The sequence below is a fragment of the Lolium perenne genome, chromosome 4 (assembly GCF_019359855.2).
Source record: "Lolium perenne isolate Kyuss_39 chromosome 4, Kyuss_2.0, whole genome shotgun sequence".
Taxonomy (NCBI): Eukaryota; Viridiplantae; Streptophyta; class Magnoliopsida; order Poales; family Poaceae; genus Lolium; species Lolium perenne.
Window position 1 is genome coordinate 362,137,412 of NC_067247.2, and position 72,089 is coordinate 362,209,500.

General features: G+C 44.8%; 1 protein-coding gene across 1 annotated transcript; it reads right to left on the reverse strand.

Moving 5' to 3' along the window:
- Positions 1–28,997: 28,997 nt before the first annotated feature.
- Positions 28,998–34,742, reverse strand: LOC127296778 (cell number regulator 13). The gene is made up of 8 exons (XM_051326991.2): positions 34,504–34,742; positions 33,754–34,393; positions 32,236–32,675; positions 30,960–31,066; positions 30,466–30,537; positions 30,032–30,138; positions 29,632–29,725; positions 28,998–29,298 (listed from the first exon to the last, which is right to left on the reverse strand). Exons 2-8 carry the CDS (start codon positions 34,150–34,152, stop codon positions 29,249–29,251), a joined length of 1,269 nt encoding a protein of 422 aa, XP_051182951.1. The 5' UTR covers positions 34,153–34,393; positions 34,504–34,742; the 3' UTR covers positions 28,998–29,248.
- Positions 34,743–72,089: the final 37,347 nt, after the last annotated feature.

Consider the following 72,089-nt stretch of genomic DNA (forward strand, 5'->3'; position numbering starts at 1 on the left):
CCGACATTGATCCAACTCCGGCCTCTGTAGCCGGAGCTGCATCTCCGCCAAACGCCGCCGCTCGTAGACTTCATCCTGATGCTGCTCCTCCTCCCGCATCAACCGCCGCAGTGCAAGCTGCTCCCACCCCTGCTGTTGGCGCACCTCCCACCGGCGCTGCCGCTCCGCCTCCCGCTGCCGCCGCTCCGTCTCCTGGTCCTGCCGCTCGTCCGCGATGAAGGCATCTACGGTCGCCTCTAGCGCTGCCTCCTCCCACGAATCGAACATTGTGGTATTTTTTAGGGTTTAGAATTTTGCACCAATAAGGCGGGGGGGATAATATAGACCGGCGGCGAGGCGGGAAACCTCCCGCGCGGCGTCGTGGCGGGAGAGTTTCCCGCCTCACCGTGGCGGGAGAGTTTCTAGCCCGGCGTCGTGGCGTAAAATCTCCCACGCGGCGTCATGGGGTCACTGACAGGTGATACGTCTCCAACGTATCTATAATTTCTTATGTTCCATGCTAGTTTTATGACAATACCTACATGTTTTACTCATACTTTATAATGTTTTTATGTATTTTTTGGTACTAACCTATTAGCAAGATGCCACAGTGTCAGTTCCTGTTTTCTGCTGTTTTTTATTTCAGAAAAGCTAGTTTACAAATATTCTCGAAATTGGACGAAACAAAAGCCCACGGCCCTATTTTCCACGGAGTGTTCCAGAAGACCGAAGAAGAGTCGAGGAAGGCCAGCAGGGGGCCCACACCATATGGCGGCGTGGCAGTGGGGCCCCCTGCACCGACCTATGGGGAGGGAGCCCTTGGCTCCCCTGACGCTGCCCCTTCGCCTATTTATTCCTTCGTCCCCGAAAACCCTAGTACCGAGAGCCAAAATACGAGAACAGTTCCAGAGACGCCGCCGCCGTCAACCCTATCTCGGGGGGTTCAGAAGATCTCCTCCGGCAACCTACCGGAGAGGGGAATCATCGCCGGAGGGCTCTACATCACCATGCCCGCCTCCAGACTGATGCGTGAGTAGTTCATCCTTGGACTATGGATCCATAGCAGTAGCTAGATGGTTGTCTTCTCCTCTTGTGCCATCATGTTTAGATCTTGTGAGCTGCCTATCATGATCAAGATCATCTATTTGTAATGCTACATGTTGTGTTTGTTGGGATCCGATGAATATGGAATACTATGTCAAGTTGATTATTGATCTATCATATATGTGTTATTTATGATCTTGCATGCCCTCCGTTGCTAGTAGAGGCTCTGGCCAAGTTGATACTTGTAACTCCAAGAGGGGGTATTTGTGCTAGATAGTGGGTTCATGTCTCCATTGAATCTGGGGGAGTTGTGGATGTGCTGTTGCCACTAGGGATAAAACATCAATGCTTTGTTTAAGGATATTTGTATTGTTTACATTACGCACAGTACTTAATGCAATTGTCTGTTGTTTGCAATTTAATACTAAAAGGGGTGCGGATGCTAACCTGAAGGTGGACTTTTTAGGCATAGATGCATGCTGACGGTCTATGTTCTTTGTCGTAATGCCCTAAGTAAATCTCATAGTAGTCATCATGATATGTATGTGCATTGTTATGCCCTCTCTATTTGTCAATTGCCCAGCTGTAATTTGTTTACCCAACATGTTATTTATCTTATTGGAGAGACACCACTAGTGAACTATGGACCCCGGTCCATTCTTTTACATCTAAAATACAACCTACTGCAATCATTGTTCTCTTTTGTTTTCTGCAAGCAAACATCATTTTCCACACCATACGTTTAATCCTTTGTTTTCAGCAAGCCGGTGAGATTGACAACCTCACTGTTAAGTTGGGGCAAAGTAGTTTGATTGTGTTGTGCAGGTTCCACATTGGCGCCGGAATCCCTGGTGTTGCGCCGCACTACACTCCTTCACCAACAACCTTCACGTGATCTTCATCTCCTACTGGTTCGATAACCTTGGTTTCTTACTGAGGGAAAACTCGCTGATGTACTCATCATACCTTCCTCTTGGGGTTGCCAACGGACGTGTGCTTTACCGTCACAAGCAGCTACTTTTCTGGCGCCGTTGCCGGGGAGATCAAGACACACTGCAAGGGGAGTCTCTCACACCCAATCTCTTTACTTTGTTTATTGTCTTGCTTTATTTTATTTTCTGTCTTGTTTGCTTTCTTTATATCAAAAAACACAAAAAATTAGTTACCCGCATTTACTTTATTTATCGGTTTACCCTTGTTTATTTCATCATGCTTCTCCCTAAGTTCACTTTGAAAGATATATCGGTAGGGAGTGGGTCTATCATTGGAAGAGATAATATAGAAGAATTTTTCAATCATGTTAGTAAGGTTAAAGATTTTGAAGATAGATCCTTGGTGGAACTTGCTCCTAATTATGAAATTGCTACTGCCTCTTTAGTGCACATGTTGGAAGCTAGATTTGCTAATCTTAATCCTATAATGCAACATATGTTTCTTACACTCCGTGATATGGAAGAAGGAGAGAAGAAAGATTTTGTTCTAGAAACCCTTCTTAAAGAATTTGGTGATGTAGCTAGGGAAGCTAGGAAAGTCTTTATTCAACATAAGATGCTTGGCTTTTATATCAATGTTGCAAATACCCTTGAATGGATGGAAAAAAGTAGGCTAAAGTACACTAATGAAGCCAATTGTGAGGGGGAGACTAAAATACCAATACCTTATAAGCTCATAGGAATGCATGAGGCACTAGAAAAGAATTTTGATTGGATTGTTCCTGAAAATTTATTTGAGGAGGATAGTGAGCCTAAAAGTAATGAAAGAGGAGCTTCTGAAACTTACATAGATAAGATACAATGCATCGTTGAGAAAATTCCCAACTCCTCTGTTGATGCTTCTTCTCTTGATGTTACTTGATTTACACTTTCTGCGCCTAGCTGAAAGGCGTTAAAGAAAAGCGCTTATGGGGGACAACCCATTATTTTATTTCTGCAATTTTTGTTTTATATTTGAGTCAATGTGCTTGTTACTACTGTAGCAATAACTTTGTATCTTTATTTTCTTGCATTATTGTGCCAAGTAAAGTCTTTGATAGAAAGTTGAAACTAGATTTGGATTTCTGCGCAAAAACAGATTTTTAGCTGTCACGAATTTGAGTTTTTCTCTCTGTAAAAAACTCGTAAAATCCTGAAAAAAATCATGAGTAATCCTCAGATATGTACGCAACTTTCGTTCAACTGGAGCTTTTCCATCTGAATATGTTAAGTGCCTCGAAAAAATTCGTCTTTACGGACTGTTCTGTTTTGACAGATTCTGCCTTTTATTTCGCATTGCCTCTTTTTCTGTGTTTGAGTGGATTTCTTTGCTCCATTAAATTTCAGTAGCCTTGGGTAATGTCCAGAAGTGTTGGAAATAATTGTGTCCTTGCTGAACATGTGAATTTTTGATTATGCACTAACCCTCTAATGAGATTGCTTTGAGTTTGGTGTGAAGGAAGTTTTCAAGGATCAAGAGAGGAGGATGATATGATATGATCAAGAAGAGTGGAAAGTCTAAGCTTGGGGATGCCCCCGTGGTTCATCCCTGCATATTTCAAGAAGACTCAAGCGTCTAAGCTTGGGGATGCCCAAGGCATCCCCTTCTTCATCGACAACTTATCAGGTCACCTCTAGTGAAACTATATTTTAATTCTGTCACATCTTATGTGCTTTACTTGGAGCGTCTGTGTGCTTTTATTTTCATTTTGTTATTTTCATTCTCTGAATAAATCGGATCCCAACATGCTTGTGTGGGAGAGAGACACGCTACGCTCTTTCATTTGAACACTTGTGTTCTTCGTTTTATTTTTCATGTTCATGGCGAAAGCTGAAAGCCGCAGCACTTATTGTTATTTGGTTGGAAACAGAAAATGCTTCATGTGGTAATTGGTATATTGTCTTGAATAATTTAATACTTGGCAATTGTTTTGAGCTCTCAAGTAGATCTTGTTTAAGCTCTTGCATCATGTAGTTTAAACCTATTAGTGGAGAACTACCGTAGAGCTTGTTGAAATTTGGTTTGCATGATTGGTCTCTCTAAGGTCTAGATATTTTCTGGTAAAAGTGTTTGAGCAACAAGGAAGACAGTGTAGAGTCTTATAATGCTTGCAATATGTTCTTATGTAAGTTTTGCTGTACCGGTTTATACTTGTGTTTGCTTCAAACAACCTTGCTAGCCAAAGCCTTGTACTGAGAGGGAATGCTTCTCGTGCATCCAAAACCTTGAGCCAAAACCTATGCCATTTGTGTCCACCATAACTGCCTACTATGTGGTATTTTTCTGCCATTCCAAATAAATACTTCATGTGCTACCTTTAAACAATTCAAAACTTTATTACTCCTTATTTGTGTCAATGTTTATAGCTCATGAGGAAGTATGTGGTATTTTATCTTTCAATCTTGTTGGGAAGACTTTCACCAATAGACTAGTGGCATATACATCCGTTTATCCAATAATTTTGCAAAAAGAGCTGGCAACGGGGTGCCCAGCCCCAATTAATTAACTTTCATTAATAATTCTCTTCACATGTTTTGCCCTGATTTATCAGTAAGCAACTTAATTTTGCAATAGACACTCCTCCATGGTATGTGAAATGTTGGAAGGCACCCGAGAATTCGGTTAACCATGGATTGTGAAAGCAAAAGGTTGAGAGGAGTGTCATCTATAAATAAAACTAAAATACATGTGTAAACAAAAGAGAAGAGGGATGATCTACCTTGCTGGTAGAGATAACGTCATTCATGGGAGCCGCTCTTTGAAAGGTTGTTTGACAAGGGGGTTAGAGTGCCCACTACCATTCGTTGACAACAACAAACACCTCTCAAAACTTTATTTTTATGCTCTCTATATGATTTCAAAACTTGAAAAGCTCTAGCACATGATTTAATCCCTGCTTCCCTCTGCGAAGGGCCTTTCTTTTACTTTATGTTGAGTCAGTTTACCTACTTCTTTCTATCTTAGAAGCAAACACTTGTGTCAACTGTGTGCACTGATTCTTACATGTTTACTTATTGCACTTATTATATTACTTTGTGTTGACAATTATCAATGAGATATGCATGTTGAAAGTTGAAAGCAATTGCTGAAACTTAAATCTTCCTTTGTGTTGCTTCAAAACCTCTTATTAAGAATCTATTGCTTTATGCGTTAACTCTTATGCAAAACTTTTTGATGCTTGTCTTGAAAGTACTATTCATGAAAATTTTTTGCTATATGATTCAGTTGTTTAGTCATTATCTTTTTGTTAGCAAACTATAGACCATTGCTTTGAGTCACTTCATTCATCTCATATGCTTTACAATAGTATTGATCAAGATTATGTTGGTAGCATGTTGTAATATCCCAGGTTTAGAGGCAATAAAATGAGAGAACACCAAAGTGTGCATTGCATTTATGCATAGAAAATCCGGGGAATTTTCGCGCTTTCAAATAAAACTTACCACAGTAACAGAAGTTTCACTTGACTTGCTGGAATTGAAGTAGATCATCAAGTCAAGCGCTATAAACTTCACTGTGATCTTTGTTAAAACCTTGTTTTGGGTAGAGATGATTTGATCTATGGATTAGATCAAATGGAATTATATTTACAACAACACATTCTTTAAGAATCAAACCCTAACTTATTAACACTTAAAAGTTAGCAACTACATGTGTGTGTAATTTAATTCGCTTCTAAACTTATTACAAAATAAGGTAAACCAAAGGGTCTAAAGTGTAGAAAAGCCACACATTATTATTTAAATCATAACTTAATAAGTACATGGAATATCATAAAACTAAATCCGTTTACATTACGAATTATAGTTCAAACTATTTGAATAAAACTAACTATGGGTATTTTGAAACTCATATGATCATGCCTTGGTGAAATCAAACACCAACTATCCAAAATTTGAGGAATAACCTTCAACCTTGATCTTTTGATCAATATTATAATATAAATCCAATCCAATATGATATAGTGACTCATCCACAATAATAAAACCATCCACAAGATATTTAGTAACAAATTCCACTTGGCTATCCAAAAATAAATCATATGAGAGGATAATGATCTTGCCACATAGGATGAAAATATCTACATGACTTGCTTTCCAAGCTATGCCACCTCATGCTCAAAGGATTGCTATGGATGAGGGCATGACACCCAAGCACCTTACTCATCAAACCAACACAAGAGTCACCACCTATGTGTTATGATACTAGAGCTTGCCCAAGCCTATAAATAGAGCCACACCCTTCATCAATTTGGACATCTTGTACCATGCTACAAGGAAACCAAACACTTGAGACCTTCCATGTGAATTAGCTAGGATCAAGATGAAGAAGCTAGGAGGTGGAGGCATACCACAAGATGCAGGTTTATCAGATTTCCTGAAGAACAAGCTACAAAATATTGCAAGGTAGAATCCCTAGGCAAACCATATATTTAGAGGATCATATCATCATATCTTGAGTAGGACCTTAGGCTATTACAAGACATTTAGAAGTGATAGAGATTATAGATGCTAACCATAGCCATGTCTATCCTAGAGAATTTTAGAGTAGTATTACATCTTACTTGTTTAAACCAACCTTTAATCTTGTAGATGAGAGCCATGTTCCATTAGTGAAACATAACCAAAGCTTATGCTCATATTCTAATCCTAGTTGTGTATCACATTGGTGATCACCACTTAAACCCTAAACTACATTTGAATTCCAACCCATGGATTAACTTGGATTATAATTAGAACCCTGCCATACCTCATGCCTATTTATACTTAAATTTAGTGAAGATTATGCAAAACTCTAAACCCTTTCATACAGGATCCACCCCATATAAAATATTGTTTCCTAACTTGTGTATCATGTATCACAAGTATAAACCAAGCCATATATACCCAAGCTTAAGTGCTACTTAAGTAAGAAAAGTAAAACCAATATCCAATTCTATTTGGTATCCCAAGTACTTGTTTAGTTAACCAAATAGAAAAATGTATCCTAGTTTGAACCATCACCTTAACAAATGAATTAACCATAATGAGCTTAGGATCTATGTTAAATAATTCAAGTCAGTAATTTGCTAAGCAAGATTAGTAATTACAGAGTTTGTTCAACCATCTTCTTAAACCTTTGGAAACAATTCTTCACATAAAATCATGAACCAATCCATTCCCATTGCCATTTATTTTAAACTCTAGCTATAATTATTAATATGTGCACAATCCATATTATGATGTACAAGTCAAACTTAACAAAGTGTTCACCAAGCACATGTTATAATTTTCAACCATTCAAACAGAGTGGTTCCTAAATAAAAGGAATAGAGATAAACATTTAAAACCATGTTCATTTTCAATTTAAAATGCATTTCACAAGAACACCAATCAATTATGAAATGGTTGTTTATAAACAAAACAATACAACAGGTAGCATTATCAAATTGTTCTGATATTAAAATATTTTAGAATCTGCAAAACAACACATAATTCAAATCAAGTTAAAACTAGTAAATAAAAACAGAAAAAGAAAACAGAAATTTGAAAAATAAAATGGAGGGAAACTTACCTGGCAGGCCGAACAGCACCGCAGCAGCCCATCACCACCACGTCCACCAAGCCCAGTATCAGCCCAGCCCACAAAAGAAAACGGTCCATATACCGTTTCACGTTTAATAGAAGGCCATCGCCTTCGTCTTCCTTCCCGGCGTCGACAGCGCAGAGGGGAGCTTCGGCCACGTCCTCGACGGGGATAAGAACGCCGCCGGACGCCAGAGACCATCTCAGAGCCTCGCCAAATCTTCTCGCGTCCGTCTCATCCACTTCTCATCAAGATTCGTGCTCAGGACAAGCTTCGACCTCGCTGTGCATCCCGGCCATCTCCGATGTCAAGTCGGCGTTGCCGACCACCAATTGCCCTATAAATATGCACAGAGCTTCGCCAGGAAACCCTAATGCTTCGCCGCCAACTCTCTGGCTTTCTCCATCTCTCAATCTCTCGATATCATCCACAGTACATCGCCGGAGTCGAGCACGAAGACGGCGGAGGAGGCCACCCCAAGCTTGATTAGTTAGTCCAGAAGAAGCACATGGACTCAGGGATCCTCGGGGTGGAGCCAATCGTTCAAGGGGAGCTCGGAATCGAGCTAATTTTAAACTTCCCTTTCGGTGTACTGCGGAGGTCTGGGCGAGCTGGAGCTCGTTTCCGTGCACCATCTTCACCGGCGAGCATCTCCACGCGTCGAGGGTGAGCTTGCGCATCTCTGGAGCCCCTATTTGTGTCGTTTCATCCACCGTAGCTTGAGTTAGCCGTTTGGCCGGAATGCGTCGCCGCAGGACATGGTGGCCGGTGATGCTCCGGTGAGTATTTCAGTAAACCGCCACCACCATCGTACTCAGTAGGTCGAGAGGGTCCAGAAACATGTAGTAGATCATCCCGGGGAGCCCAAAATCGGCGTCGCCGTCGCGTTCTGACCCGCCGGCGTCAAGCCGCCGGTGGTGTCGACGTGGAGGTGGACCCGCTGGTCGTGTTGACTGGTCTTTGCCCGCGTGGCAAGTGACCTAGTCAACGGCCCCACCAGTCAGTCTCTCAGACTAGAAACGAACCGGTATGTTTAGTAATTTAGTTTAATTTCAAATTCCAGTAAATTCCTGAAACTTTGCAAAATCATAGAAATTTCATTTCAACTCAGAAAAATATAAATAATATATCAAAATGCTCACAAAAATAAAATCTATTCAAATAAAATATAAAACAAAAATGTGTGTCAAATCAAAATTCATTTATTTCTAACCATATTAACTATGCCATTTCATTTATTTAAAATACCATTTGAATTCAACAAATTGTTAAGTGTAAAAATTAAATTTTAACTATTCACTAACTAAGTAAAATGTTAAGATTAATTTTATTTATCATATTTGTATTAACTTAATTATTAGTGGTAATTCATAAACCCTAATTTGCAAATTACCATTTACCATTATCTTTAAATAATAATAACTCAAGAAAATATTATAAGCCAATATTATTTTGGTAATTCAAAACTTATTTACTTAAACATCTTTAGTTAACAAGTTAAATATTCTAAAACCTAATAACAATTATTAAACCCTGATTCTTGATTAAACCTAAATAAGAATTACTAAAATTATTAAATCTTGTAAAAAATAATAAAATGTTAAACCATTACTCATTTTGATTCAAAGTAATTAGTAACCACAACTCTATTTATCAATTACTATTTTAGGAGTTGTACCATAACTTAGAAACCCTAGTTTTAATTTAAGTAAGACATTGATCTCATTATTTCATGTATTCATCCATAGTAGTTGCAAACCTAAAACCCTAAGGATTTAACCCATGTGATCATTACACTTTAGTAGTAAATCTAAAACCCTAGTTGCTTATCACATGTGATCATGTGAATTTCAACTTTACTTGTAGAACCTTGATAATCATGATCCATCAACATAAAACCAATTCAGATGAGCTTGTCATTTCATGTACCTATTCTTAATTAAAAACTTATATGATTCCCTGAGTGCCACCTAGATATAAACCCTAACTTGTTAATTGAATTAGTACTATTGATCCCTATTACTATATACCATACCATTAGGATCAACCTCAACCATCATAATTTAGTAGCACCATCATAATAAACCCTAATACCAACCTTGTGTAGCAAATCACATCACATGCTCCTATCCAACTAAACCCTACTTAGGAAATGATAAACCACTTAGCTGGGCAACCATTAGAGATTACTTAGTTAAGTAGTTGTGAAACCATAGTAAACCCTAATAGCTAATTTATAGAACCACCTTGACCATCATTCTTTGATATGATACCCATAATCAACCTTAGTAATAAACCTGCTAATACTTGCTACATATAGACCAATTCTATTTAAGAACCCAACTCATTCCTATTAGTGAAACTAATTGAATCCAATAGTAAACCATAGAAAGCAATAGCTCCTATATATAGTAGTTCATATTCTTATTTAACCTGTTCTTCAAAAGTTATTCTTTTAAAGTACAAATGTCAATCAAACCTTAGAAGCCCTAATCCTTCTTTGAAATACTCATTATTTCTTAATTAACATGTTCTTCAAAAGTTATTCTTTTGAAGTATAGCATAAGTAATCATCAACCCTGATCTGTAGAACTTAAAATTGACAACTGTTCTTTATATATTGTTCCACCACTATTCTTTATGTGTATGATTGTTATGATGTCTTATATCACTTGGTTATGATTGTAATATAACCAAACCCTAATAAGAACCTTGTTTGAGAACCATTCTAAAAGTGCAACCAACCCTAAAGAAATCTTTACAACTCATACATCTTAAACCATCGAGGTTAGGATACGCTCGGGATGATTGCATCTCATACTATGCATTATAGCATCTTTGCCAGTTCTTTAAACATTGTCCTTACCGGACGATGATGGTATTTCAGCATTTGGAGTTATCACGTATCGAAGCTTTTGCCTGCACAATCTTGCAGTCAAAAAAGGCAAGTTCATCGCTTGCTCATGTCATTTGATTATTTGTATCAAATTATATGCAAAGTACTATACTTATCACTCATGCATTGAAAAGCAAAGTATTATTTTACAATTATGAATATGACTATGTGGTGGGCAATGGAACCATGGTATGTGTTGATATGGTGGAGGTTCCATTGCAATGGGTTATATCACCCTAGGATTAATTACCAATGCCGTCCAGTGATTCTAGCGCCGTACATATCGCGTTATCCATAAGATCTATAATGGCTCTGGGGAAGTCAGCTGTATCTTTTCCCTTCTGCACGCCAACGGATCGGAGAGCCGGTGGGGTGTTGAGGCTGCCGCAATAGGTTGGGAAATCCTTTTAAATCCCCATCCATTAGTGATGATAAGCTCTACGATCTATGATGGATTGTCCGGAGTACACCATGAGTAAAGCCGTATTATCGGGGGAAGTCTACTGGAGGTGTACGGTTGGACAAAAGGGTGGGTTTGCAGGGTCGCGGAGAAGGCAGTGATTGGCTTGGATCTTATACTGGGCCTCACACCAAAGGAAGTGTGGACGAGCTGAGGACATACTCTCGGCCGGCAACATGGTTAAGATCTCTTGTGGGGTAAAGTAACGCACCTCTGCAGAGGGTATCAAGAATTGTGACTGTCACTCCCTGTTCCGGGAAGGGAGGCGAACGCGTAGAAAGGAACTCCACGAAGTTCTAGTCAACCTGTGAAGACTGACGGGCATAGTTCTCAGAATAAAATAAACCTTTTGAAGAAATGTTTATGAAAACTTGCATTTGCCTATGACTTTCTGGTCTATGGCTGTAGCTAGTGCATGATACACATATTTCCTAATATGAACTTGCTGAGTACGCTCGTACTCATTCTATCCCATTTGAACCCCCTTCTTAGATCAAGGCACCGAAGGAGAAACTACCGTGGAACTCAAAGACAAAGGAGTCAACTGCAATAAGATGAAGAATCCAATCAAAGAAGTCAATGGAGTCAACTTCCGCATCAGCTATAATGAAAACCTAGACTAGTAATAGAAGGGAACCTTTCCCTAATCATAGCTCCCAAGTAGCTAGAGTTCTATAGCAAGCCAAGTAGCTCTTAAACTTGAGTTAGCAATAAGATAGACTACGAATCGTTCTTCTGGAGCTTTATTTGAAGTTTCACCTCACTGTAAAGTAGGAGGTTGTGTTGATCTTATGTAAACAGCTCATGTGTACTTCTATAGACATACCTTGGACTCGCATATGTTTCTATTGTACCACTCTGAGAGATGTAATATGAGTGGAACGGTGTTTCACTTGTGTTATGTCAACGACTTGTGTACTACACCATGCAGTGGTACGCTGGGTCATCACAGCTGGTATCAGAGCAAATGCTTTGACCCTAGGATTAAAACCCTTTAAAGGAGGCCTATAGGTTTGGTAGTGTCTATAGGAAGTTGTCTTAGCCAAACCAACTATTCTTTTGACTTGAGATGGGTATTCACTTGAGAATAATCCTAACACACTTGAGTCAATCTTTCTTATCTATCTTTCTTAAGTAAAGTTAGTTAGTTATATGGTTTCATTCCAAATAATTAGAACACCATTGAAGCTTAAAATAAATGGTGGTAGTAGACCACAATTGGTATACAATACATGGTAGTCCAAAGAGAGGATACAACCATAAGGAAGATATCCTATTGGAAGAAGTATACCAATGCAAGTTATAGTTAAGTAAGAAGTCATTAAAAATGTCAAATGACTGATGTTAAGTAAGGGGGATAAGTTATATAAGGTAGTATATGTCTATGATGAGTCAATCATAGGAGGTAAGGAAGAGTGATAGGAGTTATACAAGTTTACTCTTCATGGTAAAGTTGGTAACCATATATGATTCACTTGAGAATCATGATGTGAGGGAGTAGAACATCATAAGTATGATAACAAAAGGATGATAAGGAGTAGGATTTAGGGAATAGTTCGAAAGCTTAGGCCTTAAAATCCTAATAACTGTACCAAGTATGTTAGAACCATAGTCCTTAATGTAAAGAAGGCTTAATTAGAGCATATCACATAGAGAAATCCTAGAGTTATAGGTGGTATATTCTAAACAATCATGTGTTTAGAGTAGCCATGTTATAGTTTCGAGAGATCATGTGAGTTTAGTTTCAATTGAATTAAAGTTAAGTTAGCACTTCCCAAGGAAATTAGATCAATCACAACTATCCTAGCCCAATTTGCTCAAGTTTATTTGATTGCAAGTGAGCAATTAAGATAAATGTTGAGACAAATAGTAGAAATTCACGTATTCGTGCTAAGTATCACAACCTAAACCTATCTTATGTGGTGTTATATACTACACCTCTGATCCTGATGTTTAGGGATATCTTACCCAATTATTATATTCAGGCATATAAGGATGTGTATTATAAACACAAAGCTGGATTTTCTTGAATCTTCATTGATTGACTAGATCCATACATGAAGTTTGACTTTGATATGCAAATGCATGTTGCAATATCAAACTCTTACTTGATGTTATAGGTCTAGAGGGTAAAGGTATTCGTGTGAGGGAGTGACGAATTCTGAAGATTTGAAGACAAGATGAAGGTTCACTTGAAGAAGGAAGTAAAATTGTGGGAAGCAACCACAACAATCTGAAGGAAGGACCAATCAAAACTCACTTTTATCCTTAATCAAGGAGTACTTCAACATGGAAGTATCATGAAAATAAGAAAAATAGTGAATATGGAGCAGAAGAAGTGGAGCCATATTCATTCTGGAAGAAGGGAATGCAAGTGAAGTCACTTATAATACTATTTTCATAGTGTCAACAAGTGGTTTTCTTGCAAAACAAACCTTAGAAGAAGGAAAATAGACAAGTGAAGTCGTAGCTAGTATAATAAGACCACATCTAATATAGGATAATGAAGAGAAAGAATGTGAAGTGAGGTATATCTTATCTAAAACTATGTAAGTAGTCACAGCTGGTAGGTAGATAATTGACTAGAACCATAACATAGCCACAGCTGGTATCCAATAAGCCACATCTGGTACTAGATAGTCTGCAGCTGGTAACAGATAGCCCACAGCCTGAACATTTCTTTACCCTAAAAGAAAGGGGGAATTCCGCAGCTAGTATTTCACAGCTGGTATTTCGTAGTTGGTAAATATTTAGTCGGAGGATTCATAATGGATACTCACAACTGTGTGGATACATCACAAAGAATTCTTCGTGAGACTTTAGAAAAGTACAAGATATAAACCAGACTTAGACCAACTACCTACCCTTGGAGTTTAATTATTAGAAGAAAGGAAGTTGGAAGATCATTAGTAAACTCCAAGGGGGAGAGGAAGGCTGAATGAGAAGTATTAAAGATATTATGGTAGAGTGATAGATGAAGAAGAAGGTCTGAACTGAGAGGAAGTCCGATCTTATTTTTATAAGGTTGTTGGGAACTACCCATATAAAAGTACTCTCAGGAGGTTGTCAGACCAGAAGCCGAGGTTCATATCTCGAAGAAGTAAAAGTTAGACCTTAACTTGAGTGGGTAATTGTAATTACTCAAAACCAAGAGAACTTAAGTAAGCTTAAGATAATGAAGTTGGATGAAGAAGATGTCGAAGGACATGCAAAGCTTAAGAAGGCTTAATACCGAAGGAGTTTGACCATACCAAAACATAAGCCTATTAGAAAGATTCCTTTCATGGAACCTAAAGAAACCAAAAGGAAGATAACTAGTATAAACTAGAAGCCATGATTGGATGGACTAAATGAGTCTAATCCATTCGTAGGAATAAACCACCAGGACCATGCTTACTGTAAATACCTTACCAAGTACCATTACTTTCGTTATGGTAGTAAGGGAAAACAATACCCTACTTTAAATGAATCTTTTAGAATTAAGGTTTGGACATCACAGCTAGTACACCATAGTGCCATATTACACCGCAGCTGGAATACCGCACCTGGTAGAACCAAGTTATGTGTACCCAAATAGGAAGATGTCACCACAGCCATTAGTAAAGTCCATTAACACAATAAGATGTCTTAATCCAAGAATCTTTGGATAGTAAGCCTATAAGCTTAGAGTGTTGGAAGAAATCATAGAATAGAAGAAAGTATCAGTGCCAGACATCAGAAGACTCCAGGAAGGATCTGGACTAGGGATATATTCAATTATATCTAATGTGATCACCATGGAGTTGAAGGATGGTGATCTGTTCAAGACATTTCAACATTCCGAAACCTGAGAGCGTTCGAACTTCGGGACGAAGTTCAGTTTAAGGGGGAGAGGCTGTAATATCCCAGGTTTAGAGGCAATAAAATGAGAGAACACCAAAGTGTGCATTGCATTTATGCATAGAAAATCCGGGGAATTTTCGCGCTTTCAAATAAAACTTACCACAGTAACAGAAGTTTCACTTGACTTGCTGGAATTGAAGTAGATCATCAAGTCAAGCGCTATAAACTTCACTGTGATCTTTGTTAAAACCTTGTTTTGGGTAGAGATGATTTGATCTATGGATTAGATCAAATGGAATTATATTTACAACAACACATTCTTTAAGAATCAAACCCTAACTTATTAACACTTAAAAGTTAGCAACTACCTGTGTGTGTAATTTAATTCGCTTCTAAACTTATTACAAAATAAGGTAAAACAAAGGGTCTAAAGTGCAGAAAAGCCACACATTATTATTTAAATCATAACTTAATAAGTACATGGAATATCATAAAACTAAATCCGTTTACATTACGAATTATAGTTCAAACTATTTGAATAAAACTAACTATGGGTATTTTGAAACTCATATGATCATGCCTTGGTGAAATCAAACACCAACTATCCAAAATTTGAGGAATAACCTTCAACCTTGATCTTTTGATCAATATTATAATATAAATCCAATCCAATATGATATAGTGACTCATCCACAATAATAAAACCATCCACAAGATATTTAGTAACAAATTCCACTTGGCTATCCAAAAATAAATCATATGAGAGGATAATGATCTTGCCACATAGGATGAAAATATCTACATGACTTGCTTTCCAAGCTACACCACCTCATGCTCAAAGGATTGCTATGGATGAGGGCATGACACCCAAGCACCTTACTCATCAAACCAACACAAGAGTCACCACCTATGTGTCATGATACTAGAGCTTGCCCAAGCCTATAAATAGAGCCACACCCTTCATCAATTTGGACATCTTGTACCATGCTACAAGGAAACCAAACACTTGAGACCTTCCATGTGAATTAGCTAGGATCAAGATGAAGAAGCTAGGAGGTGGAGGCATACCACAAGATGCAGGTTTATCAGATTTCCTGAAGAACAAGCTACAAAATATTGCAAGGTAGAATCCCTAGGCAAACCATATATTTAGAGGATCATATCATCATATCTTGAGTAGGACCTTAGGCTATTACAAGACATTTAGAAGTGATAGAGATTATAGATGCTAACCATAGCCATGTCTATCCTAGAGAATTTTAGAGTAGTATTACATCTTACTTGTTTAAACCAACCTTTAATCTTGTAGATGAGAGCCATGTTCCATTAGTGAAACATAACCAAAGCTTATGCTCATATTCTAATCCTAGTTGTGTATCACATTGGTGATCACCACTTAAACCCTAAACTACATTTGAATTCCAACCCATGGATTAACTTGGATTATAATTAGAACCCTGCCATACCTCATGCCTATTTATACTTAAATTTAGTGAAGATTATGCAAAACTCTAAACCCTTTCATACAGGATCCACCCCACATAAAATATTGTTTCCTAACTTGTGTATCATGTATCACAAGTATAAACCAAGCCATATATACCCAAGCTTAAGTGCTACTTAAGTAAGAAAAGTAAAACCAATATCCAATTCTATTTGGTATCCCAAGTACTTGTTTAGTTAACCAAATAGGAAAATGTATCCTAGTTTGAACCATCACCTTAACAAATGAATTAACCATAATGAGCTTAGGATCTATGTTAAATAATTCAAGTCAGTAATTTGCTAAGCAAGATTAGTAATTACAGAGTTTGTTCAACCATCTTCTTAAACCTTTGGAAACAATTCTTCACATAAAATCATGAACCAATCCATTCCCATTGCCATTTATTTTAAACTCTAGCTATAATTATAATATGTGCACAATCCATATTATGATGTACAAGTCAAACTTAACAAAGTGTTCACCAAGCACATGTTATAATTTTCAACCATTCAAACAGAGTGGTTCCTAAATAAAAGGAATAGAGATAAACATTTAAAACCATGTTCATTTTCAATTTAAAATGCATTTCACAAGAACACCAAATTAATCAATTATGAAATGGTTGTTTATAAACAAAACAATACAACAGGTAGCATTATCAAATTGTTCTGATATTAAAATATTTTAGAATCTGCAAAACAACACATAATTCAAATCAAGTTAAAACCAGTAAATAAAAACAGAAAAAGAAAACAGAAATTTGAAAAAGAAAATGGAGGGAAACTTACCTGGCAGGCCGAACAGCACCGCAGCAGCCCATCACCACCACGTCCACCAAGCCCAGTATCAGCCCAGCCCACAAAAGAAAACGGTCCATATACCGTTTCACGTTTAATAGAAGGCCATCGCCTTCGTCTTCCTTCCCGGCGTCGACAGCGCAGAGGGGAGCTTCGGCCACGTCCTCGACGGGGATAAGAACGCCGCCGGACGCCAGAGACCATCTCAGAGCCTCGCCAAATCTTCTCGCGTCCGTCTCATCCACTTCTCATCAAGATTCGTGCTTAGGACAAGCTTCGACCTCGCTGTGCATCCCGGCCATCTCCGATGTCAAGTCGGCGTTGCCGACCACCAATTGCCCTATAAATATGCACAGAGCTTCGCCAGGAAACCCTAATGCTTCGCCGCCAACTCTCTGGCTTTCTCCATCTCTCAATCTCTCGATATCATCCACAGTACATCGCCGGAGTCGAGCACGAAGATGGCGGAGGAGGCCACCCCAAGCTTGATTAGTTAGTCCAGAAGAAGCACATGGACTCAGGGATCCTCGGGATGGAGCCAATCGTTCAAGGGGAGCTCGGAATCGAGCTAATTTTAAACTTCCCTTTCGGTGTACTGTGGAGGTCTCGGCGAGCTGGAGCTCGTTTCCGTGCACCATCTTCACCGGCGAGCATCTCCACGCGTCGAGGGTGAGCTTGCGCATCTCTGGAGCCCCTATTTGTGTCGTTTCATCCACCGTAGCTTGAGTTAGCCGTTTGGCCGGAGTGCGCCGCCGCAGGACATGGTGGCCGGTGATGCTCCGGTGAGTATTTCAGTAAACTGCCACCACCATCGTACTCAGTAGGTCGAGAGGGTCCAGAAACATGTAGTAGATCATCCCGGGGAGCCCAAAATCGGCGTCGCCGTCGCGTTCTGACCCGCCGGCGTCAAGCCGCCGGTGGTGTCGACGTGGAGGTGGACCCGCTGGTCGTGTTGACTGGTCTTTGCCTGCGTGGCAAGTGACCTAGTCAACGGCCCCACCAGTCAGTCTCTCAGACTAGAAACGAACCGGTATATTTAGTAATTTAGTTTAATTTCAAATTCCAGTAAATTCCTGAAACTTTGCAAAATCATAGAAATTTCATTTCAACTCAGAAAAATATAAATAATATATCAAAATGCTCACAAAAATAAACTCTATTCAAATAAAATATAAAACAAAAATGTGTATCAAATCAAAATTCATTTATTTCTAACCATATTAACTATGCCATTTCATTTATTTAAAATACCATTTGAATTCAACAAATTGTTAAGTGTAAAAATTAAATTTTAACTATTCACTAACTAAGTAAAATGTTAAGATTAATTTTATTTATCATATTTGTATTAACTTAATTATTAGTGGTAATTCATAAACCCTAATTTGCAAATTACCATTTACCATTATCTTTAAATAATAATAACTCAAGAAAATATTAGAAGCCAATATTATTTTGGTAATTCAAAACTTATTTACTTAAACATCTTTAGTTAACAAGTTAAATATTCTAAAACCTAATAACAATTATTAAACCCTGATTCTTGATTAAACCTAAATAAGAATTACTAAAATTATTAAATCTTGTAAAAATTAATAAAATGTTAAACCATTACTCATTTTGATTCAAAGTAATTAGTAACCACAACTCTATTTATCAATTACTATTTTAGGAGTTGTACCATAACTTAGAAACCCTAGTTTTAATTTAAGTAAGACATTGATCTCATTATTTCATGTATTCATCCATAGTAGTTGCAAACCTAAAACCCTAAGGATTTAACCCATGTGATCATTACACTTTAGTAGTAAATCTAAAACCCTAGTTGCTTATCACATGTGATCATGTGAATTTCAACTTTACTTGTAGAACCTTGATAAGTAACCAATGAATGCATAATCATGATCCATCAACATAAAACCAATTCAGATGAGCTTGTCATTTCATGTACCTATTCTTAATTAAAAACTTATATGATTCCCTAAGTGCCACCTAGATATAAACCCTAACTTGTTAATTGAATTAGTACTATTGATCCCTATTACTATATACCATACCATTAGGATCAACCTCAACCATCATAATTTAGTAGCACCATCATAATAAACCCTAATACCAACCTTGTGTAGCAAATCACATCACATGCTCCTATCCAACTAAACCCTACTTAGGAAATGATAAACCACTTAGCTGGGCAACCATTAGAGATTACTTAGTTAAGTAGTTGTGAAACCATAGTAAACCCTAATAGCTAATTTATAGAACCACCTTGACCATCATTCTTTGATATGATACCCATAATCAACCTTAGTAATAAACCTGCTAATACTTGCTACATATAGACCAATTCTATTTAAGAACCCAACTCATTCCTATTAGTGAAACTAATTGAATCCAATAGTAAACCATAGAAAGCAATAGCTCCTATATATAGTAGTTCATATTCTTATTTAACCTGTTCTTCAAAAGTTATTCTTTTAAAGTACAAATGTCAATCAAACCTTAGAAGCCCTAATCCTTCTTTGAAATACTCATTATTTCTTAATTAACATGTTCTTCAAAAGTTATTCTTTTGAAGTATAGCATAAGTAATCATCAACCCTGATCTGTAGAACTTAAAATTGACAACTGTTCTTTATATATTGTTCCACCACTATTCTTTATGTGTATGATTGTTATGATGTCTTATATCACTTGGTTATGATGCTAATATAACCAAACCCTAATAAGAACCTTGTTTGAGAACCATTCTAAAAGTGCAACCAACCCTAAAGAAATCTTTACAACTCATACATCTTAAACCATCGAGGTTAGGATACGCTCGGGACGATTGCATCTCATACTATGCATTATAGCATCTTTGCCAGTTCTTTAAACATTGTCCTTACCGGACGATGATGGTATTTCAGCATTTGGAGTTATCACGTATCGAAGCTTTTGCCTGCATAATCTTGCAGTCAAGAAAGGCAAGTTCATCGCTTGCTCATGTCATTTGATTATTTGTATCAAATTATATGCAAAGTACTATACTTATCACTCATGCATTGAAAAGCAAAGTATTATTTTACAATTATGAATATGACTATGTGGTGGGCAATGGAACCATGGTATGTGTTGATATGGTGGAGGTTCCATTGCAATGGGTTATATCACCCTAGGATTAATTACCAATGCCGTCCAGTGATTCTAGCGCCGTACATATCGTGTTATCCATAAGATCTATAATGGCTCTAGGGAAGTCAGCTGTATCTTTTCCCTTCTGCACGCCAACGGATCGGAGAGCCGGTGGGGTGTTGGAGGCACTGCCGCAATAGGTTGGGAAATCCTTTTAAATCCCCATCCATTAGTGATGATAAGCTCTACGATCTATGATGGATTGTCCGGAGTACACCATGAGTAAAGCCGTATTATCGGGGGAAGTCTACTGGAGGTGTACGGTTGGACAAAAGGGTGGGTTTGCGGGTGGTCGCGGAGAAGGCGATGATTGGCTTGGATCTTATCTTGGGCCTCACACCAAAGGAAGTGTGGACGAGCTGAGGACATACTCTCGGCCGGCAACATGGTTAAGATCTCTTGTGGGGTAAAGTAACGCACCTCTGCAGAGGGTATCAAGAATTGTGACTGTCACTCCCTGTTCCGGGAAGGGAACTGCGAACGCGGCAGGAAAGGAACTCCACGAAGTTCTAGTCAACCTGTGAAGACTGACGGGCATAGTTTTCAGAATAAAATTAACCTTTTGAAGAAATGTTTATGAAAACTTGCATTTGCCTATGACTTTCTGGTCTATGGCTGTAGCTAGTGCATGATACACATATTTCCTAATATGAACTTGCTGAGTACGCTCGTACTCATTCTATCCCATTTGAACCCCCTTCTTAGATCAAGGCACCGAAGGAGAAACTACCGTGGAACTCAAAGACAAAGGAGTCAACTGTAATAAGATGAAGAATCCAATCAAAGAAGTCAATAGAGTCAACTTCCGCATCAGCTATAATGAAAACCTAGACTAGTAATAGAAGGGAACCTTTCCCTAATCATAGCTCCCAAGTAGCTAGAGTTCTATAGCAAGTCAAGTAGCTCTTAAACTTGAGTTAGCAATAAGATAGACTACGAATCGTTCTTCTGGAGCTTTATTTGAAGTTTCACCTCACTGTAAAGTAGGACGTTGTGTTGATCTTATGTAAACAGCTCGTGTGTACTTCTATAGACATACCTTGGACTCGCATATGTTTCTGTTGTACCACTCTGAGAGATGTAATATGAGTGGAACGGTGTTTTACTTGTGTTATGTCAACGACTTGTGTACTACACCATGCAGTGGTACGCTGGGTCATCACACATGTCACTTTAGAAATTATTCTTTTTATCGTTTACCTACTCGAGGGCGAGTAGGAACTAAGCTTGGGGATGCTTGATACGTCTCCAACGTATCTATAATTTCTTATGTTCCATGCTAGTTTTATGACAATACCTACATGTTTTACTCATACTTTATAATGTTTTTATGCATTTTCTGGTACTAACCTATTAACAAGATGCCACAGTGCCAGTTCCTGTTTTCTGCTGTTTTTGATTTCAGAAAAGCTAGTTTACAAATATTCTCGGAATTGGACGAAACAAAAGCCCACGGCCCTATTTTCCACGGAGTGTTCCAGAAGACCAAAGAAGAGTCGAGGAAGGCCAGCAGGGGGCCCACACCATATGGCGGCGCGGCAGTGGGGCCCCCTGCGCCGACCTATGGGGAGGGAGCCCCCTGGCTCCCCCGATGCTGCCCCTTCGCCTATTTATTCCTTCGTCCCCCAAAAATCCTAGTACCGAGAGCCAAAATACGATAACAGTTCCAGAGACGCCGCCGCCATCAACCCTATCTCAGGGGGTTTAGAAGATCTCCTCCGGCACCCTGCCGGAGAGGGGAATCATCACCGGAGGGCTCTACATCACCATGCCCGTCTCCGGACTGATGCGTGACTAGTTCATCCTTGGACTATGGGTCCATAGCAGTAGCTAGATGGTTGTCTTCTCCTCTTGTGCCATCATGTTTAGATCTTGTGAGCTGCCTATCATGATCAAGATCATCTATTTGTAATGCTACATGTTGTGTTTGTTGGGATCCGATGAATATGGCTTACTATGTCAAATTGATTATTGATCTATCATATATGTGTTGTTTATGATCTTGCATGCTCTCCGTTGCTAGTAGAGGCTCTGGCCAAGTTGATACTTGTAACTCCAAGAGGGGGTATTTATGCTAGATAGTGGGTTCATGTCTCCATTGAATCTGGGGGAGTGACAGCAACCCCTAAGGTTGTGGATGTGCTGTTGCCACTAGGGATAAAACATCAATTCTTTGTCTAAGGATATTTGTATTATTTACATTACGCACAGTATTTAATGCAATTGTCTGTTGTTTGCAATTTAATACTGGAAGGGGTGCGGATGCTAACCCGAAGGTGGACTTTTTAGGCATAGATGCATGCTGGATGGCGGTCTATTCTTCTTTGTCGTAATGCCCTAAGTAAATCTCATAGTAGTCATCATGATATGTATGTGCATTGTTATGCCCTCTCTATTTGTCAATTTCTCAACTGTAATTTGTTTACCCAACATGTTATTTATCTTATTGGAGAGACACCACTAGTGAACTGTGGACCCCGGTCCATTCTTTTACATCTGAAATACAACCTACTGCAATCATTGTTCTCTTTTGTTTTCTGCAAGCAAACATCATTTTCCACACCATACGTTTAATCTTTTGTTTTCAGCAAGCCGGTTAGATTGACAACCTCACTGTTAAGTTGGGGCAAAGTGGTTTGATTGTGTTGTGCAGGTTCCACATTGGCACCGGAATCCTTGGTGTTGCACCGCACTACACTCCTTCACCAACAACCTTCACGTGATCTTCATCTCCTACTGGTTCGATAACCTTGGTTTCTTACTGAGGGAAAACTCGCTGCTGTACTCATCATACCTTCCTCTTGGGGTTCCCAACGGACGTGTGTTTTACCGTCACAAGCAACAAGCGGCTCCCACGTCCAAAATTTTCGATTTGCGCCCTTCGCCAAGGGGCCGGTACGGGGTTGCCGGCGCTTCTATTGGACTCATGGAAAAAAATAGTGTGCTATTCTAACGCTAATTGCACGCTATAGCATATCTGGAGAGCCGACGCTACACTATTTCGGCGCTATAGCGCGCTATTCTCGTTAATAGCACGCTATAGCATGCTTATAGCGTATTTTTAGACCCACGCTATTTTGTTATAGCGCGCTATTTTTTTCCTTGACTGGACTCGAAAAAGCCGTCGGCGTTATTTGGAGCACACCGGTGTGAGCCCATTTTCGCTCCCGGCCCCCAAAATGCTATCGGGGCCGTTATGAGGGACGCCGGTGGAGATGCTCTAAGAGATCTACCTGAGTAGGCATGCACGGATGATTCCTAATCTCTACTACTACTTCCATCAGTTCACAATTACTTCGTGCTCTGTGTTTAGTCAAAGTTAAACATTCAAAATATTGAACAAATATTTATGAAAAATATTAACAGTTACAAAATAAATTTTATTGTATTAGAATCATAATAAAGTGTTTTTATTATATTATGTGGTATTAAAGATATTAATATTTTCATATATTCTTAGTCAAACTTTAACAAATTTAACTTTGATTAATCCTAAAACACGGATTAAATGAAAATGGAGGGAATACATAAACGGTTTTGCTATGTCTCAGTCAACTGAGAATTCCTTAAGTCTCAGTCACCCATAAAAATGAACTTGAGTTGCACTTTTCTGTCAAAATAGTGCAATTGCACTTTTCTGAAAAGTGCAACTAGTCCGAGTTGCATATTTTTTTGAACTGCAGTTGCACTTTTATAAGGTGACTGAGACTTAAGAATAAATCTCAGTCGACTGAGACATAGGCACACCCATACATAAAAGGCTAGTGTTGAGCATCCCTAGGATTAAATCCCCAGACCCTCAGGTCCTCTCCTTGAAGCAAAAAAAAGGACACAAATTCTCACTTTTGCTTCCATAAACATACAATTACAACAAAGCAAGTGCGACACTAGCAAAAAAACAACAACATAGACACCTCGCGGGAAACATTATCGAAGACCGTCAGACACTCCGTAGCAAAAAAAATACTACTGAAGCAAAAAGAAAATACTATTGAAGCAAAAAAAGATCTCTTTGGAGACATTGCAGGAGAAAAGAAAAAATGTGGTACTGTATCAAAACAGACTTCACCGGAGGCATTTCTGGACCGGAGACCTCATAGCAACAATTATGTATGACTGTAGCGCAAACATAGAACAAATGTAGGAAAAACTGATTTGCGGAGTCTCCTGTTGGAGACCTCGTGGCAACAATCTTGTACTACTTTTGTAGCAAAAATTGTACCGAAAACTGAATTCGCGACGGACATCACCGGAGACACCATAGCAAACAAGGGCCAACGAGGTGGAGGAGGCGCAGGCGCATGCCCGGGATGGCTTCGCGCGTCGCGAGCTGCAGCCGTCGGACAATGCCTGTGGCGGTGCCGCGCTGCTGGGCTGGCGTACAGGTTGATGGAGCGGAGCGGGTCAATGGCGCCCATGCCCATTGCATGCTGCTGTCGACTCCTGGTCGCTCCGGACTCCCAAACCCGCCGGCCTGGACTACGTGCCGGTGCCGCCACTGAACTCCCACGCCTGTCCACCTGGGATTTCCGTCCATCTCAAACACCACAACGTACGACAGGCAAACTCTGCTCGGCTCCAGCCTGAACTGATCGAATCGAACGGAAACAGACTCTCCTGCCTGTACACACATCGGCCACGGACGGAAGCAGATGCTCGTGCCTCGCCCGTTCTCCTCCTCTCGGGACTCTGCTCCGACACGGACTCCTTTCCACATGTTCGACTCCTTTGCCCCTTCGGCAAGCTACAAATAATACTCGATTCCCTCCACAGGAACACCACCTCGACGTTGCCGATCGACATCGCCGCGCCCAAAGCATACAATACAATCTCGCCGTAGCCGAGCCAACTTTCAGCCCGTGCGCGCCATCGCCGCCGTTCTGCCGACTACGTCCATTGCCGCCGTCCGCCGAGTACGGCGAAACTATGTCCGCCCGAGGTACGGGATTTATTTGGACGCTGTGTACCTTCTCTAGTTCAGCCGCCTGATGCTCCACTGTATATACGATAGGATTCCGCCTTTTTTTTCAAATCCTAGATCAAGTCGATTTGTGAACTTTGCTAGCCCATTGACATGCTATCATACTGTGGATATCTGCCATTAGTTTACTGATGATGGATCTGCTCGACTCTGCTTTTCTGTGTGGTCTTTGTCGCGATAGCTATTAGGGACGTGCGACTGAAGGCTCTCCACCAAGTTGTGTTTTCCTTTTTCAAGTTATATGTGCTGTTCTGAAAGAGCTCTCTCTTCTCTGCTGGGGTGAAATTGCTAATTTCATGTGGTTTGTTCTTCTTCTATTCACCTGCTCTAGCGGTAGGTTCTGTAGGTTCTACATAAGTTACTTCAAGCCTATATTAGAAACCAAGAATTACTATGGCAACAGAATTGCAGTACGGTAGGTTTAGTTAGAATCACCACACAGTTATCTCCTGAAGATTGATGCATTTATTCAGATTAACGACTAACTTCACTGCGGATTGATTAATCTGCATATCTGTTAGAATAAATTGATGATTTCATAGTTTTTCTCCCTCTTTTTGTGCCAAAGTTTTTGGGTATCTCAGCTGTTTATTTGCTCACAGATAGATAGAAGTGAGGGAGGAGCGGGACAGGAGATGTCACGCAGCAGGAAAACACAGTCATCTGAATGAATGCATCAAGGTTGAGGAGTTAAATTTTCCTTAGACGATCAAGTAAGTACCCTTACTAACAACGAAATAATTTCTGATTATTAATTCAGGTAATGTTTTTTTAAAATGGTAACAACGATATCCATAATAGTCAATTTCTAGGTTTAGCAAACTTTTAATTTGTATAATCATACATGCCTACAGATACCTCAATCTATCGATTACGGATTCCTCTCCCAATAAATATTGAGAGCTCACAATTGTATTTAGCCCCCATCAATCTTGAAATGTCTGAGAAACAAGTACTCGACTCGTTGTGTTGGGAACACATAATCAAGTTGATCTCACTCTTGCCATTATCTATTATAGCATTTATAATGATTTTCATAAAATGTTGCAAATTGATCCATCGATGCCATTTTTAATCACTAATCGTTTATAGCTGCAAGGATTCAAAATCATTTGGACGTTCTTAAAAGTCAAGGAAATTTGACTAATCATAAACATAAACATATTTATGTTACTAAATGCACGATCACGGAACAACTACAATAACCAATCAAGAAATATGGGTATATTGGGCTACCATAACCAATTTTGCTCTATATATTTATCTTTCTGGATTGGCTTTTGTAGTTGTTCTGTAATCGTCCATTTAGTAACATCAATGTCTTTCTATTTATGATTACTCAAATTACTTGACTTTTAAGAATGTCCAAATGATATTGTAGTCCTTGGAGTTCTTAAATGATTAGTGATAAAAAAAGATGCAGCGTATGTGATGGATCAATTTACAATATTTTAGGAAAAGCATTATAAATGCTATAGTAACTAACTGTATGAGTGGGATTAGCTCGATTGTGCTCCCAACACAATGAGTCGAGTACTTGTATCTCAAGCGTTCCAAGATTGACGGAGGCTAAAACCAATGTGAGTCCTTGATATTTATTGGAAGATGAATCTATATTCGATACAATGAGTTATTTACATACATGTATAATTATGAATTAAAAGTGTGCAAAACCTAGAAAATGGCAATTATGGATATCGGTACTTACTTGATCGTGTAGCACATTTGCATGTGTGTTGCATCGGGTGGCCCATTATAACGAGCAACATACTACATCGGCTAACATCGGTGGTCCAACTCAGCTAGATTGTCAGTCATGAAGCGTTTCTTCTCAGCCTCTGGATGCTGGTGATAAGCTCCGGTCTCCTCTTTTACATTCAGCTTATTATCATTGCTGAAATTTACTACACACTTCGATTTATATTGCTTGCCACTAATATGGATGTATCTAGAGCTAAAATATATCTAGATACATCTATATTATGCAACTAATATGAATTGGCGGGAGTATAAATTAATCAAATTGCAGAAAGCGAAAACAACGTCGGCCAAGTAATCCAAATAGAAGTTATTTTATGCTTGACCTACCTAGTTGAACATGGACCTCTTGCCCATTTTCCTTCCGGCATATGACCTTCTTTTACCTTGGGTTTGCACCAGTTATGTTTCCTTGGAATTAAAAATCTTTTTTTCCTGGACCCGATTTTTTTGGCTCCTAGGTGTGCCAGCACTTAATTTGAGCAGTAAAATCGAAAAAAGTACTAAAATTTATTTAAAAATACCGCATAAATCATGTGTATATGTAGGTATGCGCATGTCAAGTTTTAACTTAAAATATAAAAGTATGTAGCCTACACAGAAATAACAAACCGAATTGTTCATAGTATAATTGATTAGACTTATTCTACTCACAGTATAACAAAATTTCATTTTCACTTTTTTTGTGGTTCACATATGGCCGCATTTCAAAAAAAAAAAAATGAAATGGGTTGCGCTGGTACCCAGGTTCTACGCCATACATTCCCTTTTTGCCCCCCACTAAAAACCACTCAGCTGGTCGCAAAGCTTGGTCGCAGTTTGGCCCATGGGCAATGGCAGGTCGACCGGCACCGCGTCATGTACACGCCCACGGCAAAGGGCTTGGGCGCCGACCGTGCGCGCTAGCTGTGGCCTGTGGGCGTCAGCCACCCACGCCGAACCACACCGGGTGCGACCAAAACGCGTCCTGGTGCGCACGTCGGCGTGCGTGCGCGCGCGTCTTCCTCGCAAGAACGCGCCCACTGAACCGACGACCCAGACCGGCCGGCAGGCCTGACTGCTATATAAACTCCCGGCGGTATCCCCCAGCTGAGCATTCCACCCAACCTCCCGCATCAAGCTACTCAAGCTCCTCGTCGCCGATTCCCCGATCTACACGCCCAGTCGCGAGCTACCCAGTACATAGTACATACAAGGTCGCCATGGCTCCACGCGTCGCCGTGCTTCTCCTGGCCGTGGCCGTGGCCTCCGTCCTCTTCGCCTCCGCGTCGGCGCAAGAATACATGGCGCCTTCCTCGGCCCCAGCTCCGGCGCCTGAAGCCGGCGCAGCCGCCAGCGTGTCTGCCATGGCCTTGGTCTCCTCGGCGCTCGTGTCCCTTCTCGCGGCCACGATGATGCTGTAAACTCATGGTTTCAGCTCTGCTACTGCAATGGATAACCGGTTGTACGCACAGTTTTTCTTTTACAAGAGTTCTTCTTTGAGAGATCGGTGGTAGTTTGATGAGGCTGCTACTTTGATTTTCACCATCATTCTTTCTTTTAATCCATATGTAGTATTATGCCTTCATACTCTGTACCTTGTACATTTGTGACACTATGAATAAAGCTCCATTCTCATTTCAAAAGCAAAAGATCACCATCGCAGAGACATCCTTACACACTATGCGGTTGGTTTAAGTGCATCTCTCTCCATAGAGGACGGACAACCATAATCAATTTCTCTCTTTTTTCAGCATGGATGCCACCCCGGAAAGTTTTAACTTGAAGCTAGCGTTCAGAACTTCCTCAGTTACCAGCTTTTGCTGTACGTTAAAGATTGATTTCAACGCGTTGTGGAATCATGTTGTACTAGCCAGCAGAGGCCGGAGGGCGGCGCTAACCATAGCGCCGCTGCTCAGGTGACGGAGGGGAGAGACTTGGGCTGGAGGGGAAACCTGTGGGTGAGGACTTGGAGAAGCTGCAGTTGACCAAAATTGCATTTTAGAGTAATTTGCTGACTTCGCTGGCCAAAACGCATGAAAACAATGATGTTATGCACAAAAAATAAAAATCACATGGGCGCCTTGAAGTACAGACAACATTGAAGATGTTAACTCTGTTGGCCCTAACCAGCCTGCAACCGACTGAGTTCAGTTACTTTTTACAAATTAAATTCTAAGACACATAGTACCGACACAAACTGATTACCAGTAAGCGTAAATACAACACATGCAGTAGCGCTTCACCTGTATCACTACCATGACAGTACGGTTTCTGACAATTTTAGGTCAATTAACTTTAATGTACAGGAGTCCAGGCGGTCTCGCACCGCTGGTCAGTGTTCCATATATTGGCATGGCGGTGGGGTTACCTTCGTCTTCTCTCCTGCAGGAAATGAGGCACCAAGAAATCAGCATTTACGAGATTGGGAAAAGTATGCCAGTATCAAGCCGATCCCAATATAATCACTTCATTTGTAAGCCTATAACTGATACGGCTCAAAACGGTAATTTTGCGTAGAAAAGGCAATTTGATGTGTTTTTACCCAAGTATAAAAGTAATATAAATGACGAGGCTCCAGTATTGCACCAGTTCAATACAATCTTCTCTCTCAATTGTTCAGCAAACACACAGTTTAAATTATGTTGTATCATGCCTTACTCCTATCACATGCTCAAGTACAATCTCAAGATCATATTCCATGGTTAGGAAACTCACCATATGCACCACGAATCTTTATTTCCCGCCATTCTTGCACAAGCGCACAGCAACAGCACATCACATGTGAAAGGAAATCATCACAGCACCCTCCCTGTCAGCAGCATAAGAAAATCACAACTTCAGATATTAACCCAAGGCCGTGAGATCACTAGTATTGGGGTTTGACAAAATATCCCTAACACTTCCCTGCCAGTCCTCAACACTAGCACTGGACAAAGAGATTTATTAGTTCATTTAAGTGTGTGTATAACATGGACAATCCCCTTGTCAAACAAACTCCTTAATTAATAGATTGGGGCAAAGCTTTTGCCCCCGTTCAAAAAAGAACATGGACAACCCCTGAGGTTGGGGGAAAAACAATTGGTAGCAAGCCATATAAAAGTCCAGGAATATTTACCGCGATATTTAGCCTTTGCCGAAGCTTTCTCCTTACACAGCAAGTGTAACAGCAACAAGATAATATCAGGGAGTATGCCATGATATCATTGCAGGCTTCTGCCGAAGCTGATAACAAGAAAGAACAACTATATAAATCGGACTTTTAATTTTACAGGGCTGGCTAAGTTCACACAGGTGTGACTGCATTTTATTTAAAAGTAGACATGATGTGAATGACAACGGCCTTCCCTGCAATCGAAATTTTTATTTACAAGATGCCCAGTACAACAGAAGATTTGGTAAAAGAAATGCTGCATAGTCTCATCTGAGGAATTGACAGTAAAATTACCAAGCAAGAGGAAAATGATGTATGTTTCATACAGAGGAATTACTAGAGAAGGAAAATAAATATGCACAGTTGACATGCTGACTATTTTTAGAGAACATTCTTACACATGGTCCTGTTCTTTGCGATTGAAGAAATCCTTGAGAACGTTCCGCAGGGGAAAAAGAAGGTCTTCAGACCTGTGTTATCACAAGCAGACAAACGGCAACCATAATACGTAAGAATCATTGTGATCATCTTACCTCCTCCTATATTGTTTTCCATAAATTGAGGGCATATATATACGAAAACATAACTATTTAAAAATGGCAACAGCCTAGTGCCATTCATGTTACTCTTTCAGTTTAAGATGCATTCCACTGCATGAATTTTAATATTATGTTCAGTTTATACACCCTAGACATAGACTTCTGAACTATACCATCAGACACAAAATGTGTGGTTATTGCTAGGTTAGAGAGTGATAGGATAGACAAAAGTGAACATTTGAGCTTGAAATATCATTGACAATGCTTCAGACAAATTATGAAAACCATCAGCACAAATATAAGTGAGCATAATGATCAATTTTTCCATCGGACGAGAAGACAAATAGACATACACAAAGATGGCTCTGAACAGCAACCAAGTAAATCCGCATGCCACTCATCACTGTGTGATCCTGTACTCGAGACCAGATCATGGTTGTATGGAACAGGTGTAGAACTCCTGCATCGAATGAAAACTATCAAGGGTCTAATAGTATGGAAGTACATTATTTTGCAGAGGGAAACCTAATTTCCATTTCAAGTTCAAAACATACAAGAACCCAGTTCTCTTGTATTGAATCACATAAACTGGTCTACCATACCAGATTTGAATTTTTTAAACAAGGCATATAATTCATGCTTAAGAAAATGGCTTAATATTTTAGAGTAAATTCCATTTTTTACCCCTTAGTTTGTCATTTGTGACAATAATTACCCAATATAACAAAAAAATCTTTCTAGCTACCCCATTTAGTGAAGTTTGTACCAGAATGTACCCCTTTTAAGATTTAGGAGCATTTTGTAAAGTGAGACTTAGCCATTAGTCTACGTGGCATGCCACATTACAGACGTATTTTTCCTTGTCTTATCCTCTATGCACACGTCTAGAAACCTCTAGATACTTCCTTAATATAGATGTGTTTAGTGGTACTTGTAGAAGCTCAGGTTTTATTTATGTATTTGAGTGAACTCGGCACATAACTGCGGCTTCGGCAATGGGAATGCCAACGCCGATGGCGTGCGAGGTGCGGTGGCACGTTACATGTATGCCTCTGCACCCGGCATGAGCTCTTCCATGAGCGGGCACCAGCATACTCGATACTGGCAACTACTCCCAACACAACACCAGCGCGCAAATCAACCTCGTCCAGCTGCTGCTACTGCAATAACGTTGTATACAGCAAATACTGCTTGTGCGATGCCGCCGGCAATGATAATCTCACAATCCATGCCGGTCATGTTTATGGCAAGAAGCTATCCATGGCAAATGCCATGTGCATGCAGGTTGCGATGGCGTGTTATATCTCAAGATGATGGTGCGTCAGCTCCAGGAGAAGCTCCCTCTGTTGCGGATGAGGAGCGAGTGGTGAACATCAGGATAAACTACATGTCTGATGCTATGTAAACCAGACCCCAACTGACAGAATGTTTTCAACTCTTAAAATGGGTAAAATGTGGCACAAACTTCACTAAATGGGGTAAGCGTGAGGAATTTTTCCTCAATGGGGTAACTGGTGTCACAAATGGTAAATTAAGGGGTAAAAAATGGAATTCACTCATATTTTTATGTCCTCTGAACTCACACCATACATAAACAGGCACCAACAAAATATAGCAAAACTTACTAACCGCGGTGCATTGTAGGCGTCCTTTTGCTTCTTCGGAGAGTCATCATCATATGATTTTGCACTGTCCTCCTTAACTTTTGTGTAGTCTGAGTCAGTTTTCTTGCTAACCTTTTCGGTTTTCTTGGTAGCCTTTTCATCTGCACTGTCCTCCGGAATAGAACTTGCCACAGTTCTTGTTACCCCAAGCAGGTGATGGATAACCTCGCACTGACCCATATCCATGTTGCTCTGTGATCTCTGTAGCTCCACCTGGAGCTTCTCGCTTTCCTTGCGAAGAGCTTCGTTGAATGGCAGGTTTGGGTAAGAGCAGGAGAGGGTCTTCTTGAGCACGATGGAAGGATTTGTGCAAGGGTCAGGGTTTAGCAGAGCGTCCTGGACCTCCTTGTCTTCCTCATCGAGAGAGTATTCACATTGATCCCTTTCGATGTACTCGATTCGCTCCTAAGATAAAGAAAAAAGATGATCAGGAATAGGCCACAAGCCAAAGAGAATATGGATAGGAGCAACTAAAGATGATAACAGTGGACTAGTCCAAAGTGGCATGTTTAGTGACTGGGCTCATGGTGATGGAGCTCAAACAGCAATCTACAAGTTTTGCTTTCCTATTAGCAACCGGCAAGCTTGTTGTCGGTGTAGATAAACAATGGAAATGATTGGTTGCCAAAAAGTTGTACGTTTTTACTCAAATTCAGTTCAACAGTACATTCTTTATTAGAATTTTTTGGTTCATAGTACCAACTTCCTAAACAACCGACAGAAAACAAGACGCCCATGAGAGCACACAGGAAAACCAGCAATTCAGTTGAATCAGGTTCCACCAAATACCAAAAGCAGAGATTCACTTTAGAAGCCAAGAGAAATGCACATCGCCTTTTCTCTAGACCAGCATATCCGAGCAGAATGGTGGAATCGATATAACAAATCAACACCTCCAAAAAGCCTACCCAACCAACCGCTAAACATTGTGCAGCAGAAAGAATGGAATCAAAAGCAGGACTAAGCAAATCATGTCGAAGAGCATCAGAGCACACAAGAAACCCAGCAATTCAGTTGAATCATGTTTTACCAAATCTGAAAAGCAGATATTACATATGAAGTACAATTTAGAAGCAAAGGAAAATTCAGAACTAAGCGAATCTTTTGGTTCGTAGCACCAACTTCCTAAATAACCGACAGAAAACAAGACCCATGATATGAGAGCACACAGGAAAACCGCCAGTTCAGTTGAATCATCTTCCCCCAAATCCCAAAAGCAGAGATTCTGGCTATACTTTAGAAGCAAAATGCAGATCACCTTTTCTCTAGCAGTAGTATATCCCAGCAGAATGGTGGAATCGATATAACAAATCAATCAACGTCTCTAAAAAGGCTACCCAACCAACCTACTACCTAGGTGTATGTCTCTGAACACCGTGCAGCAGGAAGAATGGAATCAAGAACGGAACTAAGCAGATCAATGTGGAGACTGGAGACAGAGAAAAAAAAAGAGAATTCCAATTCGGTGCTGAGATTTACTGACCCTGACGCGCGCGTTGTCGACGAGCGTGATGAGCGGCACGAGGCGTAGGTAGTTGTCGATCTCGCTCTGCGCGGTGCGGAAGCGGTAGACGATGTTCCAGCCCATGGCGAGGAGGTAAAGGAATGACCTGTCCTGGCATGAGCTGACGAGCAGGTACCCTCGCCGCAGCGCGTCCTCGAGCTGCTCCAGCGGCTCGCGCGTCTCCGGGTAGCGCTTGAGCTCGGAGACGCGGAGCTGCTCCAGCAGGCCGCCGATGAGCTTGAGGTGCTGCGCGAAGCGGCGGCAGTTGTGCTTGTGCATCCGCGCCGTGGAGGCCGCCTTGACGATGAGCGCGATGAGGCGCACCGCGTCGAGGCCCGTCAGCTGGGCCACGTTCGCCACGTCCCCCAGGGTCGCCATTGCTGCTTGCGCGTCTGTCTGCCCGACCTCCGGATTCTGCCGCTACAGTTGCGAACGGAATCGGTGGATTTTCTTGGGTAGAAGGTCGGTCAGAGAGGCCCAGCCGATGTAGCACCGCCCATCTGCGGCGCCAAGAACCTAGCCACAGGCTCGAGATTCCAAGAAGACGCTGCGCGGCGGCGCAGATCTGCGAGATCACGGCAGCAGCAGCATTCCCCTTTTCTTTTCTTTTCTTTCTTCCCTGCGAGCAGGAAATCAAGGTGAGACTCGGGGCTGTGCCTTCCCCCGCCTGAAACGGCAAAATGCCGGTAGGGGAATCCTGGAAAGCGGTTAGTTCGCTTCCTGGTTCACCTTCTTCCTCTGCTCCGGGCCGGGCTAGCTCCTCCGCACCGCGCTAGGAGTAGGAGTGGCCGAGAACCCGAGACGCGCCGCGCGACCGGGAGGGAGTAGGGGGAACTGGAGTGAGAGCGGAGGCAATGCCTGCAAGTGGAAGAAGGGGGAGGCGCGCCGAGTGGATGAGGCGACAGGTGAGAGACCGAGAGAGAGAGAGGCGTGGCGTTGCTTCGGTGTTGGACTCACTCCACTGTGGGCAAACCAAGCAGCCGCTCTCCGGAGTTCCACCCGCGTGTCGGTTCCCGTCCGAGCTCGCGTACGTTTTCACTGGTGGCCACTTCACTCCGGCGCCAGTTCGCTTCTGGTTCCGGCTGGGGCCGTTTGGTTGTTTGCGCGGTGTGGGTTGGAACTTGGAATTGAACAGCGGCCGAGTTTAGTGAGAGGCTGCCAAAGCCCCCGTGAGGTGGTGGTTGGGTACTCCGTAATGGTTCGGTGGGGATGCAGATGCACTTTACTTTTGGATCGCCTGCTCAACACGAGTCGCACTGGCAATTTTTTGTCCTTGGGTGCGGATGCGGTGGACGCGTGCGTGCGCCAGAACCAGCGCGCACTTGCATTGCATAGTTGCACGCACCCGGACGAGGTGGAAGAGGTCGCTGCTCGCGGTCGACCCCATGCACCCAAACCCTCCGCTTCCGAATCGAACGGAGCGGGGACTCGGAGGCGATCACATCTGCGCGGCCAAGTAGAACCACCGCTGCCTCTGAGGCATCTCCAACGGCGCGACCCGTTTTATTATCGGTTTTGTTATATCTCAGTCAACTGAGATTTTCTTAAGTCTAAGTTAATTAAAAAATGTGCTTTGAGTTGCACTTTTCTGTTAAAAAAATGCAATTGCACTTTTCTGATAGAAATGTGCAACTGAACCGAGTTGCACTTTTCTTTAAACTGTAGTTGCACTTTTCTGAGTTGACTGAGACTTAAGAAAATCTCAGTCAACTGAGACATAGGCACACCCTTTTATTATCCGCGATCGTCCGTTTCCGTCGCGTCGCGGACGCTAAAATGACTATTATTGTTCGCGTGTCCGTTTACGTCTGGGGTGGCTCCAGCGGGCGAGGTATTTTTTTATTTGTTTTTTTATCTTCTCCATTTAAACATAGTTCCAAATATTAAATATTGGAACATGATTTTACATAAGCTAATACATAGTTTGGAACATGGTTTACACAAACTAATACATAGTTTGAACCATTGTTGACACACATAAAACATTTTTTTAAAAAGAAACCAGTTATGTTGATTTTCGTATGTTCGCTGTCAACAAAGAATATTCGAGGGCACACCCAGTCATCCAAACTGGAAAATCCAGCTGGTGACGGTGCCCCTGTTGGTTCTTTCGAGGAAGAACATCCAGAAATCTCCACTAGCGGCTTCAATTGGATCCTACCCATATTCGCTGCAAAGAAAGAACACTCTAAGTTCTAAATATCGGTGTCCGAGCCGGATTCACCGGTGTGGTAGTGCATGCGGCACGCTGTGTCGTCGAACACCTTGACGATCATCTCGCCATCACCCTCGTAGAGGAAGGTGAGCTGGCAGTCGGGCTCGAGCTCGAGGTCGCGGGTGAACTTGTCCCACCCCGTGTCCAGGTACATCTTGCTCTACCCATCGAACAAGACCTCGACATTCCACTGGCAGAAGTTGCAGAAACGGCAAAATGCCGGTAGGGGAATCCTGGAAAGCAGTTAGTTCGCTTCCTGGTTCACCTTCTTCCTCTGCTCCGGGCCGGGCTAGGTCCTCCGCCCCAGCAAAGCGACGCGCGCTAGAGTAGTAGTGGCCGAGAAGCCGAGGCGCACCGCGCGACCGGGAGGGAGTGGGGGGAACTGGAGTGAGAGCGGAGGCAATGCCTGCAAGTGGAAGAAGGGGGAGGCGCGCCGAGTAGATGAGGCGACAGGGGAGAGAGAGAGAGGCGTGGCGTTGCTTCGGTGTTGGACTCACTCCACTGTCCACTCCAGTCTGGGCAACCAAGCAGCCGCTCTCCGGACTTGCACCCGCGTGTCGGGGTTCCCGTCGGAGCTCGCGTTTTCACTGGCGGCCACTTTTCTCCGGCGCCAGTTCGCTTCTGGTTCCGGCTGGGGCCGTTTGGTTGTTTGCGCGGTGTGGGTTGGAATTGAAGAGCCAGCGGCCGAGTTTAGTGAGAGGCTGCCATGGCAGGAGCTGCCAAAGCGCCCGTGAGGTGGTGGTTGGTACTCCGTAATGGCTTGGTGGGGATGCAGATGCACTTTACTTTGGATCGCCTGCTCAACACGAGTCGCACTGGCAATTTTTTGTCCTTGGGTGCGGATGCGGTGGACGCGCGCGTACGTGCGCCACAACCAGCGCGCACTTGCATTGCATAGTTGCACGCACCGGACGTGGTTGACGAGGTCGCTGCTTGCGGTGGACCCCATGCCTCGCACCGTGCGACTCGGAGACGATCGCATCTAGGTGACCAGGCACAACCATCGTTGTTACGAACCTACTTACGTAGTCACTCAACAAGAACAAATCACAAAGATTTAAGTAGCAATTTGAGGATACAAGCAGCAAGGGGATAGGGATCAAGAATCAGAGGTAGAGGAATGGAGGGATACAGAGGGGGATATTGAATTTGTAGAACCCTAGAATTGTGTGTTGTATTTCATGACCCTTTGGGGGTATATATAGAGGTACAAGAGGAGGGGGTAGACTTGTAGTACAAGATGATCAATCCTAGTCTTACGTATAAACCCCTACATGTTATACATCTAACATCCCCCCTCAGTCGTAGCGGGAGTGAAGAGGACGTTTGCGACTGGATTTGAAGCTCGCGCTACCATCTTATTCTCCTCCTTGTCATCACCGGCGTCCCCTTCCGGTACCTCCTCTTCCCTCCCGCAGTCACAGCGGGAGTATCGTGGACGCAAGTGACGACGCGGACGCTGTTGACTGGAGTTCTTGAGTTGCCGTAGACGTTTTGTTGATGTCGATGTCGAGGTAGCCGAGCGTGATGTAGCCGTGGTCGAGGTGTGGTCGATGTCGTAGTCGTCATATGTGGTGTAGCCGTATTCGCCGAAGGCGCAAAAAATTGCGCGTTTTTGGTCGTAGGGTTTTAGGTTTTGCGCGGCAGCGGCAGCGGTTCTGCGGCGGCGGCGGGTTTTGTTGTAGCGCGGCGGCGGCAGCGGTGAAAGGATCGTATGCCGCACCTAGAGGGGGGTGAATAGGTGCTAACCAATTTTTAGTTCTTTTTCAACTTAGGCTTGACACAAAGGTAAATTCTCTAGATATGCAACTAAGTGAATTTACCTATATGACAAGGTTATCAACTAAGCAAGATATAGCTACGCAATATATAGGAGATAGAATAGGATAGAGGTAACCGAGAGTGGAGCACGCGATGATACGGAGATGATTCCCGTAGTTCCCTTCCTTTGCAAGAAGGTACATCTACGTTTGGAGGAGTGTGGTTGCTACGCAAGCCAAACCAACAGCCACGAAGGCTTCACTCAGATCTCCTGTGAGCAACACCACGAAGGCCTAGCCCACTTCCACTAAGGGATTTCCTCGAGGCGGAAACCGGGTCTTTACAAAGTTCTTGGGGCACACATCCACAACCGAATTGGAGGCTCCCAAATCTGTAACAACACAACAATCAACAACAATACATCAACACAAATCAACTAGGGATCCAAAGAGGAACACTAGCAAGGGGGCCCTCAAACAAATGAGGGGGAAATGTAAATCGCTTCGGTGAGGATGTAGATCGGTGTCTTCTCCTTCGAATCTCCAAAGATCAAGAGCTTTGGTTGGGGGAGGAAGAAGATCTTGCAAATCTTGTGTTCTTGAGGTGGCTCTAATGGTGGTGAAGCTTGGCAGATTTTTGTGCAATGATTGAGCAAGGAGCAAGGTAGAAGAAGGGGGGTATAAATACCCCTCTCCAAAATCCAGCCGTTGGGGCTTCCAGGGGGCTGGATAATCCGGCCTAAGTAAGGGCCGGATAATTCGCCCCCCCCCCCCGGATAATCCGGCCTCAGGGACAAAACCATGTAAATATCCGGCCCCTGTCCAGAGCTGCTTTTCTTCTGGTCCTTAGCCGATTTCGAGGGGGCCGGATATTTTGGAAATATCCGGCCCGGATAATCCGCCCCTTGGACAAATCCGGGCAAATATCCGGGCAAATGTCCGGCCCCAGTCCAGGGGAATACTGAGGCACAACACCTCAAGTCCTTAGCCGAAAACTGGGGGCATATGAGAGATGTTCTTTCAATCACCCCCTTTTTGGTGTTTGATGACAATATACGGATTTGCAAGAGAATCACTATAGAGTCAAGCATGATGGCAGAACATAGAGGCACTCCCCCTACATGTGTGCATATAAGTAATTTGCATTTGAATACAAATGCACAACACATAGGTGCGAGGTGCCTCAACACAAAAGATATCCAACATGAGCTCTAACAAGAGAGACATAGACATATGAGGTTGAGATAAGGTGATAGAAATCATACCCATGTGGAGATATATAATACGGAGATATAGCATCACACACAATATAATAACCTTGATCTCAACATATAGAAATCCGAAAACCTTAACAATGTCTCACACCATATAGCACATAGTTTGAAACGAAACACGACTAAACCAAATAGTTCAAATAAGAGGGAACACAAGCAATAAAGGAATGATAAACGCATATGCTTGTGCCCAAACCATGCAAATGACTTCTCCCCCTTTGGCATCGAGACGCCAAAAAGGGGACAAGCGCGATGCTACTCGCCCCATGGAGATCACTCGGAGCCATCTTCATCGTCGGACTGGTACGCCTGTTCCTCTTCCTCTTCATCTTCAGTGTCAGGGGCATCCGGAGAGTTGCGAGTGTAGTTGGCCCTCTGTATGCAGTCCTCAAGATCATTCCATGGAACCTGAGAAGAATGCCACCCACTGTTACTTGGGTGAACAGGAGGCTGAGGTGGAGGTCCTTGCTCACCACTGAGCTTATGCAGAATGACCGCCTGAGTATGCTTTATCTCAGAATGCTCTCGGCTGGCTGCATAGTTCTCCTTATGGATCTCAATATTCATGCATAGAACGTGACGCTGGAACCAACTGAGCTTCTTCACTTGTTTCTTCATGGCAGGAAGATCAGCATGGCGAGCAGGAGCAAAACCACTAGAGCGAGCATCTCCCATAAAGGAGTCAGGAGCAGGTGTAGCACGAGGAGCCGACTTAAGCTTGTAGGCCTTCTTGACAGTGTGCTTCACCAATGGGAACCGGCTCAAATCTTCATTCATAGACACGGAGTTGTTGATGAGGAGCTGGATATATGGTGCATAAGGTATGGTGGTCCGGGAGACCATGGCATCATGAAACTCATGAAAGATGTAGTCCATGACATCAAGAGAGTAGTCACGTTCCTCATTAGGATCACGAGCACACTTAAGACTGAGGTGCATAAGATCCACAAGAGCTCCCCGGAGTGCATCATTATTTCCACCACTTGGAGCAATGGTGGCTCGAAAGAAACGGAGCAACTGACCGTATATGGGAAGCAGCCCCGTGGTAGAATCAACTACTCCAGAAGAGGTATAGAGATCAAACAGCACATTCTTATCTGTCTTCTGAGGACCATGGAGGCGACGGCCTCCTTCTTCAGGAAGTCCAAGAATAGAGGCAAACCGGCGCAAGGTTGCCTCACAGTGAGTGGTGCCAGTCATCCATTCCATAGTGTGCTCATCATCTTTCATGATGGCCAAAGTAGCAAAGAATTGCTTAACCAACTCTGGACTATAGTCACATTGAATCTTCATCAGATCCTGTAAGCCCATCCTACCAGTCACCCAGATGGCATCCTCAAAATGATTATTTTCAGCCTGAAGCTCCACATTGATAGCTTGCATGGGACGCACTTTCTTCATGGGCTCATAAATATCCTTATAGATGAACTCCTGCTCCATGCACCAGAATTTCCTACCTTCTGTCTCTTCATCCCTTGGGAGGTCTTCATACCAGTTATTCATACGAAGTGCTGCATAAGTGACAATGTCCAATGTCTTGTAGTTCTGCCTATGTTCCTTGTTCTTCTGTCTTGCAGAGGTGGACTTGCGGGGAGCATTTGATGCAAACTCATCACTCGACCGGTCACGCCTTGGGCGTCTCCGACCCCGAGAACCACTACCTGTGAACAGCAAAGATGGATAGCAAAGAGAAGACAATGCTCATAAGTCATGTATGATACAGTAAAGTACTCTAGAAGCATACTATAAGTTGGTACAAGTCTAGACAAGATAGATTGAATCAAACTGCAGCGGCGATGAAGCTCCAGGCCGGATAATCCGGTGTCCCCGGGGGGCGGATAATCCGGCCCGACCGGATAATCCGGTCTGCGCGGGGGCCGGATAATCCGGTCCTGCGAATCTAGCAGACTTTGCAATCAAAAGCTTGTCTACGACCAGATCGACCTTATAGCATGCAAGAGGAGTATACTACACATGATTTGGAACAACTAGACACCAAATCCACCAAGAAAATAGCACATACAAAATCACAACACCTAGGGTTAGGGATTGTGAGCCATACCCCCATCCATTGGAGAAGCCGCTTGGAGGAGATGAGAGCTAGGGAGGAGGAGCACCCGATCCACCCAAAAACTCCGGAAGGGGGCGGACGGGGCGGCTCCGGCGAGGAGGAGGAGTTTCGGCGACCTTGAGAGGAGAGAGAGGAGAGAGAGAGGCGAGTGGGGGCTGGTGTGAACCGTTTTCCCCCCGCAGCCTCGTCCTCAACCCTTTCAGGGTCTGCCCAGGCCGGATAATCCGGCCCTAGTTTAGGGCGGATAATCCGGCCGGGCCGGATTTTCCTGTTTGCCCAGGGGCCGGATTATCCGGTTTTCTGGAAAATTCCAGAACACCGGAAATCCTGCCTATCTTTTGTTGGTTATTTGCAAAACCCCATATGTGATGTAATAAAGTATCACAACACATATAAGATGCATATTGACCAATAAGATGGGGCAACCTAGATCATCCGACCGAAAATCCTCAAACTCCAAGTTTTTACCAAAAACATGACATAAGAGCAAGATGGAAATGGCTTATAGATGAGTGAAGGCTTGGGTTTAGAAAGCTCAAACTGTTAATGGTACATGATCACTCAAGTTTACAAGATATGAGCAAATAAGGCCAAACTAGAGTGATTTCCCATAAGAACAAGGAGTTGTCAAATAAGAACATGAATATCCAAATAACTCCAACTCTTCACAAAGAAGAGTGTGGTGGCCTAGGCCACCATATACGAGTGTTATGGTATGGCACCGCGAAGATATATCTTGGGCCCAAACCACTACTCATCATTGAAGCTCACATATCAACATATGATATAAAGAGAATGATTTCTTAATGTTGGCATTATGGGGCGAGGGATAGCTCAATAATTTAAACCGCACTCTGTTATCACCAGATTTTGGCCAAATCAAGATATGGGCCATAATCGAGATGGGCTTGGAGGATATACACGTGGAGTGTCTCTGAAGCGGCCTTGCACGAGAATTTGGGCTAGATTGCCCGTGTATCTGTATATTATGATAGATTAGAATCAAGAGATAGAGTTTAACCCGTACACGGTTAGGTTTATTCCCGAATTAGAAAGTCTACGGACTATAAATATGTATCTAGGGTTATTGAGAAAGGAGGACAATCACGTTCACAACAAACACAATCTAGGCGCATCGCCACCCCTTGTTTCGAGGGTTTCTCCCGGGTAAGCATCATGCTGCCTAGATCGCATCTTGCGATCTAGGCAGTATAGGTTTATTCGTTATCTAGTGTTACTCGTACTGAAGCCTTTTTGATGGCGAGTAACACTACTTATCGTAGATGTTTTGGGGCTTGCATCGTTGTTCTTCTGATATGCTTGCTTAGCTATGCCGCCCCTCGATATCTAGCCGCCCTTACACCTATCTTAGGTGTAAGGGTGGCATCTTGCTTCATCTTTATTTAGTAGATTCGATCTGTTATAGTTGCTCCTTGTTCTTCAAGGATTAGTTTGATATCCGTATGGTTAGGCCTTGCAAACGGGTTGAACGATCCGGTAGTGCGCTAGGTATGGCTTACCGATCCTAGAAGGGATGTTCCGGGAATCGACTTTATGTTGGTTTTTAGGCCTCTTTTAGGGTTAGTTTTCCATCATCTTTCGTATCTGCTAGGCTCAACTACGCGTAGGATGTTCCGGTTATATGGTGAAAACCCTAAACTGTCGTAGATCGACTTAGCTTAATATAATGAAGCAGGACACCCATGTTATTGCAAGATCTAACATGAACCATGGGTCAATCGGCTCCTCGAGCCGATGAGCAGGATAACCTGAGAGCCGATCGAGGCTCATTTAATGTTTACGTGTCTACCATGCAGGAAGCTAATCGAAGCGATCCAACACCTTCCTGACCAGGTATAGGTCAGGTGGCACGCCCTTGCGACCGTCAGGACGTGTGCCAGAGCATTGCGGGATGACGTCGAGGGACCAGGGCCCACCAGCAGTCTTGGAAGCCTCCCGGCTCTTCGTGTTGCTCGCCGCTGCTCGCCGGTGGGTTTTGGCAGGCAACACATTCTGGCACGCCCGGTGGGACAATCTGCAACAACCACGTCAACATCTGCAGCTGAGATGTCAGGCGAACCAGTCAAGTACGAAGAGCTGCCTGACGAGCACAAGAAGAAGTATGACGAGCTTAAGGCTCTCTTCGAAGCCGATCTCATCGGCTCTTTCGAAAAAACCCGTTCTCATGGCATTAGGTTCAAAGGATTCACACCTGAAGGCGTGCTCGATGGAGTAGATCTGTCTCTTCCTTCGGAGGAGCGCACCAGAGCCCTGCGCCAAGAAACCAATTATATGGTGGCTCATTCTCTACATCGTCATTCTGAGAGCCTGGTGAACGCTTTTGAGCGTGTTGCGCTCCGTGTGGTTCAGGAAATCATGAAGCATCAGTATTCTCCGACAGGACCTGCCCTAGGGACTCACCAGGGAGAAATACCGTTCCACACCAGGCCGCAACTGCCATACACGCTTGCGGCTCCACAGCAACAAGGTTCACCGGCATACGTCGTCTACAAGGTTGGAGGTGATCCTGGCGATTACTAATTCATGTATGAGCCGCCCAAAGAGATTCCACATGGATACGTGTGCACATACGTGCCGGACTGCAACAACTGGGCGCACACGAATCAGATTACAGCAGGAGGGATTGCTGGAGCAGGAGGGAGTTCTGGAGCAGATGCTGAGAAACAGGCGTGGCTAGCTAAATATGCCACCGGAACGAGTCATGAAAGCTCAACCCCTGCAGCTCATACCATGGATCAAATCAGTGCAATCCTGAGAGACCAGTTTGGTATCCTGCCAAAGAGGAGAACAATCGGCTATTCCAAGCCGTATCCCAACGAATACGACCTGATCCCGCTGCCACCTAAGTATCGGCTCCCTGACTTCACAAAGTTCAGTGGATCGGAAGGGTCTAGCTCAATTGAGCATGTGAGCCGATATTTGGCGCAGTTGGGCATGGTTTCAGCATCTGACCCGCTACGTGTAAGGTTCTTTGCGCAATCTCTCACGGGTCCAGCTTTTGGGTGGTACACCTCGTTGCCAACAGACTCAGTTCGGACATGGAAGCAACTGGAAGAGCAATTTCATGTACAATACCACTCGGAAGCTATCGAAGCTGGCATTGCCGATCTGACGCAGGTGCGGCAAAGGCGGGGAGAGATGGTGTCTGAGTACATTCAGCGTTTCAGAACTGTCAAGAACCGATGTTATTCGGTTCGTTTAACCGAAAAAGAAGCAGTCGAGCTGGCAGTGGCAGGCCTCGCAGCGCCACTCAAGGATCTGACTTTCCAAGTGGAGTACAATTCACTGGCACACATGGTTCAGAAGTTAACATTATATGAACAGCGCCACCCAGAATTGTACCAAGACAAGTTCAAGCGCCCGATAGGCCTGGTCGAGGCAGATGAAGTTGAAGACGCTGCAGAAGATCAGGAAGTCGCCGTGGCTGAATGGACTCGGGGGGCAGTACCCGTGTCCTGCAAATGGGTGAAACAACCAGGGCCGGCAAAAGGGTTTGACTTTGACATAAGCAAAACTGAGCAGATCTTCGATTTGCTCCTGAAGGAAAAAACAGCTGAAGTTACCTGAAGGCCATAAAATCCCTACGGTGCAAGAGTTGAATGGGAGACCATACTGCAAATGGCATCACACGTTCACCCACGCCACCAACGACTGCAAAGTGTTGCGTGGATAGATTCAAATGGCGATAGAACAAGGCCGATTAATCTTCGGTCAGTTTGCCATGAAAGTAGACATGCAACCGTTTCCTGGCGTCAACATGGTGGAGCTCAACCATGCCACGAAGCGTCAGCCGGGTTTCTCTTTCGATATCAACATGGCAGGTCCTGTAGACCGCCATGGCAAAGATAAAGAGGAGAGCAGTCACTCCCGTGGCAAGGAGAAGAAGGAGGCCGATCCACGCGACCGGCCCCAATATGATAACAGACGGTACCTCACCGAGGAAGAAGTGAGAAGCGTGCGGTACCAACGACCACTCTCCGCGCATCTCCTTAACAAATATGAGTATCAGTATGACCGACGTCGGCGGTACGACGTAGATGACGACAGATATCGTCGGTCTGATGCAGACAACAGAAAACATCGTCGATATGACAGAGACGATGAAGGATATGAACGCCGCGCTAAAGGGAGGTCAAGAGAGCAGGAAGACATGGACATACACTGGGATTGTCCTTTCTTTAAACACTGCTGGGACTCAGGAATGAGCCGATTGCCTACAATCGACAACTGCCCAGAATGTAGACAGCAGAGGAAGGGCACAAGTGAAGTTTCAGTGTTCAAGCGTCTAGGACCTCTCCCACCTCAGAATAAACGAGCTGAGTCCTCTCAAGATGAAGACTTCGAGGAGTCAGAAGAAGAAGAAGAAGAAGAAGAAGAAGATAGGTACCACCAACCAAGGTGGTGCCCTGATGGACTCAGTCATTCCCAGAAGCGCAGGGTTCAGTGGCTACGCAACTTGGAAGAAGCCGAAGCGCAGTACCTGTACACACTGAGGAAAGCACGGCCCGATCTGGCCGTGAAAATTCAGCAAACATTGGAGACGGAGGCGCGCCCGCCAAGGAAAGAATGGCGCCCCAAGCAGACAAAAGCCGATGCAAAGGCATCGGCTGATACAAACATGGTGTTTATACTGCCGTCGGAGTTTCATGCTCCAAGGACTGAAGAAGTGCCAGTAGCACAGTTTGACTGCGGTCCACGGCCAGTTGTCTTTGAGAAGCCACGAGAGAGGAGCTACAGGCACTTGAAGGCCCTGTACCTGAGAGGTTATATCAATGGGCAGCCTGTCAACAAGATGTTGGTCGACACGGGAGCGGCAGTCAATATAATGCCATACTCCATGCTACGGCGTTTGGGACGCTCCAAAGAAGATCTGATCAAGACCAACGTCACACTAAGCGATTTCAACGGCCAAGCATCAGAAGCGCAAGGCGTTCTGAACGTAGATCTGACCATAGGCCGGAAAACCATCCCTACATCGTTCTTCATCGTCGACAGCAAAAGCACCTACGCTGTCCTGCTAGGGAGAGATTGGATTCACGCCAACTGCTGCATTCCATCCACGATGCACCAATGCCTGATACAGTGGGATGGAGATGAAGTGGAGGTTGTTCATGCAGATGACTCGATCGAGATCTCACTAGCTGGCATGAACATTTGGGATGCAGACGACCAAGAGCCGATCTCTGGAATCAGTTTGGACGGCTTTGAGCGCATCGAAGCGTCAAAAAACGGGGTGAGGCTGGTCTTATCCACTGGCCTGACAGAGTAGCGAGTCCAAAGTCAGTGGACGTACGTGGCAAGGCCGATCCCTGCGATCGGCCCCGAAAAATAAAAAGCTATGATCTCACCTCAAGTATGTCAAGTAGCAGGAGTAAAGCACAACATCGAGCTAGCAGGCGGAGCCGATGTTCAGGTACAATTCCTGGAGCCGGATTACTAGAAGCCGATATCTTCAATTACTTGAAAGATTCGGCTCGGGGGGCACCTAAACGGATAAGATACAAAGCCATGAAGTACGTCCTGATTGGAGATGACATGTTTTACAGGACGTTAGAAGGGTTACTTCTCAAATGTTTGGGACCAGCCGAGTCCAATCGGCTCTTGCACGAGGTGCATGAAGGTGCCTGTGGAACTCACCAATCGGCTCATAAGATGAAGTGGCTGATCAGGCGATCGGGATTTTATTGGCCCACCATGCTTGAAGATTGTTTTAAATACTATAAAGGGTGTCAAGCATGTCAGAAATTCGGGAGCATTCAGATGTTACCCGCATCAGCAATGAATCCCATCATCAAACCTTGGCCATTTCGAGGTTGGGGCATGGATATGATCGGAAAAATTCATCCTGCATCGAGCAAAGGCCATGAATGGGTTCTGGCCATTACAGATTATTTTACTAAATGGGTGGAGGCCGTCCCTATGAAGTCAGTAGCATCGAAAGATGTCATCAGTTTCGTGATGGAGCATGTCATTCATAGATTCGGGATTCCCCAGACTATCACGACAGATGAAGGTTCAGTCTTCGTTTCTAAGGAGTTTAGAAAGTTCTGCGAGGATATGGGAATCAAGCTGATCCGATCGTCTCCATATTATGCTCAAGCAAATGGGCAGGCTGAAGCATCCAACAAGAGCCTTATCAAATTGATTAAGAGGAAAATCGACGAGCACCCTAGACGTTGGCACGAGGTGTTGTCAGAGGCTTTGTGGGCTTACCGCATGTCGTGTCATGGAGCAATAAAAACCTCGCCATACCATTTGGTATATGGACAAGAAGCCGTGTTGCCCTGGGAAATCACGGCTGGCTCAAGACGGATTACATTTCCGAATGACTTAACTACTGAAAAATATGCAGCCCTGATGAGTGACAGCATTGAGGATGTAACGGAACTCAGACTATGGCTTGAGAAAATCAAGGAGAATAAAGCCAAGGTGGCTCGCGCGTATAATAAGAAGGTGAGACCAAAGGAGTTCCAAGTTGGTGATCTGGTATGGGAAGCTGTATTGCCGTTGGGGACTAAGGATAAAGTGTATGGTAAATGGTCTCCAAATTGGCACGGACCGTACAAAGTCGACCAAGTTTTGAAGGGCAATGCATACATGCTCGAGCAGTTGGATGGTGTGAAGTTCCCAGTGGCGGTCAATGGCCAGCATCTCAAGAAATATTTCCCAAGTATGTGGGATGATGGCCAGTAAATATGGAGGCCGATGCACGAAATCGGCCAGTAAAAAAAATTCTCTTCCCAAGTATTGGGATGATGAACAATGGAACATGGGGGCGGATGTATGAAATCGGCCGATAAAAAGAAATATATGTGCAAAGCAACAGGATGCTAAGTACAGCCGATGCACAGACAACGACTTGAGAATAAAACAGCCGATGCGCAGCCATCGACTCTAGAGGAACAAAATATTATGATCAGGTATCAGGTTACAGTCTGAATTTGAGGAGTGTTTGCTTGAACCTATCTAATTTGGTAATTGAGGTTGGCCTTATGGGCGTTTGATGGTGAAAGACCGATACGCTGCTATCGGTTCTTGGTGCGTTGACAATCGGAAGATTAGAAGTCCCTCGAAAACTCAAATTGGGGGAACAATTTTCATTGATTCAAAGAGGGATTTTACAAGTAAGAGCCGATGGCTCTCAAAAGGATCATTCGATGCCTAATGCACTACCACTACTAGCCCTGCACTACTCCCTAATCTACGGGCCGTCGCTGCCCTCGTCGTCGCCGTCGTAGCTCAAACTGTTAATGGTACATGATCACTCAAGTTTGCAAGATATGAGCAAATAAGGCCAAACTAGAGTGATTTCCCATAAGAACAAGGAGTTGTCAAATAAGAACATGAATATCCAAATAACTCCAACTCTTCACAAAGAAGAGTGTGGTGGCCTAGGCCACCATATATGAGTGTTATGGTATGGCACCGCGAAGATATATCTTGGGCCCAAACCACTACTCATCATTGAAGCTCACATATCAACATATGATATAAAGAGAATGATTTCTTAATGTTGGCATTATGGGGGGAGGGATAGCTCAATAATTTAAACCGCACTCTGTTATCACCAGATTTTGGCCAAATCAAGATATGGGCCGTAATCAAGATGGGCTTGGAGGATATACACGTGGAGTGTCTCTGAAGCGGCCTTGCACGAGAATTTGGGCTAGATTGCCCGTGTATCTGTATATTATGATAGATTAGAATCAAGAGATAGAGTTTAACCCGTACACGGTTAGGTTTATTCCCGAATTAGAAAGTCTACGGACTATAAATATGTATCTAGGGTTATTGAGAAAGGAGGACAATCACGTTCACAACAAACACAATCTAGGCGCATCGCCACCCCTTGTTTCGAGGGTTTCTCCCGGGTAAGCATCATGCTGCCTAGATCGCATCTTGCGATCTAGGCAGTATAGGTTTATTCGTTATCTAGTGTTACTCGTACTGAAGCCTTTTTGATGGTGAGTAACACTACTTATCGTAGATGTTTTGGGGCTTGCATCGTTGTTCTTCTGATATGCTTGCTTAGCTATGCCGCCCCTCGATATCTAGCCGCCAGGCCTTGCAAACGGGTTGAACGATCCGATAGTGCGCTAGGTATGGCTTACCGATCCTAGAAGGGATGTTCCGGGAATCGACTTTATGTTGGTTTTTAGGCCTCTTTTAGGGTTAGTTTTCCATCATCTTTCGTATCTGCTAGACTCAACTACGCGTAGGATGTTCCGGTTATATGGTGAAAACCCTAAACTGTCGTAGATCGACTTAGCTTAATATAATGAAGCAGGACACCCATGTTATTGCAAGATCTAACATGAACCATGGGTCAATCGGCTCCTCGAGCCGATGAGCAGGATAACCTGAGAGCCGATCGAGGCTCATTTAATGTTTACGTGTCTACCATGCAGGAAGCTAATCGAAGCGATCCAACACCTTCCTGACCAGGTATAGGTCAGGTGGCACGCCCTTGCGACCGTCAGGACGTGTGTCAGAGCATTGCGGGACGACATCGAGGGACCAGGGCCCACCAGCAGTCTTGGAAGCCTCCCGGCTCTTCGTGTTGCTCGCCGCTGCTCGCCGGTGGGTTTTGGCAGGCAACACACTCCCCCTATTTCCATGCCCACATCTAAACCAAATAAAGTTTTGAGACAAAGGTGTGTTTGCAAGATGGTCAAGCTATACTCCTTGAATCAATGATATTTAGCTAATTCCTCAAATAGCAAAACCTTGCTTCATCAAGAGGCTTCGTGAATATATCGGCAAGTTGATCTTTGGTAGGAACATAGATAAGCTCAATATCACCACGGGCAACATGATCCCTAATGAAATGATTCCGGATCTCAATATGCTTCGTTCTTGAATGTTGCACCAGATTATAGGCAATCTTGATGGCACTTTCATTGTCACATAATAGAGGCACTTTGTCACAAATGACACCGTATTCCTTTAAAGTTTGCCTCATCCATAACAATTGAGTGCATCCACTTGCGGCGGCAACATATTCGGCTTCAGCGGTGGAGAGAGATATACAATTTTGCTTCTTAGAAGACCAACACACCAAGGACCTACCAAGGAATTGGCAAGCCCCGGAAGTTGATTTCCTATCATCCTTGTCTCCCGCCCAATCCGCATCGGTGTATCCATTGAGAATAAAACTTGAGCCTTTGGGGTACCAAATACCATATCTTGGGGTATCAACCAAATATCGAAAGATTCTTTTGAGAGCCATCATGTGGCTTGATACGTCTCAAACGTATCTATAATTTCTTATGTTCCATGCTAGTTTTATGACAATACCTACATGTTTTATTCATACTTTATATCGTTTTGATGCGTTTTCCGGAACTAACCTATTGACGAGATGCCGAAGTGCCAGTTCCTGTTTTCTGCTGTTTTTGGTTTCAGAAATCCTAGTAAGGAAATATTCTCGGAATTGGACGAAATCAACGCCCAGCATCTTATAATTGCACGAAGCTTCCAGAACACCGGAGAGGGGCCAGAATAGAGCCAGGTGGGCCCCACACATGGTGGCGGCGCGGCCAGGCTAGGGCCCGCGCCCCCCTACTGTGTGGGTCCCCCGTAGCCCCTCCGACTCCGCCTCTTCGCCTATAAGAAGCCCCCTGACCTAAATCTTCGAGACGGAAAAGCCACGGTACGAGAAACCTTCCAGAGCCGCCGCCATCGCGAGGCCAAGATCTGGGGGACAGGAGTCTCTGTTCCGGCACGCCGCCTGGACGGGGTAGTGCCCCCGGAAGGCTTCTCCATCGACACCACCGCCATCTTCATCACCGCTGTTGTCTCCCATGAGGAGGGAGTAGTTCTCCATCGAGGCTAAGGGCTGTACCGGTGGCTATGTGGTTAATCTCTCTCCTACGTACTTCAATACAATAATCTCATGAGCTGCCTTACATGATTGAGATTCATATGAGCTTTGTATCACTATTAGTCTATGTGCTACTCTTGTGATGTTATTAAAGTAGTCTATTCCTCCTTCACGGTGTAATGGTGACAGTGTGTGCATCGTGTAGTTCTTGGCGTAGGCTATGATCATAATCTCTTGTAGGTTATGGAGTTAATTATTACTATGATAGTATTGATGTGATTCATTCCCCCTTCATAGTGTAAAGGTGACAGTGTGTATGCTATGTTAGTACTCGGTTTAAATTGCAAAGATCTATTATGCTCTAAAGGTTACTTAAATATGAATGCCGAATGTTGTGGAGCTTGTTAACTCCGGCATTGAGGTGCTCTTGTAGCCCTACACAACGAATGGTGTTCATTATCAAACAAGAGTATATGTAGCACAAAGGAAGAGAACTTATTTATTATGTGATCAATGTTGAGAGTGTCCACTAGTGAAAGTATGATCCCTAGGCCTTGTTTCCAAACACTGAATCTCCGTTTATTTACTGTTCTGTTGCATGTTTACTCGCTGCCATATTTTATTCAGATTGCTATTACCACTCATATACATCCATATTACTTGTATTTCACTATCTCTTCGCCGAACTAGTGCACCTATACATCTGACAAGTGTATTAGGTGTGTTGGGGACACAAGAGACTTCTTGTATCGTGATTGCAGGGTTGCTTGAGAGGGATATCTTTGACCTCTTCCTCCCTGAGTTCGATAAACCTTGGGTGATCCACTTAAGGGAAACTTGCTGCTGTTCTACAAACCTCTGCTCTTGGAGGCCCAACACTGTCTACAAGAATAGAAGCACCCGTAGACATCAAGCACTTTTCTGGCGCCGTTGCCGGGGAGGAAAGGTAAAAGGCACTCACACTCCGGTCCCAGGTAACTAAGTACTTTTCTGTTGCCGTTGTGTGTGTGTTCGAAGCTATTTCCTTTAGATCCTGCAATTGCATCTTTTTGTTTCTTGTTAAACACTAGTAAGGCATAATGGAAAACATCTGTGAGCTTTTTAAACTATTTCCTGAGTCAAGACATGAATGGTTTAATGCGAAAATTAAAAAAACATATGGAACCTTATTTGCATGCTAGTAGTAATATTAGTATGAACGCTTTGAACACCATTGTTGATAATGATATAGAAACTTCTAAGCTTGGGGAGGTCGGTTTTGATGAAAATGATCTCTTTAGCCCTCCGGGTATTGAGGAGAAAGTTTATGTTGATTATGATATGCCTCCCATATATGATGATTATAATGATAGTGGCCTTCTGGTGCCGCCTACTATGGAGGATAAAGTTTATTATGATGATACTATACCTCCTATATTTGATGATGAGAATAATAATGATAGCTACTTTGTTGAATTTGCTCCCACTACAACTAATAAAATTGATTATGCTTATGTTGGGAGTAGTAATAATTTTATGCATGAGACTCATGATAAGAATGTTTCATTTGATAGTTATATTGTTGAATTTGTTCATGATGCTACTGAAAATCATTATGAGAGAGGAAAATATGGTTGTATAAGTTTTCATGTTACTAAAACACCTCTCTATATGCTGAAAATCTTGAAGTTGCGCTTGTCTAGTTTTCCTATGCTTGTTGCATTATGCTTCATGAATTTATTTGTGTACAAGATTCCTTTTCATAGGAAGTGGGTTAGGCTTAAATGTGTTTTGAATTTGCTTCTTGATGCTCTCTTTTGCTTCAACACTTATTTCTTTCGAGTGCATCATTGAAATTGCTGAGCCCATCTTAATGGCTATAAAGAAAGCACTTCTTGGAAGATAACCCAGGTTTTTATTTTGCTACAGTAATTTTGTTTTATATTTGAGTCTTGGAAGTTGTTACTACTGTAGCAACCTCTCCTTATCTTATTTTATTGCATTGTTGTGCCAAGTAAAGTCTTTGATAGTAGGGTTGATACTAGATTTAGATTACTGCGCAGAAACAGATTTCTGTCTGTCACGAATTTGGGCAGGGTTCTCTGTAGGTAACTCAGAAAAATCTGCCAATTTACGTGCGTGATCCTCAGATATGTACGCAACTTTCATTCAATTTGAGCATTTTCATCTGAGCAAGTCCAGTGCCTCTAAAAAATTCATCTTTACGGACTGTTCTGTTTTGACAGATTCTGCCTTTTATTTCGCATTGCCTCTTTTGCTGTGTTGGATGGATTTCTTTGTTCCATTGACTTCCAGTAGCTTTGTGCAATGTCCAGAAGTGTTAAGAATGATTGTGTCACCTCTGAACATGTGAAATTTTTGATTATGCACTAACCCTCTAATGAGTTTGTTTCGAGTTTGGTGTGGAGGAAGTTTTCAAGGGTCGAGAGAGGAGGATGATATACTATGATCAAGAAGAGTGAAGAGTCTAAGCTTGGGGATGCCCCCGTTGTTCATCCCTGCATATTTCAAGAAGACTCAAGCGTCTAAGCTTGGGGATGCCCAAGGCATCCCCTTCTTCATCGAAAACTTATCAGGTTTCTTCTCTTGAAACTATATTTTTATTCGGTCACATCTTATGTACTTTACTTGGAGCGTCTGTTTGTTTTTGTTTTGTTTGAATAAATTCATGCTTGTGTGGGAGAGAGACACGCTCCGCTTGTTCATATGAACACTGGTGTTCTTAGTTCTATCTTTAATATTCATGACGGAGTTGAAAACCGTTTCGTTAATTGCTATTTGGTTGGAAACAGAAAATGCTTCATGTGGTAATTGGTATAATGTCTTGAATAATTTGATACTTGGCAATTGTTGTGCCCATATGGATCATGTTTAAGCTCTTGCATCATGTACTTTGTACCCATTAATGAAGAACTACATAGAGCTTGTTAAAATTTGGTTTGCATGATTGTTCTCTAGAGTCTAGATATTTTCTGGTTAAGGTGTTTGAACAACAAGGAAGACGATGTAAAGTCTTATAATGCTTAAAATATGTTCATATGTGAGTCTTGCTGCACCGGTTTATACTTGAGTTTGCTTCAAACAACCTTGCTAGCCTAGCCTTGTATTGAGAGGAATTCTTCTCGTGCATTCAAATCCTTGAGCCAAAAACTATGCCATTTGTGTCCACCATACCTACCTACCACATGGTATTTCTCTGCCATTCCAAAGTAAATTACTTGAGTGCTACCTTTAAAATTCTATTCTTTGCCTTTACAATACATAGCTCATGGGAAAATAGCCTTAAAAACTATTGTGGTATTGAATATGTTGCTATGTATCTTATTTCTTATAAGTTGCTTGTTGAGCGGTAACCATGTTTCTGGGGACGCCATCAACTTTTACACCTTTGTTGAATATCATGTGAGTTGCTATGCATGTTCGTCTTGTCTGAAGTAAGGGCGATTTTCATGATCAAATGGTTTGAGTATGCATATTGTTAGAGAAGAACATTGGGCCGCTAACTAAAGCCATGAATCATGGTGGAAGTTTCAGTTTGGACACAAATCCTCAATCTCTTATGAGAATATTACCTGTTGTTAAAATGCTTAAGCATTAAAAGAGGAGTCCATTATCTGTTGTCTATGTTGTCCCGGTATGGATGTCTAAGTTGAGAATAATCAAAAAGCGAGAAATCCAATGCGAACTTTCTCCTTAGACCTCTCAGACAAAGTGCATAGAGGTACCCCTTTGTGACACTTGGTTGAAACATATGTATGCAATGATAATCCGTGTTAATCCAAGCTAATTAGGACAAGGTGCGAGCACTATTGGTATTCTATGCATGAGGCTTGCAACTTATAGGATATCTTATACATAACGCATATGCTTTATTACTACCATTGACAAAATTGCTTCTATGTTTTCAAAATGAAAAGCTCTAGCACAAAAATAGTAATCCATGCTTCCCTATGCGAAGGGCCTTTCTTTTACTTTATGTTGAGTCAGTTTACCCACTTCTTTCTATCTTAGAAGCAAACACTTGTGTCAACTGTGTGCATTGATTCTTACATGTTTACCTATTGTACTTGTTATATTGCTTTATGTTGACAACTATCCATGAGATATATATGTTGCAAGTTGAAAGCAATTGCTGAAACTTAATCATCCTTTGTGTTGCTTCAATGCCTTCTACTTTGAATCTATTGCTTTATGAGTAACTCTTATGCAAGTCCTATTGATGCTTGTCTTGAAAGTATTATTCATGAAAAGTCTTTGCTATATGATTCATTTGTTTACTCATTGTCTTCATCATTGCTTTGAATCGCTGCATTCATCTCATATGCTTTACAATAATGTTGATCAAGATTATGTTGGTAGCATGTCACTTAAGAAATTATCATTGTTATCGTTTACCTACTCGAGGGCGAGTAGGAACTAAGCTTGGGGATACTTGATACGTCTCAAACGTATCTATAATTTCTTATGTTCCATGCTAGTTTTATGACAATACCTACATGTTTTATTCATACTTTATATCGTTTTGATGCGTTTTCCGGAACTAACCTATTGACGAGATGCCGAAGTGCCAGTTCCTGTTTTCTGCTGTTTTTGGTTTCAGAAATCCTAGTAAGGAAATATTCTCGGAATTGGACGAAATCAACGCCCAGCATCTTATAATTGCACGAAGCTTCCAGAACACCGGAGAGGGGCTAGAGGAGAGCCAGGTGGGCCCCACACATGGTGGCGGCGCGGCCAGGCTAGGGCCCGCGCCCCCCTACTGTGTGGGTCCCCCGTAGCCCCTCCGACTCCGCCTCTTCGCCTATAAGAAGCCCCCTGACCTAAATCTTCGAGACGGAAAAGCCATAGTACGAGAAACCTTCCAGAGCCGCCGCCATCGCGAAGCCAAGATCTGGGGGACAGGAGTCTCTGTTCCGGCACGCCGCCGGGACGGGGAAGTGCCCCCGGAAGGCTTCTCCATCGACACCACCGCCATCTTCATCACCGCTGCTGTCTCCCTTGAGAAGGGAGTAGTTCTCCATCGAGGCTAAGGGCTGTACCGGTAGCTATGTGGTTAATCTCTCTCCTATGTACTTCAATACAATGATCTCATGAGCTGCCTTACATGATTGAGATTCATATGAGCTTTGTATCACTATTAGTCTATGTGCTACTCTTGTGATGTTATTAAAGTAGTCTATTCCTCCTTCACGGTGTAATGGTGACAGTGTGTGCATCGTGTAGTTCTTGGCGTAGGCTATGATCATAATCTCTTGTAGGTTATGGAGTTAATTATTACTATGATAGTATTGATGTGATTCATTTCCCCTTCATAGTGTAAAGGTGACAGTGTGTATGCTATGTTAGTACTCGGTTTAAATTGCAAAGATCTATTATGCTCTAAAGGTTACTTAAATATGAATGCCGAATGTTGTGGAGCTTGTTAACTCCGGCATTGAGGTGCTCTTGTAGCCCTACACAACGAATGGTGTTCATTATCAAACAAGAGTATATGTAGCACAAAGGAAGAGAACTTATTTATTATGTGATCAATGTTGAGAGTGTCCACTAGTGAAAGTATGATCCCTAGGCCTTGTTTCCAAACACTGAATCTCTGTTTATTTACTGTTCTGTTGCATGTTTACTCGCTGCCATATTTTATTCAGATTGCTATTACCACTCATATACATCCATATTACTTGTATTTCACTATCTCTTTGCCGAACTAGTGCACCTATACATCTGACAAGTGTATTAGGTGTGTTGGGGACACAAGAGACTTCTTGTATCGTGATTGCAGGGTTGCTTGAGAGGGATATCTTTGACCTCTTCCTCCCTGAGTTCGATAAACCTTGGGTGATCCACTTAAGGGAAACTTGCTGCTGTTCTACAAACCTCTGCTCTTGGAGGCCCAACACTGTCTACAAGAATAGAAGCACCCGTAGACATCATGGCTCTCCTTAGGAGAAGCTTGATACCTTGCACACACACCAACACTCAACACTATGTCCGGTCTAGATGCACAAAGGTAAAGCAAGGATCCAATCATGGAGCGATATACCTCTTGATCCACCTCTTTACCATTGGGATCAAGTGCAAGATGACATTTAGTAATCATAGGAGTGGCTACACCCTTCAACTCGGTCATCTTGAACCTCTTGAGCATGTCTTGGAGATATTTTGCTTGGTTGATGAAGGTTCCTTCTCTCAATTGCTTGATCTCAAAACCAAGGAAGAACTTCATCTCTCCCATCATAGACATCTCAAACCTATCGGTCATAAGCTTTGAAAATTCATCATTGAAAGCTTTGTTAGTAGAGCCAAAGATAATATCATCAACATATAATTGGCAAACGAAAAGCTCCCCATTTACCCTCTTAGTAAAAAGAGTGGGATCGATTAGCCCAACATCAAACCCACGTGTTGTGGGTATACTTCATGGGTGTACCATCGACAGTGCCTAGATCCGGCAAGCCCGGGTGGCCCACAGACGGTGATGAGGCATGTGGCCCATCGGGTGGCCCAGTTGCTGTTGATCATGAAGGAAGAAGTCCGGCCCAGGATCAGTAAGCCGGATCCGTACCGACGTAGGAGTAACCCGGATCCATGGAGGCCCATGAGGGACCCGGATCCAGGACGACGTGTATGGAAGGCGGATCCGTGACGTGCACGGCAAGATATTGTACCGTAGCTAGGCTATCTGTAATCCGGCTAGGACTCTCCATGTAAACCCTAGATCCGTGCGCCTTTATAAGCCGGATCCCGAGAGCCCTAGAGGCACAACCACAACTCATTGTAACAACGCGAAAGCGCCCAGATAATTCCAGACAAGCAGCAGTAGGCCCTGTCATCGTGCAGGTGTTCCGAAGCTGGGTAACTCGCGTACCACCGTCCCGTGTGCACTCCGCCCTATGGCCCCTACTTCTTCTCCCCCTCGTGAGGATCCCTCCTCCGAGGTACCGTCGATTAGGCAACGACAGTTGGCGCCCACCGTGGGGCCTGTGGCGTCTGGAGGCCGGAACCGGGAGGGTTCCGCCAGGGGAAGCTACGACGACACCATCGCTGTGGGGCGCGTCCTTTACGCCGGGAATCTGCCGATCGTCCCTCCGGATGAGTGCTGGATTCCGGCTAGGACAAACCCCGTCAAGCTCTCCATCGTCCCAATTGGCGGCATACACATCTTCATCGGGGAAACCGTCGATTCCAACGGAAACCCACTGGTAAGTAACGCAGACGCGACCGCCGCAGAGCTGGACGCTGTCGCGAAGATCCGATCTGAGATGCAGGAGCTTCCCAAGGTAGATTCCGCCTCGGATCTGGAAATTTTAAAGCCCACCCAATCCGCCCCTGTGCAGGAAACAATGGTGGAAGACCAATGCAGATCCGCCTGGGTCTCCCAGGTGTTAGAAAAGCAGAGGTGCCACTTCGTACACTTCTTGGCCCATACCGCCGGAACCGCCCCTCAAGAAGCCGGAGCTGGTCCCGAGCAGTAGAGGCACCGGAAAACGGCGCAGATCCGGATCGTGCTCAGCACGTCGGAAAAAGCGAAGCTCCGGTTGAAGAGTCGATTTTGGGCAATCTGAGCCCAATTTCCGGAGATACCTCCTCCATGGAGTCTGATGACTTCGTTCGCAAGATAAGGGAATACGGATACAGTGATCAGCCCGAAGTCGACTCCGCCCAGCCCAAGCAGGTTCTCGCAACGGTAGCAGCGCTGGGACAAGCTGGATCTGGAGACCAAGCCAGCCAATCTGACCCCCAACCATCCCAACAAGGATCTCCAATGTCTCGGGTGCGACCCCAAAGGGATTCTTCCTCGGAGGAAATCCTGTCAGCAGAGGAGGTGGCCGCGCGAGCAGTTCTTAACACACCTATAACCCCGGGCGACGCCGCAGATCTGGAGGCTCTAGAGACCACCAGAAAGGAAATGCTGGCCACAGCCAAGAAGCTCGCCGACACCGAAGCTGCGTTAAAGGTAGGGAGGGCAGATCATGCAGCTTTGGGCGGAAAACTTCGGGCAGACGGGACCGCGAGATTGCTGCCACACTCGAGCAGGTCAAGAGCATGAGGGCTGAGTGGGAGGTAAAGATGATCTATGCGCAGGCGGAGGCCGATCGAATTGTTAGAGAAGCAATTCCGCCTCGCAGGATACCCTTCAACACGCCCGCAGATCACCAGCCGCTGGAAACCCCAAAGGACAACATGCAAAAAGCTGCGGAACTGTTGAAGAAGAAGGACGAAGAAGTTGATATCAACTATCTCCGCACACTTGTCGCTTCAGCAATGCAGCAGCAGAGCAAGGCGGATACTTCGCGCAGGCTGGAATCCAATCCGGATAACTGTGTATCTACCGCGCAGAAGGACGCCCGCGCTGATCGGCATCCCGACGATGAATCACACACCGGATCCTCGGAGCGCAGAAGAAGGAAAGCCAGGGAACACCCAAATCCGATCCCCGTACCATCAAAGACGCCACCGTCAGATCCAAGAAAGGGAAAGGATGCAATGTACTCTGGACGAGACAAATACCGCAACCCCTCTCCTCCGCCCAACGGTTACCCGCGACCCCCTCGCCGCCGTAGTCCAGCCGGAAACACCAGGCCCCCAGGGCATGGTGGGATTGTTATCCGCGACAACGTGCTGCCAAGAAACAGAAACGGGGAGCGCTCGCCGGAACCTCGCCGGAACCAGAACAATGTTCATGAGCCCGAGCCCAGAAGGAGTCGGAATGAGGACCGTGGTCCAGAACCTCGCCGGAACCGCGATCCAGAACCTCGTCGGAGCCATGACCCAGAGCCTCGCCAGAGCCGTGACCCGGAACCGCACCGGAACGACCAGGGCAGCCAACGCCAGGGCGAAGGCAGCCACAGGAGCCGGAGCCAGCACCAGGAAGGACGAGGAGAGTCAGAAGGCGGAAGCAAGAAGTCGCACCGCCCACCTCGCAGGTCTCCCTCACCACCACCTAGCGGTGGAGGCGGAGGCAATGGTCGGAGATCTCGCTCTCGCTCAAAGTCTCCTCGCCACGGCTCGCGCGACGCGCGGGATCGCCTGAACGAGTACAGAACCGACTACATTGGTCCGAAGTGCTTTGGCAGGATGATTCGAGAGGAACCAAAGCCAAGGATGAACCTCAAGCTACCCGGAAACCTGAAGCATTATGACGGCACCGAAAGGCCGGATACCTGGATTGAGGATTACTACAATGCTGTAACCTTCGCCGGAGGAACCCCTAACATCGCCTGCCGCATGCTTCAGTTGTACCTTGTAGGTCCAGCCCGAATCTGGCTCAGCGACCTCGAGAAGAATTCCATCTTTTGCTGGTTCGACCTGAAGAACGCTTTCGAGAAACACTTCAGGGGCACCTACAAGAGACCTGCCACAACAAGCGACCTACAGGCATGTATCCAGAAGAAGGGCGAAACATCGAGGAATTTCCTCACCCGATGGTTGGCATGCAGAAACGAGTGCGAGAACGTCGACAACCGCACAGCAATGCACGCCTTCATTGGGGGCTTGCAGCGAGGAGGATTGCTACGGCACAAGCTAACTTGCATGGTCAATGCAAATCAACTGACGTTGGACGACATGATCACCATCGCCAGCGATCACACTGCCGCCGATGACGACGCAGGCGGTGATCTCGCAGCCACAGCAATCCCCTTGCATCAGCAAAAGAAGAACCGTGACAACGGTGGCAGCAGCAGTCATAAGCGTAAGAACCCTGATGACCAGAAGAGTGGCGGATCCGAGATGGTCGCCATGGCGTTTCAACGCGGAGGTCCAGGAGGCGGAAGAGGACACGGACGTGGAGGCGGAGCCGGCCGGGGTCAGCAGCATACCTCCGAGGTCACTGCTGGCGGATCCCGCGCTCCGCAAACCTACGAGGAGTACAGAGACATGCCCTGCCTGGCCCATCTGGATCCGGTTACAGGGAAGTCCACTCACACCAACCGCAATCGCAAATGGGTCAATGATCTAAAGAACGACCCGGAGGCAGGGTACAAGCGCGCCCGGAAGCACCGCCCACGTGGCAAAGGTGGCAAGGGCAAGAACAAGGACAAAGAGGACGATAGTTCCGAGGCGATGGATGAGGATGATAACTCGCCGGATCCCAAGGCAGGAGCCGCAGGTAAATCCAATCCATTCGACAAAAAGAGCGTGGGGGCTTACCTCACTTTCCTCGGAACCCCAACGAAGACGCGCCTCCAAGTCAGCTACCCGGATCCTGAACGCCATAGTTCCGGCTGTGCCGCAGTACGTCAGGTGGTCGGAAATCCCGTGCACATTTGACCGGAAGGATCACCCCGCAATCGTGCCAAAGGAATGCTACGCCTTGGTTGTAAGTCCCCGCATAGACGGGTATGACTTCTCCAAGTGCCTCATGGATGGCGGAGCCAGCTTGAACATCATGTACCTGGAGACTCTAGAGCGGATGAACCTCACCAAGGAACAGCTCAAACACAGCACCACTGAGTTTCATGGTGTGGTTCCGGGTAAGAAGGCGAACTCCCTCGGCAGCATCACACTTCCCGTGGCCTTTGGCAATGTTCATAATTTCCGCGAAGAGAAGATCACGTTTGAAGTTGTGCCCTTCAAGAGCTCCTACCACGTCATCTTCGGCAGGCCCACCTACCACAAGTTCCACGCAAGAGCGTGCTACATCTACAACAAGCTCAAGATTCCGGGTCCTAAAGGTATGATTACCGTATCCGGAGACTACAAAAAGGCTCATGAGTGCGAGTTAGGCGAAGCCGCCTTCGCAGAGTCTGTGATATCCGGAGAAGAGCCGAAAGGCTACGAGCCGCGGTGGATCCGATCGAGATGCAGACCACCAAGAAGCAGATCTCCGAGCAGAAAACCTCCTTCAAGCCCGCGATAGAAACCAAGAAGCATGACCTCATCCTGGTGACTCTTCCAAGCAGGTTTCGATCGGAGCCAACATGGACCCCAAATAGGAAAGCGCTCGTCGAGTTCCTCCGCGCTAACATGGATATCTTCGCATGGCAACCTTCGACATGTCCGGAGTACCTAGGGAACTCGCCGAGCACTACCTCAACATAAATCCGGGGGCCAAACCAAAGTGAAGCAAGCTATGCGACGCTTTGGAGATAAGAAGCGCCGCGCCATAGGAATGGAACTAGCAAAGTTACTAGAAGCAGGTTTTGTAATAGAAGTTATCCACACCGATTGGGTCGCGAATCCCGTCCTTGTACCCAAAAAGAACACTGAAATACTAAGAATATGCATCGATTACTCTGGCTTGAACAAACATTGCCCGAAGGATCCGTTCCCCTTGCCGCGCATTGACCAAGTCATTGATTCGACGGCGGGGGCGGAACTTCTGTGTTTTCTTGATGCGTATTCCGGGTATCATCAGATCCGGATGAAGGAATCCGACCAAAAGGCGACTTCATTCATTACCCCGTTCGGTACTTACTGCTATGTTACTATGCCCTTTGGTTTGAAAAATGCAGGTGCTACTTACCAACGTACGATGCAGCGGTGCCTGAAGGACCAAATTGACCGGAACGTGCACGCTTATGTCGACGACATCGCGGTCATGACCCGGAAAGGATCCGACTTGATCAGCGACCTCACAGAAACCTTCGACAACCTCCGCAGGTACAAGATGATGTTGAATCCGCTGAAGTGCGTCTTTGGCGTGCCAGCCGGAAAACTCCTTGGCTTCATAGTCTCTCACAGGGGCATTGAAGTTAACCCGGAAAAGATCAAGGCAATCCTGTGCATCAAAAGGCCAACTTGTCTCAAAGATGTACAACGACTAACTGGTTGTGTTGCAGCAATCAGTAGGTTTGTTAGCCGTCTTGGCGAGAAGGCACTACCTCTGTACAAGCTGCTGAAGAAAACAGACAAATTTGTCTGGGACGACGCAGCTGACGCAGCTCTTCGAGGGTTGAAGGAAATACTTACCTCCCCACCTATCTTGGCAGCTCCAGCAGAGTCAGAGCCAATGCTCCTTTATCTGGCAGCTACCAACAAAGTCATCAGCCTCGTCATCATGGTGGAGCGAAAGGAAGAAGGTCATGAATATGACGTCCAAAGACCTGTCTACTACATTAGCGAGGTGCTGACGGAGTCAAAGCAAAGATACCCTCACTTTCAGAAGCTAGCCTATGGAGTATTCCTAGGCAGCCGGAAGCTGAGACACTACTTCCAAGAGCATCCAGTAACAGTCGTGAGCAAGGCTCCGCTGTCAACAATTCTCAACAACGCTGACGCAACAGGATGTACGGCTAAATGGGGCATTGAACTATCCGCCTTTGACATCGCTTACAAGCCCAGGACTGCGGTTAAATCCCAAGTCTTGGCAGATTTCGTCGCAGATTGGACAGAAGCTCCGGAAGCAAGTCTGGAGCCGGAACCAGAAACATGGGTCATGCACTTCGATGGATCCAAGCAGCATCTAGGCTCAGTAGCCGGAGTCACCCTGAAGTCCCCTACCGGAGAAGAACTGCAGTATGTTCTGCAGATCCACTTCGAAGCTACTAACAACATGGCGGAATATGAGGCTCTACTACACGGTCTGCGCATCGCTAAGGAAATTGGGATCAAGCACATCATATGCTGTGGAGATTCCGACCTGGTGGCACAACAAGTAGCCGGAACCTGGAACGCCAGAAATTCCGTCATGGCGGCCTACAGAGACGAAGTTGACGAGATCGCCAAGTGCTTCCTCGGATACGAAGTCAAGTACGTCAGGAGAGACGATAACACAGCGGCAGACATGCTATCCAAGCTCGGATCCGGCAGGAAACAAATTCCGCCTGGCATTTTCCTGGAGCATCTCCGGATACCCTCAGTTAAGGGCGCTAACCCGGAAAACCCAGAGGTGGCAGTGTCTCCGGCTAGGGAAGTGATGGCTATCATTCCGGCTTGGACACAGCCTTTCCTGGACTACCTCATCGATCAGAAGTTGCCAGAGGACGAGGTCCTCGCACGACAGATCGTCAGACGAGCAAGAACCTACACAATAGTTGATGGACAGCTCTACAAACGAAGTGCAGCAGGGGTATTTCTCAAATGCGTCTCCAATCAAGATGGCATTGAAATCCTCAGAGAGATCCATGCAGGGGATTGCGGGCATCACGCCGCTCCCAGATCACTCGTTGCAAAAGCTTTTCGGTTAGGTTTCTATTGGCTTACAGCTAAAGAAGACGCTGATAAAATAGTCAAGACCTGCCGAGGTTGTCAGTATTACGCTACTCAACCAAACGCTCCAGCCCAAGAGCTGAAGACCATACCTATCACCTGGCCATTTGCGGTCTGGGGGCTCGATATGGTTGGTAAGTTAAAGAGATCATCTCCTGGCGGTTTTGAATACCTCCTGGTCGCTGTTGACAAGTTCAGCAAATGGATCGAGGCTAAGCCAGTGAGAAAAGCCGATGGTGCTACGGCACTAAAATTCGTCTGCAGCCTCGTGATGAGATTCGGCATCCCACACAGCATAATCACAGATAATGGCAAAAACTTCGCTCAAGGAGAGTTAAGGGATTATTGTGACACAATGGGGATCCGATTGGACCTTGCATCTGTGGCTCATCCACAATCTAACGGTCAGGTTGAAAGGGCTAACGGTCTAATATTATCAGGAATTAAGCCGCGCCTTGAAGAACCGCTGCGACGAGCAGCCGGAGCTTGGGCTGACGAGTTGGAAGCTGTTCTGTGGAGTTTACGAACTACCCCTAACAGATCAACAGGGTTTACCCCATTTTTCCTGGTATACGGATCCGAAGCCGTGCTTCCTTCCGACATCATCCACGACTCACCGCGAGTTTCCGCCTACAATGAAGAAACAGCTGACGAGGCCAGACAGCTATCTGTGGACCTGATCGAGGAAGCTCGGAACTTAGCTGACCAGCGCTCCGCCATCTACCAGCAGAAGCTCCGACGCTATCACAGTCGTCGAGTTCGGAAACGATCCTTTATGGCAGGAGACCTGGTCCTCCGCCTTCGACAGGTGAAAGACCATAAGCTGCAATCTCCATGGGAAGGACCCTTCATCGTTAGCAAAGTGCTTCATAACGGGTCGTATTACCTTGTTGATTTCCGCGAGCTGAGGGATAGACCTGCTAACTGGCACCGGAAACGCAAGCGTGAGGATCCGGATGATATCTACGATGAAACAGATGGCCCTTGGAACATCGCACAGCTACGTCCTTTCTACACTTAGCATATATTTTCCGAGTTATAAACTCTGTAATAGTTATACATGATCAATGAAATAAAGCTTATGGTTCACTCTTTGAGTCTTTTACCTCCTTTACTTGTTCATTTTAGATCGTGTATGTTTTTCCGACTAAAACCGCAGAGTTGGATATTTCCGCCTAGGCGTGTATGAAAGTTGTGATTTTCCAAAACCGTCCTTTAGGACGTAAGCTTAAGTTTTCTGATTAAGTTGTTATCTGTTGCGAGCTCGTGGATTCCTAGTAGCGATTTCCGGCACCTATGCTTGGGGGCTTGTTTCCACGGTTATGGATGGATTGCCATTAGGCTTCGTCGCCGCTGGCGAGCGTTTCCGGCTAAGGTCTTCCGGCTCGCGGAAGGTCAAGCGAGTGAGCCGGAAAACAATGAAGTCAGCACTTGCTTTCCGACATAAAACGAAACATGCACATGATATTAAAGGATAGCAGGATAAGTGTTTCCGCCCCATGCATAATCGTTTTGTTCCTAGCTACTTAAGAATTTAAAGTCTTATTACAAACCCTCGCTGGGGCCAAAATGATGCATTGTTTTTCCCGCAGGAATAAAAGTCTTCACTCCCCCTTAGCCGGAGAAGTCTTGCCTTCTGGATCTTTTTCCTTGGCACCTTCGGCCGGAGAAGACACGTCTTCATCACTTTCTTTTTCTTCAGAAGCAGCGGTGCTGGTCTTGGGTTCCTCTTGGGGAGCATCCTTGGAGCTGGTCCAGGTAAACTGGGTTCCGGATTCCGCAGGTCGCGCCTTGGCGTCGAGTTCCTTTTGAAGTTCCGCTTCTAAGGGCTCGTCCGCAGGGAGGACGACCTTGTCGTAGAATTCCTCGTGCCGGATCCTGCGCGCGATACGGGTGTCGTAGCCGCTCACTGCATCCAGCAGCGCGCCGACATCCGCATCCGGAGGAACGCCCGTGGTCACTTCATCAAGATCAAGACCCGGAGTATGTGCTAGGCACATGGTCAAGGCCATTGCAGCTGCGCCTCGGGCTGAAGATGCTTGCAGATCTGTCACCAGCTCCGGCAGAACATCCATCTTACCAACAAGCTTGCGAACGTTGCAAGTGCGGCTCCTCTTGATGGATAAGTTATAGCATATCTTGCGGGAGGCGGAGATGAGATCTTTGCAGTCATCGCCTGCGAGTTGAAGAAGGTCATCCCGTGGGAACAAAATTCGGCGCTGTTCCGGATACCCAAGTGGCTCTGCATAAGATAATCAGGATATAAGCATGCAATTTGAGCGCAAAGTAAAAAATCGGAGCAAACATCTTGACGAGGTTCCGATATCATACCCAAGATGTTCTCATTGAGCAAGTCCCAGTGCTGCTCCGCAGTCTCCATATACTTCCGGAGTCCATTGAGCTCTTTCTGCTGCCTCTTGATGGTTTCGCTATCAGCATTTTTCTTCAGCAACAGCTCCCCCTTTTCCCTGATATGCTCGGAGTTTTTCTCCGCGAGCTGCTTTTCGGCCTGCTCCCTCTTAAGTTCCGCCTCCTTTAGTTTCGTCTCCAACTCTTGGTACGAGGAGCGCAGGTTCTCAAGTTCAGACGAAGCTGTGGCAAGGGAGGAGGATGCGCCTATAATAACATAAGTTAACAGCAAGTTCAAAGTCGGAATTTGGTTAATGACGAAGAAGGCGGAAACCAACCTTGGGCGTCCGCCAGTTGCTTGGTCAGTTCCGCATTCTCATCCTTCAGAGTCCGGATATTTTCCGCCTGACTCAGAGTAACGCGGCGCTGCAGGGCAATGTTCTTGTGCAGCTCGTAGTGCAGCGCCTGCTGTTCCTGTAAAATTTAAACAGTGCAGGAGTAAAAATTCCGCCTGTAGCAGTGGTTTCTTTCAAAGCATCATTGCCGGAACTTTTCCGCCATAATGCTTGGGGGCTACTGGTCCATTCTAAAAAACTTTCTCGGAAGTAATTTTTCTCTAAGCATCTAAGCGCTAACTATTATTTGAGTTTCCGCCTACATGCTTGGGGGCTACTGGGGAGTACCTTTTGCTTGCAGATGAGCTGGTCGAAGAACTGGCCGACGTTTTTCTTGAAGTCCTGGATTTCCGATGTCCTGGAATCAGGCTTCCCCCAGGCGTTGTTCAGCATGGCGTTGAGCAGGTCTTGTTCAAGTTCCCACTTCTCCGCCTCGCATGACTTGTTGAAAAACTTAGTGGCATACGCCTTGGGGGTGGAAGTGGTGTCAGCCGGATCTCCAAAGTTCTTCGGAAAAACGACCATGTCGCCAGCGCCCTCTCCAGCCTTCTCGGAAGAAGTGACTTCAGCCTCTCCTTGGCCTTGTGTTTCCGCGTCCTCTTGGGCAAGGCCCTTGGCCTTAGGATCTTCTCCGCCCGCATGCCCGCTGCTAACCGGAATTATTTCCGGTGGAGTGTTTGCGGTAGGTGGGGGAGATGGATCAGCTTGAGGGGGCGATGGTTGAGGAGTTGGGTGGGAGGCGCTTGGTGGAACTGGAGTAGAGGGACCAACAGCCGGAGATTTTTTCATATACTTCGTGATGGGCTCCTGGCTGGTGGTCCGCGTGGCAGCGGTTTTCGGATTCCTGCAAACAAGTGAAAGGGTTTAGACAAGAGATAATTTCGCCAAGATAAAGTTGCATCATGTTCGGAAACTTACGGGGCGCCGGGAATGATGGGGCGCGTGCCCTGGCCAGCCGTTGAGAGCATCCTTAGACGCGCACGCTCCGCTTTCCTTGAGTCTAGCGGAGGTGGTTTTGTCGTCTTCGGTTTCTTGGCGGAGGCCTCGCCGCTAGCTCCGGCTTCAGAGCCGGAAGCCTTGGCGCGGGGACGCTTTGTAGGTCGAGGGGCCGCCTTGCGGGGTGCCTGTTCCTCTTCCTCTTCGTCGTCTTCCGGAGCCTCCTCCGCCGTGTCGCCGGTGACGGGGACGCGAATAATGGTGCGGAAGTTTTCCTCCGCCAAAGTGTTGAGCTGGAAGGAAAATGAACAAGAGTTAGAGTTAAACATCAAAAAGAAAAAACTTGTGAAGTTTGAAGCAACGAAAAGAACAAAGCTTACCGGAGGACATTGGTCGTTCGTGTAAATGTCCTTGAACAGTTCCGGGACCTGTTGGCCCCTCGGAATCTTCACCAGCGTCTTGAACCTTCTCTTCAGAGAGTCGGCCGGAAGATCGTGGCGGGTAACTCGGAGAAGATCGTCCGCCCCGGTATAAGCGCACATCAGGCGCGCGTTGTAGCGTAGAGGCTGGATTCTCCGGGAGAACCAGCTAAGTGTGAGCTGGGCTCCGGTCAGTCCGTCGTGGACTAGCCAGGAGATTCTCCGAGCAGCCTTCTCCAAGATCGGAGTCAGGGCGAGTGAAGGGACGAAGCTCCAGCTTGCAAGTTCTTCCGGAGGTTCGTTGACGAACTGGGGCAGGCCTTCGTGGACTTCCGGAACTGAAGTGTTCTTCTCATAGAACCATCCGGCGTTCCAGTACCGGACGGATTCGTGCGAATCGTGGGGAGGATACATACGGTTAGGGCGGAGCATAAACGTCATGCTTCCGCAGTTCACCATTGCTTTGTCCTTGGTTTCTTTCTTCACCCGGAAAAAGAATTGCCACAACTTGACATCTGGCCGGATCCCAAGATGTCCTTCGCAGAGAGTCACGAAGTTGTACAAGAGAAGGTATGAATTTGGGCAGATGTTGTGGGGCTGGAGCCCGTAGGTGTTGAGGATGGAGAGAAAAAATTCCGAACAGGGAAGTGAAAGTCCGCGTTCCACCCAAGCCTTGGTCATAACAATTTCTCCGGCCTCTGGCTTGGGGATGTCGGAATCACGGGTGAAGCTCCAATGTGTGGAGATCATGCCCTCGTTTTGGAGCTCTCTAAGCTCCACGTCGGTAGTTGCGCAAGGCCACCATTGACCCCGTTCTCCTTCGCGGATCCGGGCCTTGGACGCCCTCTTGTTTTCCGCCTCCTGCACCTTTGCTGCCATCCGAGCTTGTCCCTCGAGTTCTTCCTGGAGCTCTTGAAGGGAAGGGATCCGGCCTGGAGCGGTGCTGGAAGATGCGGAAAAAGGTTGAGCTAGTCTGATGTCGGAAACATATGGTGGCAGGAATGATATGGGATCCGGGCATATGGGTTCTATTTGGTTGGGTTCCGGGCTACTCGGAGAGCTACCAGTACAATGCGACGATTCGAGTGGCATGCTTCCGGCTGCACCCATACAAAGTATTTGAGTACCCGGATCACTAAGTCTATCTTCTACACTAGGTTGTCTTCTACAAGGCCGGCGTACTTACCGCTAATGGCGCGGTGGCTCGACGGAGCTCCGGCGAAGATGAGGTCGCCGAACTTGAAGGAAATCGTCCTGCGTGACCACGAATCGGCGGCGGAGCGAATTTCTCGTTCAAACGTGGGAATCTTGGCGCGAGGAGAGCCTTGGTTTGGCGGCGCGCGAAGCTCACCGTGGCGAAGCTCGCCGGAATCGAGATCTGGCGGGCGGCGCGGCGCGAGGAGGAAGACGAGGTGGTGAGAAGGGGTGAAAGAATGGATTTTTACCGGGCCGCGGGGTATTTATAGGCCACACGCGGAGATTCGGGATCCGGATCCGACGGTGGAAACTGAACGGTCACACCGTTGGATGGATGACACGTGTTTAGGTCAACTGCGGTAAAACGACGTGGAGGTAACTTAACCATGCACTCCCGAAAATTCCGGCTGAAGATTTGCATCTGCGAAAATTTAGCGCGGGAAATGAGGAAGTTGTGCGCGGGAAATGTGGAACTTCCGTTGTTAAGTATGATCTGAAGATGAAGGATCTCCGGAACCGTTTGAGTCTTTTAAGATTCCGGGTAATTCCGTAAGGATAAGCTGGCTCTCGTTCGAGCAGGGAGTAACCCGGAAATGTTCTTTGGAACGTCGATGGATGAAGTCCCGCGGGATGGGAGCATTTTCCGGCTATAAGTTGGAAGAAGAAGAAAATGCAAAGTTGGAGCTCTTCAAGTTTCTCCGCGTTACCAACGTTTGCCGAAGATCATGATGGACCAGCAAGGCGGAAACTGCAGGTGAAACTCGGAGAACTCTGGGGGCTACTGTTGTGGGTATACTTCATGGGTGTACCATCGACAGTGCCTAGATCCGGCAAGCCCGGGTGGCCCACAGACGGTGATGAGGCATGTGGCCCATCGGGCGGCCCAGTTGCTGTTGATCATGAAGGAAGAAGTCCGGCCCAGGATCAGTAAGCCGGATCCGTACCGACGTAGGAGTAACCCGGATCCATGGAGGCCCATGAGGGACCCGGATCCAGGACGACGTGTATGGAAGGCGGATCCGTGACGTGCACGGCAAGATATTGTACCGTAGCTAGGCTATCTGTAATCCGGCTAGGACTCTCCATGTAAACCCTAGATCCGTGCGCCTTTATAAGTCGGATCCCGGGAGCCCTAGAGGCACAACCACAACTCATTGTAACAACGCGAAAGCGCCCAGATAATTCCTGACAAGCAGCAGTAGGCCCTGTCATCGTGCAGGTGTTCCGAAGCTGGGTAACTCGCGTACCACCGTCCCGTGTGCACTCCGCCCTATGGCCCCTACTTCTTCTCCCCCTCGTGAGGATCCCTCCTCCGAGGTACCGTCGATTAGGCAACGACACCACGATCTACCAACAATTCTTTAAGGTGCTCGTACCAAGCTCTAGGAGCTTGTTTGAGACCATAAAGTGTTTTATCAAGCTTGTAGACATGGTTAGGAAAGTTGAGATCCTCAAACCCCGGGGGTTGCTTAACATAAACCTCTTCATGCAAAGGACCATTAAGAAATGCACTTTTCACATCCATTTGTTGTAACTTAAAGTTATGATGCGATGCATAAGCAAGAAGGATACGGATGGACTCAAGGCGAGCCACGGGAGCATAGGTTTCTCCAAAGTCAATTCCTTCAACTTGAGAGAACCCTTGAGCCACCAATCTTGCCTTGTTCCTCACAACATTTTCAAACTCATCTTGCTTGTTCTTGAAAATCCATTTAGTGCCTATAACATTGCGGCACCCCTTTGGCTTCTCTACTAAGGTCCATACTTTGTTGCGCTTGAAGTTGTTGAGTTCTTCGTGCATAGCTTCCAACCAATCCGAATCTTCAAGGGCTTCAAATACTTTCTTGGGTTCCACTAAGGAGATATAAGCATGATGATTGCTAAAGTTAGCCAATTGCCTTCTTGTGGAAACTTTTGCCCTTACATCACCAAGGACCTTATCATGAGTGTGTCCACGAAGTTCAAGGTTCCTATCTCTTCTTGCTAGACGACGGGCCTCGATATCCTCCTTGGTTCTTCTTGGCCTTGGAGGTGTCACTTGATCAACTTGATCATTTGGGTCCCCGTCTTGACCTTCAACTTGAGCTTCCTCAATTTCTTGAGGTTGCTCATCCTCATGTGCTTGATCTTGGACATTATCCGGTGAGAGGAGAATGTTGAAAGGATATTCATCGGATCCATCATGAATCCGTGGTTGATCTTGTCCTTGATCTTGTCCTTGATCTTGCACACAAGAGGGAGGGTTTTGTTCTTGTTCTTGGGTTGGTGCATTATTTGCTTCAAGAGATGGGGTTTGTTGACGTTGAGAAGATGAGGGCTCCACCGTGGTAGAGCATAGTCCTTCCCGAGATGCCACACCGTGTCCCTCAATGGGGCGGAAAAATCCCACACCCATTCTTACTATGGCATCTTGAGGTATTTCATCACCTGCACATACATCAACTTGCCCCACTTGGGAGCCATCATTTTCTTCGAACCTCACACTACAAGATTCGATGATAATCCTGGAGGCTATATCAAAGACTCTATAAGTGTGAGATTCGGCACCGTAACCAACAAATATACCCTCCAAAGCTTTAGGAGCAAATTTAGATAAACGAACTCCTTTGATTTTGTAGAAACACTTACACCCGAACACTTTGAAGTATGAGATATTAGGCTTGTTCCCGGTGAGTATTTCATATGGAGTCTTGTTCAATCCCTTGC

What these genes read in the sequence shown, in the direction of transcription:
- LOC127296778 (XM_051326991.2), bottom strand. Translation starts at nt 34,152, where the DNA reads ATGGCGACCCTGGGGGACGTGGCGAACGTGGCCCAGCTGACGGGCCTC. An exon ending in CTGTTCAGAGCCATCTTTGT is followed by an intron (nt 30,538 to 30,959) that starts GTATGTCTATTT and finishes GTGATAACACAG; the next exon opens with GTCTGAAGACCTTCTTTTTC. An exon ending in AAAGATTCGTGGTGCATATG is followed by an intron (nt 29,299 to 29,631) that starts GTGAGTTTCCTA and finishes CATTTCCTGCAG; the next exon opens with GAGAGAAGACGAAGGTAACC.